Source organism: Henckelia pumila, chromosome 1 (assembly GCF_033568475.1).
Source record: "Henckelia pumila isolate YLH828 chromosome 1, ASM3356847v2, whole genome shotgun sequence".
Lineage (NCBI taxonomy): Eukaryota > Viridiplantae > Streptophyta > Magnoliopsida > Lamiales > Gesneriaceae > Henckelia > Henckelia pumila.
The window spans coordinates 98,472,498-98,544,586 of record NC_133120.1 but is presented as its reverse complement, the minus strand read 5'-3'; the positions used below and the strand labels follow the sequence as shown (position 1 = coordinate 98,544,586).

General features: G+C 36.1%; 3 protein-coding genes, 1 long non-coding RNA gene, 1 other non-coding gene and 1 pseudogene across 6 annotated transcripts; 5 read left to right on the top strand and 1 right to left on the bottom strand.

Moving 5' to 3' along the window:
- The first annotated feature begins 23,530 nt into the window (after window positions 1–23,530).
- On the top strand, window positions 23,531–23,636 carry LOC140876897 (small nucleolar RNA R71). Its single transcript, XR_012149126.1, has one exon. It is a non-coding gene; the product is annotated as a small nucleolar RNA R71 (small nucleolar RNA).
- A 5,075-nt stretch (window positions 23,637–28,711) lies between these two features.
- Window positions 28,712–32,996, top strand: LOC140881546 (peter Pan-like protein). 2 transcript variants are annotated; one of them, XM_073286959.1, is made up of 8 exons: window positions 28,712–28,734; window positions 29,781–29,910; window positions 30,042–30,221; window positions 30,829–31,059; window positions 31,147–31,239; window positions 31,318–31,505; window positions 32,203–32,396; window positions 32,635–32,996. In XM_073286959.1, exons 2-8 carry the CDS (start codon window positions 29,893–29,895, stop codon window positions 32,730–32,732), a joined length of 1,002 nt encoding a protein of 333 aa, XP_073143060.1. In that variant the 5' UTR covers window positions 28,712–28,734; window positions 29,781–29,892; the 3' UTR covers window positions 32,733–32,996. The 2 variants fall into 2 exon arrangements, with proteins under 2 accessions (XP_073143060.1, XP_073143052.1); XM_073286951.1 differs by lacking the exon at window positions 28,712–28,734 and adding an exon at window positions 29,022–29,298 and having other exon boundaries at window positions 29,853–29,910.
- A 2,292-nt stretch (window positions 32,997–35,288) lies between these two features.
- Window positions 35,289–39,296, bottom strand: LOC140875243 (uncharacterized). The gene is made up of 3 exons (XR_012148376.1): window positions 39,161–39,296; window positions 38,171–38,241; window positions 35,289–35,535 (listed from the first exon to the last, which is right to left on the bottom strand). It is a non-coding gene; the product is annotated as an uncharacterized lncRNA (long non-coding RNA).
- Window positions 39,297–40,265: 969 nt separating this feature from the next.
- LOC140870329 (uncharacterized) lies at window positions 40,266–43,704 on the top strand (annotated as a pseudogene).
- A 13,062-nt stretch (window positions 43,705–56,766) lies between these two features.
- LOC140870313 (uncharacterized) lies at window positions 56,767–58,394 on the top strand. The gene is made up of 3 exons (XM_073273001.1): window positions 56,767–56,776; window positions 56,885–57,106; window positions 57,586–58,394. The coding sequence occupies exons 1-3, from the start codon at window positions 56,767–56,769 to the stop codon at window positions 58,392–58,394; spliced, it is 1,041 nt and encodes a 346-aa protein (XP_073129102.1).
- A 628-nt stretch (window positions 58,395–59,022) lies between these two features.
- LOC140870297 (secreted RxLR effector protein 161-like) lies at window positions 59,023–59,839 on the top strand. The gene is made up of 3 exons (XM_073273000.1): window positions 59,023–59,097; window positions 59,199–59,725; window positions 59,830–59,839. Exons 1-3 carry the CDS (start codon window positions 59,023–59,025, stop codon window positions 59,837–59,839), a joined length of 612 nt encoding a protein of 203 aa, XP_073129101.1.
- Window positions 59,840–72,089: the final 12,250 nt, after the last annotated feature.

Sequence of the window (72,089 nt, the reverse complement as noted above, 5' to 3'; positions counted from 1 at the left end):
TCTGTCTCAAGAAATTTCCACTCTGTGCTTGCTCAGGGACACGCTGAGGACACGTTCTTGCAAAGTGCCCCGCCTGGTTACAAATATGACAGCTTCCAAAAATACCTCTACACTGATCACTGGAGTGACGACCTCCGCAATTTGCACAAGACATGCCTGACTGTCCCGAACTCTGTCCCGATCCATACTGTCTCGAACCACTAGAGCTCGAAGAACTGGTTCCGTGCTTCTTAAACTGCTTCCCTCTCGGATGATAGTATTCCTTCCTATTAGCTCCACTGCTACCACCTTCAAAACTCGATGGTTGATTCTGAAATTGAAAAGGTTGTGCCTGAAACTGTTCTTGCTACTGCTGCGGCACAAACTGACCTCCTCTCTGTCTCCATAAACCTGCTTCAGCACCTTTTGCGTGATTCATGGCATCCGCAAAATTGTTAGGCCTATTGGTGTTTACCAACGTGAAGACGTCGGGGTTCAAACCATTAATGAACTGTTCGGCTTTAGCTTCCTCATCGCTGGCAATCAGCGGTGCAAAACGTAACAGACTATCAAACTTGGCTACATACTCTTCAATATTCAAATTCCCCTGCTTCAGATTTGCAAACTCGGCTCCCTTGTCCTTTCGGTACGACACGGGAAAAAACCGCTTATAGAACTCAGACTTGAAAAGAGCCCAAGTAATTTCCATACCTCTACTCTCCATTGCTTTCTTCATCATAATCCACCAGTTCTTAGCAACACCACGAAGCTGATGAATGACTAACCTGGTTCGGCGGTCATTTGAGTAATCGATAGAATCAAACAGCTGATCGATATCATCCAACCAACTCTCACAATCAACTGGATTTTCAGTGCCCATCAACAACGGCGGATTAAAAGACTGAAACCTCTTCAGCAGGGTTTCCATAGGTGTCGCTGTAGCATCCATCTCAACAGTTTCAGTACTAGCTTGCTCAGTAGCAGGAATAACTGGTGGTGGGTTCCTGTTAATAACTCGTCGAGGACCCATCTGATTATCAAGGTTAGGACACAAGATAACTCAATCGCTGCAATCGGTGCCCTTGCAACCTCTCAGAATTCCGGATACAGGTGAATTACAGTTCATATCTCAAATAATTCATGCTTTAAAATTCAATCACGTAATCATGTAACTCAGATAATTCTCAACAAATAAAATATGCTCGCATGGTATTTAAATAAATCGATTTAAATAACTCAATCACATGCGAGAATTCAATTCATGCGGACTCGATCTACCCCGCTCACTTCTAAATTCAGTCCAAAGAATCTTATCGCTCTGATACCACTTAATGTGAGACCTCGATTCTAATCATCTAATCTCAGAATAAACAATAATTACGCATACAAGATCTAAGATTAAAAGCAAAGTTTTTTTTTTTTTTTTTACACAGGGTGACGCGCGGGCGCGCCACCCGAGGCGTGGGCGCGCATACAGCCCTGCCCAGGCCTCTGGGAAAGGGAGCAGAATGCGCGGGCGCTCCTCACCAGGCGCGGGCGCGCATGGCCTGCTGTTTTAGCTCAAAATAAGGCTCCAAAAGTGCAATCCAACACCCGGAAAGGCTCCGACATGATCCAACTAACACTTTTCCAACAACGAAGTATTCAATTACAAGAAAGAGTAGAACATGCATCAATTCTAAGTTCCAAAATCCAAAATACAAATCGAGTTCGAATACAATCTAAGTTCGATTTCAAATTCGACTTCTACAATAACAAGGCCTCACTCTATCAACTCGACCACCTAGCCATGCGATCTCTGACTCGGTCCTGCCCCACCTGTTGCCAAGCACACATACAAAGACAAGACAACAGCCGGATAATCCGGTGAGAATAATATTCCCAGTAAAAGAGACAAACATGTAATATCATAAAAACATCTCAAACGAAATGCATCATCTTCTACATATTCAAATAACAACCATGCAATTCCACAAGCATGTCTAAAACTCAATTCATATGCATAAATGCATTGCATGTCTTTAAATCTGAGATTATCAAGTCGGATAATCAAAACATTTCAGCTTTTGCTTTTGGGATCCCGAGGACGAGATCACGTAAACAACTCACCGACTCTCCCGATCGAGGTGGTGCTACGTATCTCCATCCTCTAGACTTTGGTGCAACTATAAGGAGTATGCTAGCACTAGGTGAAACAGCTACATCCAGGCCACTCACAATATAATTCCCAAAACGTCTATCATCAAAAGGGCCGTCCTGCCCGCTATTCAAATCAGGGTTCATATGCTCAATATGAATGCAATGCAACATAACTCAAATAATCAATTAACATGCAAGTATGTGATTTTTCCGGAACACTCGAATCAAGTCGGATTCGAGTCATTCGTTCCATTCCATTCCAAGTCATCTTATACCTCTTTTCAACAACGTCGATGCTCCAAACCTGGAAACAACATCGATACAAGAATTCCAAATCAAAATTCCATTCCAAATCAAGTTCAACGATAAAGATAATTCAATTCAACTTTCGAGGATGGATCAACTCGATACCAAACCTCGATCAACTCTTCAACGATTCGAAAGTTGCCAATTCGGAACTCCACGATCTTCAACTAATCTGCGGAGATAAAATCAATCCAATATCAATCCATTCAAAACGAGCAACTCCCAAAAACTCAAACGAATCTCCAATTTCCAAAATCTCAAACCGGCGGCATAACGACTATAAATTCAACTAACCGAAAATGCAAACAACATAATATCACTCTAAGCAACTCATATCAATCAACATTCAACCAAAACAATCCAATTCCAACAAATCACAAAACTCACTTTTTCGAAAATCCCTTCAAAAATTCATAACAAATCCGAACGTCGCTCTAATTCAAAACTGACAGATAATAAACGATCAGAACTCCGCCAGGAACAACATACTAGAATCTAAATCGATTCTAACCACCTCCGAAAAACAAAACATATCCGATCGGAGAAATACTTACGGTATAACGAAGCTCTCTCATCCGTGATCGCTAATCTGCCTTCAGAAATAATTTCTAACGGACGGATCGAGCTCGGGAGGAAATCCAAAAGCTTGAAACTCACATTGAGTTCTTCAATGGGGGAGAGAAATGTTTGGGAGGGATGAAGGGAGAATGGGAGACTTAGTCAAAGTCTAGATATTATAACAATTCCATTTTTTGCGTTTTAGTCCCTGAAAATTCCGAAATTTGCAAAGTAGTCCCTGATCAAATACAAGTCGTCTCTTGAACTCTGGAATCTCCGATTATCTCAAATAAACTCATTTAAGATAAAAAACGGGGCGTTACACAATGAGATATGACCTGAATTTGTCGAAGGAGAACACCACAGCCAGCATCTCTTTTTCAGTAGTAGTGTAATTCTGTTGTGCTCCATCAAGAGTGTGGCTGGCATAGTAAATTGCCCGAAACATCTTGTCCTTTCTTTGCCCCAAAACTGCTCCTACAGCATAATCGCTGGCATCACACATTACTTCAAACGGCTCCTTCCAGTCAGGCACAATCATAATAGGCGCAGAAATTAATGCCTCCTTGATCTTTGTGAATGCCTGCAAACACGCATCATCAAAAATAAAAGATGTATCTTTTTCTAATAAATTACACAAAGGCTTAGTAATTTTAGAAAAATCTCTAATAAAGCGACGATAAAACCCGGCGTGTCCCAAGAAACTTCTAATGGCTTTCACATTATTTGGCGGTGGAAGCTTTTCAATCGCAACCACTTTTGCTCGATCCACCTCAAGCCCATTAGATGACACTTTATGCCCAAGTACGATGCCTTCTTGCACCATGAAGTGGCATTTTTCCCAGTTAAGTACTAGATTTTTCTCTTGACAACGCTGCAAAACAAGGGTCAGATTGTGCAAACAATGATCAAACGAAGACCCAAACACAGATCATCCATAAAAATTTCCATGACTTCTTCCACCATGTCAGAAAAAATTGCCATCATGCACTGCTGAAAAGTAGCCGGTGCATTACACAAACCAAATGGCATTCTCCTAAAAGCATAAGTACCATATGGACATGTGAAAGTTGTTTTCTCTTGATCTTCTGGCGCTATGGCAATTTGATTGTATCCAGAATAACCATCTAGAAAACAGTAATGTTTATAACCTGCCAACCTGTCAAGCATCTGATCAATAAAAGGAAGAGGAAATGATCTTTTCTAGTAGCCTTATTCAACCTTCTATAATCAATGCAAACTCTCCAACCAGTAACAGTACGAGTCGAGATCAACTCGTTGTTCTCATTTTTTACCACAGTCATACCTCCTTTTTTCGGCACAACCTGTACTGGTGACACCCAAGAACTGTCAGATATAGCATAAATTATACCAGCATTCAATAATTTCAACACCTCAGCTTTCACCACTTCTTTCATCGCAGGATTTAACCTCCTTTGATGATCAACATACGGACTATACGACTCCTCCATTAAAATCTTATGCATGCAAATATTGGGACTTATTCCCTTGATATCAGAAATAGACCAACCCAAAGCAGATTTAAATTTTCTCAAAACTCTTAATAATTTTTCCTTTTCATCATGAGTAAGAGAAGATGAAATAATTACCGGGTTAGTCGAATTTTCTCCCAAAAATGCATAACATAAATGACCAGGCAGTTCTTTTAATTCAGGAGTAGAAGAAACTGGTACCTCTTTTTTGACTTTTTCAGAAAATGCTTTAATTTTGTCTTGGCCATCCTTTTCCTTTGGCAAACTTTCAAGAGCAAGAATTTGCTCTCTAAGTTCCCAATCATCCCCCTCAAATTGGGTTATAGAATTAATTAAGCACCTAGCCAATGCGTCCTCTAACTCCATTCCTGCACAAAAATTATTCTCATAAGAATTAGATAAATCAATGCGATTACAAGAATGTACCTCATCTTGGTATTTCATGGTTTTATAGATATTGAAGGTGACAACATCACCACCAACTCGTAGAGTTAGTTCACCCTCTTGCACATCAATTAACGCTCTGCCAGTCGCCAAGAATGGTCTCCCCAAAATTGGAGGGACATCTTGATCTTCTTCCATGTCAAGCACTACAAAGTCAGCAGAAAAAATAAACTTATCTACTTTTACCAGAACGTCTTCCACAACTCCTCGAGGATATGTCAGAGAACGGTCAGCCAACTGCAGAGTAATCGTGGTTGGTTTCACCTCGCCAAGCTCCAACGACCTGAAAATAGACAAAGGCATTAAATTAATACTTGCACCTAAATCACATAATGCCCTATTAGCAGTCGCACCACCAATAATACAAGGAATAGTAAAACTCCCTGGATCTTTCAATTTCTGTGGCAGTTTCTTTTGTAGGATGGCGCTGCACTCCTCTGTCAACTTCACTGTTTCAAACTCTTCAAGCTTTCTCTTCCGCGCCATCACATCTTTCATGAATTTTGCATAATGCGGCATCTGTTCCAAAGCATCAGCGAAAGGAATATTTATATGAATTTTCTTGAATATGTCAAGAAACTTAGAAAACTTCTCATCCAATGCTTCCTTCTTGAACCGCTGAGGATATGGCAGAACAGCTTTTGGCACAGGCGGTTTCTCAGGCACAACTGCAGACTTGCTAGACTTTTTGCTATCAGAATTTTTGGACTCCACCACAATCTCTTCAACTTCCTCATCATCCATTGCCTTTGGGTTATCAGTCCCAAGTTCTTTACCACTTCTAAGAGTAACAGCTTTGCATTGCTCCCTAGGATTAACCTCAGTATTGCTAGGAAACACACCTCTCTGCTGATTATTCAATGCATTCGCCAGTTGACCAATTTGTGTTTCAAGATTTTTTATAGATGCGCTCACATTGGTCAAGTGTGTCTCCATACAATCCAGCTTATTCTCATTCCTCTTAAATCTTGTGGAAGATTCTGAAATAAAATTACTCACTACATCTTCCAACGATGCCTTACCCTCACCATTCTGAGTATTGAACCCCGGTGGAGGATTCAACACATTCTTATTATTTGCATATGAAAAATTCTCATGATTACGCAAACTAGGATGATACTGATTGGGTACAGGATTACCTCGATAATTGTTGTAATTCTTGTTGTTCACATATTGGGCTTGCTCCATTCTCTCAAATCCATCAGCAGAATTTACTGCAGTAGCCAGTGAAGCTGTCTCAGTAGAACTTTGATTCCCTTTTGTCAGTGCAGCCAACTGTGTAAAAATAGTAGCCATCTGAGCAGTCAAAGCAGTGAATGCATCAACCTCATGAATTCCAGCAGGCTTCCTTATTGCAGATCTCTCACTCGGCCACTGATAACTGTTAACAGTCATTTGCTCAAGCATATCATAAGCTTGCTCAGGAAATTTAGAAAAAATTGAACCTCCAGCTGCAGCATCCACAGAAATACGAGTTGGCCCATTCAAACCATTGTAGAATAATTCGATCTGTTCCCAATCCGAAAAATTATGTGTAGTAACCCAGATTCTATTTTAAGATAATAATATGTTAAACATGATTAAGGGTTAGTAATTAACTGATTCCGGAGTTTAATTTGGGCTTTTGATTTTGGGCCGGATCGGAAGCTCCGAACTCAGATCGGATGCTCCGATCCTAGCCACTTCGGAACCTCATCGAAAGCACAGAGATCAGAAGCTCCGATCCTGGAACGGACGTTCCGATCTCCAGCTGCCAGCAATTTTCGATGACTCAGCCGCGAGTTTTGACAAGTGTTGAACGTAGAGCAGATCGGAAGCTTCGATCGCCCGATCGGAAGTTCCGATCCCGACGTCACACATGCATGCAGTAAGCTGGATCGGAAGCTCCGATCCTGAAATCGGAAGTTCCGATCCTGGCCGGGAATTTTGCCTATAAATAGGGCTCGTTCGATTTCATTTTGAAATACGAATTCCCGAGTTTCTTTCTTCAGTCTTATAGTATGAGTTATACACTTGAGGGCCCCATCGGTTATAATAGAGGTTCTGAAATAACCAAGGTGTGGTTATAGTCATCCGGGACTAGCGACTTCAAAGGGCTAACTACGGACAAAGGTATGGTTCGGGAATCTATTTAAGTTTTGGGAGTACTTATTAGCTTAGTTAAGGCTTATAGAATTTATGTAGTGATACGGTGAACTTTTGAATATAGGCTTGGAACCTAGGATCTTACTATACTTGAACTAGCCTAGAGGTACGTACACATTGACTGAGATTTCCAGCGAGTATACATGTTTATATGTTGCATTTATTTGGCATTATTATATGGCATGATATATGATTTACCGCTTTCTATATTCATATGTCATGTGCATATACACGTTGAGCCTATACCTTGTTATACCTGACTATAGAGCCGCTCAGCTCTATACTCGATAGTCTGTCACTGAGAGTACCGCGACGGCGGGGGCATTTATGTCTGTCTACTCTGGTGTACTAGACGAGTGTGGTTGCACCCAAAGATTGATCCGTGCGGTGGCAGCACTCATGTGGCGCTGGTTCTGAGCATGACTTTTCAGATAACCCTGTACCAGTCATCATGTTGCATGCATTATATACATATGTTTACTCATGTCTATGTACTGGGCATTAGCGCTCACGTCCTAGTTGTTATCTTGGAAACCCTATTCCATGGGGCAGGTCGCAGGATGGACGGAGCTGGTAGTTCAAGGCAGGACTAGAGAGTAGGAGCCTTGCGGATTTTATTATACAGCAGGATTCGATATAGCTGTATAATGTTTACTGTTTAAGGTTTCGATTTGGTTGTATCACTACAGATTTAAGCCTGGATTATGTTACTAAGCTGATATGTAATTTATGGATTATGTTTCCGCACGTTTTTACTCTGTTAAGTATTTTTCTGTATTAAGTTTAATGCATGCTATTAGTTGCTAGTTAGTAGGTGATTTCATGCAGGGTCACTACATTTTTGGTATCAGAGCATGCTTAGATTTTGAGATTAGTACTTGGGATTTAGTTTAGTCTTGAGTAATTCTTGCGCATTGGGATTTTAATGTGCAATTCTTTTCAGGATATGACTGATGAGAGTCAGGGTAGTGTTGGCCAGGGAGGTGGTCATCATCATCGTCACCGCCATCATGATGATCAACATCGTCATCATGAGGGTAGACGTCGCTACTCTATCAATAAGTTCATGCAAGTAGGACCGAAACCTTTGGTGGGAGGCGAGAATCCTGAACAGGCGAGGAGTTGGATGTCTAAACTTGAGAGTACTTTTCGTGCTTTCGATTGTACTGAGGATCAGAAATTAGAAGTTCTAGAATTTGTTCTAGAGGATCGAGCACGTTTTTGGTGGGATTCCAAAGCTGCTCAGGCACGTACTGAGAGAGGACAGATGACTTGGGGGGATTTCTGTCGGGAGTTCCAGAAACTGTATTTTCCTCCGGCTGTTTGCCAAGCACGATCTATGGAGTTGCTTACTCTAAGGCAAGGATCAATGACTATTGATCAATATCAGCAACGATTTCTTGATCTGCTACCTTTCAGTCCTCATATCAATGAGAGTGATGCATCGAAGTATGATATCTTTCTACAAGGTTTGAACCAAGATATCTACTCTCAGGTTGTCGTCTGTGATGACCCGATATCTTTTGAGACTTTGGTGAACCGTTGCCGTCTTGTGGAGACTAGCAACAGGCGGGCACAGTTGATGATGCCAGCACAACCTAGTGGATCTTTTGAGCCTCGAGCTCAATCTGTTGTGCAATCTGGACCTACGTCTTCTTCTACTCCTACTACTTCATTTGGATCTCGTGGTTCACGAGGTATGTTCCGTTTTGGGAAGAAGAGGGAGGAGTTTTGTAGTCATTTTGGAGGGAAGCATCCTGAAGCTTCATGTCGGAGAGCTACTGGTGCTTGTTATATTTGCGGTCAGCAGGGACATTTGCGGAGAGATTGTCCTCAGCGCATGGGTTCTGCTAGTGGATCGGGATCACAGGTTGGATCTCAGGCTTCTATTGTTCCACGTCAGCAGCCAGCACCACAGAGTTCTTCTGGTTATCGTCCCCAAACTCAAGGGCAGGTGTTTGCTCTATCTCAGGAGCAGGCTACAGAGGGAAGCGATCGCATGTTGGCAGGTACCTTTTTGTTATGTGGTATTCCTGCACTTGTATTAATTGATACTGGAGCATCGCATTCCTTTATTTCTAGTCGCTTTGTTAAGAGACATAGATTACCTTATGTATCATTAGATATGGATTTAGTTGTATCTACTCCGTTGGAGCAAGAGATAGTAACTAAGCGTCTAGTGATGGGTTGCCTTCTGGAGTTTGAGGGTAATGTGTTAGCAGCTAATTTGATGATATTAGCGATGGCAGATTTTGATTGTATCTTGGGAATAGATATGCTGACTTTGTATCATGCTACTGTGGATTGTTATCAGCGTCTGGTACAGTTTCATCCGGTTGTGGGTGATAGCTGGTATTTTTATGGTGAGGGTACGCGACCTCCGATGCCACTTGTTTCGGCTCTGAAGGCATGTCATGTCTTGGAGTCAGGTGGGGAGGGCTACCTCATCTATGCAGTTGATATGTACATGAGTAGTACGGGTATTGATCAGTTACCGATTGTCAGCGAGTTTTCTGATGTATTCCCTGATGAGATTCCTGGTTTTCCTCCGGTGCGAGAGGTTGAATTTGGTATTGATTTAGTACCAAAAACTACGCCTATATCCCGAGAACCTTATCGTCTGGCACCTTCAGAGATGAGGGAATTGAAACATCAGTTATAGGATCTGCTTGATAAGAGATATATTCGTCCGAGTGTTTCTCCATGGGGAGCACCTGTTTTGTTTGTCAAGAAGAAGGATGGATCGATGTGATTATGTATTGATTACAGGCAGTTGAATCGTGTCACCATCAAAAATAAGTATCCTTTGCCGCAGATTGATGATCTATTTGATCAACTACAGGGTACTTCTATTTACTCGAAGATAGATTTGAGATCTGGTTACCATCAGATGCGGGTACGAAACTCAGATATATTTACGACTGCTTTCAGGACCAGATATGGGCATTATGAATTTCTGGTGATGCCATTCGGTTTGACGAATGCACCGGCAGTCTTTATGAATCTGATGAATAAGATATTTCGAGAATATCTGGATAGATTTGTCATCGTCTTTATTGATGATATTCTTGTCTATTCTCATGACAAAGATGAGCATGCACAACATCTAAGGATTGTTTTACAGACGTTACGAGATAAGCAACTGTATGCAAAATTGAGCAAGTGTGAATTCTGGCTTGATCGGGTAGTGTTTCTCGGTCATATAATTTCTAGTGAAGGAATATCTGTTGATCCAAGTAAGATAGAGGCAGTGTTGAACTGGTCTCGACCGACGACGGTTGCTGAGATTCGTAGTTTCTTGGGTCTAGCGGGATATTACCGTCGGTTCATCGAGAATTTTGCACAGTTGGCCAGACCTTTGACACAGCTTACACGGAAAGATGTTGCCTTCATATGATCCTCGGATTGTGAGGAGTCATTTCACGAGCTGCGTAGACGTCTTACTACTGCACCTGTGCTAGCTCTACCTTCTGGATCAGGAGGTTATGTTGTCTATACTGATGCCTCTGGTCAGGGGTTAGGATGTGTTCTGACACAGCATGGACATGTTATTGCCTATGCTTCTCGACAGTTGAAGATGCATGAGAGTAATTATCCAGTACATGATCTCGAATTAGCCGCCATTGTATTTGCGCTCAAGATTTGGAGGCATTATCTTTATGGCGAGAAATTTGAGATATTTACGGATCATAAGAGTTTGAAGTATTTATTCACTCAGGCGGAGTTGAATATGCGACAGAGACGCTGGATGGATCTTCTGAAGGATTATGATTGTGAAATCAAATATCATCCAGGTTGTGCCAATCTTACTGCTGATGCCTTGAGTCGGCAGGTGAGACTTTCTGCACTTCAGACTAGTAAAGTATCTCATATGATTCAAGAGTGCTGTTCATTGAGTTTTACGCTCAAGCACAAGAAAGGGAGAAATGAGATTCGATTGTATACTATTCTATCTGAGCCAGCATTGTATTCTCGGATCAGAGATGCTCAGATATCTGATGTTAAGATTCAGCGTTTGGCATGTCTAGACAATGGAGTTAATACATCTGGATTCCATTTTTAGGCAGATGGTTTATTGTGCTTATCTAATCGAGTGGTTGTACCTAATGATGCGGAGCTCAGGAATAATATTCTTTCTCAAGCTCATAGGAGTCGATTATCAGTTCATCCTGGTAGCATGAAAATGTATAAGGACTTGCGAACTAGATTCTGGTGGAAAGGGATGAAGAGGAGTGTGTATCAATTTGTTTCGAGATGTTTGGTTTGTCAACAGGTCAAGGTTGAACACCGACGACCAGGTGGATTACTGCAAAATCTTGAGATTCCCGAATGGAAGTGGGAGCACGTGACTATGGACTTTGTTACCCACTTACCTATGACTTCACGTCAGTGTGATGCTATCTGGGTCGTTGTTGACCGTTTGACAAAATCAGCACACTTTATTCCTTATAACCGGGAGTATTCTTATGATCGTATGACACGTTTATACATCCAGGAGATAGTGCGATTACATGGGATTCCAGTGAGCATAGTCAGTGATAGAGATCCGCGATTTACCTCACGTTTTTGGGGTAGTTTTCAGGAGGCGTTGGGTACTACTCTGAGTTTGAGTACTGCATATCATCCGAAGACTGACGGGCAGTCAGAGCGGACGATTCGTACGCTGGAGGATATGCTACGTTCTTCTGTCATGGATTTTGGCTTATCTTGGCAGGATCAGTTACCTTTGATCGAATTTACCCACAATAACAGTTATCATCGTAGTATTGATATGGCACCTTTCGAGGCATTGTACGGTCGACGGTGTCGTACTCCGTTATTTTGGAATGAAGTCGGGGAACGACAAGTCGAGGGTCCTGAATTGGTGCAGCAGATTGTAGACAAGGTCGATTTGATCAAGCATAAGATCAAAGTTGCTCAAGATAGACAAGCCAGTTATGCTAATATTCGCCGCAGGCCACTTCAGTTTGAGCCTGGTGAATATGTGTTCCTTCGAGTATCACCTTTCAGGAAGGTGATGAGATTCGGCGTGAAAGGCAAGTTGTCTTCTCGTTTCATTGGGCCTTTCCAGATACTGGAAAAGATCGGAGATGTTGCATATCGTTTGGATTTACCGCCAAATCTTTCCAGTATACATAATTTTTTCATGTGTCATTACTTCGACAGTATATAGCTGATGAATCTCATGTGATTCAGTCTACTGATATTCAGCTAGAGCCAGATCTGTCTTTTGTTGAACGACCAATCCGTATCCTAGACAGGAAGGAGAAAGTTCTTCGGAACAAGACTATACCACTTGTGATGGTACAGTGGCAGCGCCGAGGCGTTGAAGAAGCAACTTGAGAAACTGAAAGTCGTATGCAAGCGGAATATCCTGAGTTGTTTGCTTTGTAATTTTGATTTACCATGTAAGATGTAATTACAGTTATTGTAATAAAACATGGTTTGATGTTTCATATTGTTATCTTGATTTGTCTTTAGAAGTTATTTCGCGGACGAAATATCTAAAGGTGGGGAGAATGTAGTAACCCAGATTCCATTTTAAGATAATAATATGTTAAACATGATTAAGGGTTAGTAATTAACTGATTCCGGAGTTTAATTTGGGCTTTTGATTTTGGGCCGGATCGGAAGCTCCGAACTCAGATCGGAAGCTCCGATCCTAGCCACTTCGGAACCTCATCGGAAGCACAGAGATCGGAAGCTCCGATCCTGGAACGGACGTTCCGATCTCCAGCTGCCAGCAATGTTCGATGACTCAGCCGCGAGTTTTGACAAGTGTTGAACGTAGAGCAGATCGGAAGCTCCGATCACCCGATCGGAAGTTCCGATCCCGATGTGTCACACATGCACGCAGTGAGCTGGATCGGAAGCTCCGATCCTGGCCGGGAATTTTGCCTATAAATAGGGCTCGTTCGATTTCATTTTGAAATACGAATTCCCGAGTTTCTTTCTTCAGTCTTATAGTGTGAGTTATACACTTGAGGGCCCTATCGGTTATAATAGAGGTTCTGGAATAACCAAGGTGTGGTTATAGTCATCCGGGACTAGCGACTTCAAAGGGCTAACTACGGACGAAGGTATGGTCCGGCAATCTATTTAAGTTTTGGGAGTACTTATTAACTTAGTTAAGGCTTATAGAATTTATGTAGTGATACAGTGAACTTTTGAATATAGGCTTGGAACCTAGGATCTTACTATACTTGAACTAGCCTAGAGGTACGTACACATTGACTGAGATTGCCAACGAGTATACATGTTTATATGTTGCATTTATTTGGCATTATTATATGGCATGATATATGATTTACCGCTTTCTATATTCATATGTCATGTGCATATACACGTTGAGCCTATACCTTGTTATACCTGACTATAGAGCCGCTCAGCTCTATACTCGATAGTCTGTCACTGAGAGTACCGCAACGACGGGGGAATTTATGTCTGTCTACTCTGGTGTACTAGATGAGTGTGGTTGCACCCAGAGGTTGATCCGTACGGTGGCAGCACTCATGTGGCGCCGGTTCTGAGCATGACTTTTCAGATGACCCTGTACCAGTCATCATGTTGCATGCATTATATACATATGTTTACTCATGTCTATGTACTGGGCATTAGCGCTCACGTACTAGTTGTTATCTTGGACACCCTATTCCATGGGGCAGGTCGCAGGATGGGCGGAGCTGGTAGTTCAAGGCAGGACTAGAGAGCAGGAGCCTTGAGGATTTTATTATACAGCAGGATTCAATTGTTGGAAAACTGGCGTTCAGATCAATCACGATTGATACCCGGTGCAGCGGAAGTTTAAAAATTTTTATTATGGAACAATTCCATATTGTGGGTATCAACCGTTCAACGATTAAATTATAAGTGTGTGTAAAATTTAAATAACAATTATTAAATTTTACCTTCAATCTCGAATCGAGATTATTGGACTCCAACAGATTTCTCTGCTCTTGTTGTCTCTCCCTGGAACCGATGAACTCCTTCAATCAGGTCCACGAATGGAGGTTTAATCCCTCTGATAGATTGCACTAGAAAATCTATCAGAAGTTTTCTGCGAAGAGAATAACGAATTTGATTCGCTTATTCCAGACTGCAATTCAAAATCACAGACCGGAATTTCTCTGACAGAGAGAGGGAGGGGTCGGCCGAAATATTCTTGAGAGGAGGCTAGGGTTTCGAAATTTTGCTCTCAAAATTATGACCAGTTGTGTCTAATTTCTGTACTGCAATAACTTATTTATAATGCAGGCCACTAACACCTTAGGGCCCATTAGTCATAAGTTGAGGCCCGACAAGCAAAGCCCGCATGTTCAGAAATTAATATAAAATTCATCGTGACTCCGATTGATAAACCGATTTTACCAATGTGCACAGAAACCATTTCTGCACATTTTAAAGTCAAGATAAATTTTCCTGAATCCGAATTCAGTGGTTTCCAAAAATGTACATCCCTATGTCATTTTAGGAAATCCTACTCCCTTACTCTTATTTAAGAAGTTCAACTTCTTTATTCATTAAATTTAACTCTTTAAATTTAACTATCTCAACGGGGATTAAAAACTCCATTACACTGTGTGACCCTCAATGGTTCAGGGATACAGCTAGCCGTGGGCTCACAACTCCTTGTGACTCGGAACAACGATTTCCGACTTGCCCAACGAATCATGGTAAAGCGCCTAGCAACATCGCCCCATGATTCCCTAGGTATCACTGATAGTGCCTACAAGAACCAGTAGATTTTGGTTAGCGTACAGTACGGTCCCTTCATCCATATATCCCGATCGAATCAACAACCATTGGTATATCGAGAGTCGCTCAAGATTCGATAACTATGCAATACATCTTGAAGATCAAATTAGTGACATCGCATGTGCTACTAAGAAACCATTTCTTAAATCACATCAAGTACTCTGGCCAGAGATTCGTCACACTAATATCTCCTCAGATCGCATAGGATATCCACACTCGCAAGTATGTGGTGAATCCTTGACAACAATGCATCGACTCCTATATGTGTTGAAACTGTACCCAATCCCGACACCTGATGACCCCCATAGAGTCGGTAAACGAGTCAAAGCACAGTACTAGCATATAGAGTCTCCATGATGTTTCAAGTAGTAAGGACTAATGGTGTACAACCAAAACCGTGGACTTTATCCACTCGATAAGTGATAACCACTTGGAAAGTCCGGATAGGATAGTTCGATTATTCATCCTATGAATATCCATTTGCATGCTTCGAACATCTCCATGTTCCCTACCAATGAAACGTGGTACTCCGCATCGCAAAGCTAGTCTCAAACTCGAGCGATCCTTATCCTTATTATCGGACGGCTCAATCGACTAGGAACAGTTTAGAATATACAGTGACTATAAGATGTATTTCATGATAGACATCCCCATGTTCTACCACATCTTACATACACTATAGTATATTCAAGGTCTTTATCAAAACAACAATAGTATATCACAATATAACAATATGAAGAAAGATAAAGTCATTGCCATTAATAAAAGTGTAAATTACATTAAACAAAAGATCGTTTGTACAAAGAGTCATCAAAGCCCATAGCCACAAGTTGGCTCACTGGGCACCCACTCTTTCAATCTCCCACTTGCCCTATAGCCAACTAGTCATACTACGTAAACCCATTGCTTCGCGATGTTTGTCAAACAATGGTCCTGGCAAGGGCTTAGTAAGCGGATCAGCGATATTGTCTGCAGAGGCCACTCGTTCGACAGTGATGTCTCCTCTTTCCACAATCTCCCGGATTATGTGGTATTTCCTCAGTACGTGTTTGGATCTTTGATGAGACCTTGGTTCCTTTGCTTGAGCAACGGCACCCGTGTTGTCACAGTACACCGGGACTGGACCAACAAATTCAGGAATGACGCCCAACTCTTGGACGAACTTCCTCATCCAAACGGCCTCTTTAGCAGCAGCTGATGCTGCAATGTATTCAGCCTCAGTGGTGGAATCCGCTGTGGTGTCCTGCTTGGAACTCTTCCAAGAGACAGCACCGCCATTGAGCATGAACACAAATCCAGAGGTTGACTTCGAGTCATCCACGTCACTTTGGAAGCTAGAGTCGGTATAGCCTTCCAATTTCAGATCTCGTCCTCCATATACCATGAACATATTCTTAGTCCTTCGTAAGTATTTAAGAATGTCCTTCACGGCTTTCCAATGCATTTGACCAGGATTAGCCTGATATCTGCTCGTGACACTCAGAGCAAATGCTACATCCGGTCTGGTAGATATCATCCCATACATGATACTACCTATAGCTGACGCATATGGTACATGTTTCATATTCTCTATCTCTGCATCAGTCTTGGGACACATAGACTTGGATAAAGAAACTCCATGACACATGGGTAGATGTCCTCTCTTGGACCCATCCATTGAAAACCGTTTCAATATGGTGTCGATGTAGGTTGATTGAGTGAGTCCTATCATTCTCTTAGATCTATCTCTATAGATCTGTATCCCAAGAATGTAGGATGCCTCACCCAAATCTTTCATCGAGAATCTACCTGATAACCATATCTTTGTTGACTGCAACATCCCTACATCATTCCCAATGAGTAGGATGTCATCAACATAAAGTACTAAGAATGTCACAGCATCCTTAACTACTTTCTTGTACACGCACGGTTCCTCCGGGTTCTTGATGAAACCAAAATCTTTTATTGTTTCATCAAATTTCTGGTTCCAACTTCTTGATGCTTGTTTTAGACCATTTATTGATCTCTGAAGCTTGCATACCTTATGCTCGCTTCCCATGGATGTGAACCCCTCCGGCTGCTTCATATAGATTTCTTCCTTAATGTCTCCATTAAGAAAAGCAGTCTTCACATCCATTTGCCATATCTCATAGTCATACCATGCAGCTATGGCAATAAGGATTCTTATGGACTTGAACATTGCAACTGGTGAAAAGGTTTCATCATAGTCAACTCCTTGTCTTTGAGTGTAACCTTTCGCCACCAATCGCGCCTTGTAGGTCAATACCTTACCATCAGGCCCAAGCTTTCTCTTGTAGATCCATTTACACCCTATTGGAACAATTCCATCAGGAGGATCTACTAAAGACCAAACTTGGTTTGTATGCATTGAATCCAATTCAGACTGCATAGCTTCAAGCCATAAATTTGAATCCGCATCAGAAATTGCTTCCTTGAAGTTTTTTGGATCACATCCAATGTCAGGTTCATCTTGATCCCCTTCAAGAAGAAGACCATATTGAACAGGAGGTCTAGAAGTCCTCTCGGATCTTCTAGGTTCAGGCGTGTCCAGTAATGGTTCCTGAGGCGTAGGATCGTTATTTTGTATTTCGGGTTCTTCTCGAACTTCTTCGAGTTCCATCATCTCGCCTTTCTTATCCAATAAGAACTCTATCTCCAAGAAGGTGGCATTCCTAGAAACAAACACCTTTGTTTCAGCAGGATAATAGAAATAATATCCGATTGAATTCTTCGGATACCCTACAAAATAACATAAGCTGGATCGACTATCCAACTTATCTCCCACTGTCTGCTTCACGTATGCAGGACATCCCCAAATCCTTAAGTACGAATACTTAGGAGCTTTGCCATTCCATAACTCGTATGGTGTTTTGTCCACTGCTTTAGTGTGGACGTTGTTCAACAACAATACCGCCGTTTCAAGCGCATAGCCCCAAAACGAAGGTGGAAGCTCAGTGAAGCTCATCATGGATCGAACCATGTCCAACAAAGTTCGATTACGACGCTCCGATACACCATTAAGCTGTGGTGTCATAGGAGGAGTCCACTGAGAGAGAATCCCATTCTCTTTTAGATAGTCCAAAAAATCGGTACTTAAGTATTCTCCACCTCGATCCGATCGAAGTGCTTTAATACTTTTACCTAGCTTATTTTCTACTTCAGCCTTGAATTCTTTGAACTTTTCAAATGCTTCATACTTATATTTCATTAAATATAAATACCCATACCTTGAATAATCATCAGTAAAGGTAATGAAGTAGGTGTGGCCATGTTGAGTCCCAACTCTAAATGGACCACAAACATCTGTATGGATCAAATCCAACAGATTTTGACTACGCTCAGGTTTCCCCTTAAAAGGAGATTTAGTCATTTTCCCTTTTAGGCAGGATTCACAAGTAGGTAGAGAGTTAATATCAGACATATCAAACATGCCCTCTCCCACTAGCTTGTTCATCCTCCTTGAGGAAATATGACCTAGTCTAGCGTGCCAAAGGTGTGCCGGGTTTTGACTATCGATTTTCCTTTTGTTTGTTGTCGCCGGTTTATCAACATAATTTATTGGAACGTCTTTTAGTTTTAAGTTGTATAGATCGTTTTCAAGTTGTCCATTTCCAATCAAACATTCATTCTTGTAAATATTGCAAATCCCATTCACAAAATTGCAAGAATAACCATCTCTATCTAGCATAGAAACAGAAATAATGTTTTTAATTAAATCCGGAACAAATAAAACATCTCTTAAAAATAACTTAAAACCGTTCTGCAAAATTAAACAAACATCTCCAATGGCTGTAGCTTCAACTCTGGAACCATTCCCGAGCCTCAGCTGGGTCTCACCCATTCTAAGCCTGCGACTTCTTGTCATCACCTGCAAATCATTGCAAATGTGAGATCCACATCCGGTATCCAATACCCAAGAAGTAGTATTAAGTGAAATGTTTATTTCAATATAGAACATACCCTTTGCAGTTCCCAACTGCTCTAGATATTCCTTGCAGTTGCGCTTCCAATGACCGGGCTTCTTGCAGTAATGGCAAACATCCTTGGATTTTCCATTGTTTGAAGCCTTTGTCTTGTGCTTCTTCTCGGGTTCGACTTTCTTGGGTGGGGCAGAACATTTCTTACCCTTCGTACTTGGCCCCTTCTTAGCAGAAGATGAGGAGCCCACCAAGAAAGCTGGTTTATCCTTCTTTAGTGTGGATTCATATGTCACAAGCATATTGACCATCTCTTCAAGGGTGGCCTCTATCTTGTTCATATTAAAATTTACCACAAATCCGTCAAACGAAGAAGGAAGAGACAGAAGCAGTAAATTCACGTTGAGTTCATGCTCCAACACCAAATCAAGAGTTGCTAACTTCTGTATGAGCCAAATCACTCGTACCCCATGATCACGGACCGAAGTCCCTTCACGCATGCGACACGTCATTAGCTCCTTAACAGTAGCGAACCTTTCAGCCCTCGATTGAGCCCCAAAAAGTTCCTTGAGTTGAGCGTGAATGTCAGCAGCATTCACGGTGTCCTCAAATCGCCTCTGGAGTTCATCAGACATCGAGGCTTGCATATAGCATTTGGTCTTGATGTCATGGTCCCACCATGCATCAAGTTTGGCCAATTCCTCCGGACTTACGTCAGCTGGTGCTTCCTTCGGAGGTGATTTCTCTAACACGTAGAGCATCTTCTCCGAAGTCAAGACAATCTTCAACTTCCGGAACCATTCCGTATAGTTTGCGCCAGTCAACTTGTTTTGTTCGAGGATCGAGAATAATGGATTACGCGAATTCATTGTATGAAATACTGAAAAGAAAAACAGACATATATCAATGATTGTTCAAGCAATTTACTAAGACATAAAATAGGCGAATTTAATTTTATGAATCTCACTCCCACTATTTTAACGATTTCACTACCCTCTAGTGAAAACGGGAAACTTTTTCCTTAGTGAGAACATGGAGTCCAATTGACAAACTTATGGTCCCGAATAATATCAGCCAACCATAATTCTCAAAAGGTAGAGCCCAATTGCTTCCAAAGCAACCCCCATGTATTTACCTCATGTCCAATAAGGGCCCAATAATATGACGCCGTTTAAAGTGACATGTCAAGATGACCCATCAATATTAAGTTGTGATGGACGGTCGCCATGTGGATCCCCCAATAATATGAGCCGATCCCATGGGAGTTCCACCCAACTTACAACATTTGTCGATCCAATGTACAGCTTTCCGACGAACGGGCCCCCCCAATAATATGAGCCGGACCGTATCCGCGGGTAGCATCTCATACATTGACCGTTGATGGAAGGTAGGAATATTTAAACAAATTTAAATTTCCTTTATTTATCTTGATATCAATTTTAAATCATATTTAAAATGAGGGATTTTTAATTATAAAAATTTGTCTCATCAATTTCAAATTATTGCATGCTTGCCGGATTCACGCAATTATGTCTAAAACATGCATACAATCATAATATCATATATTATATAGGATGATCGATTCCATTTCTAATTGACCCGTGGTTGCCAATCACGAGTCTTAGTCCAATCCTAGGTAATATGCAGTATGCAATGCAATCCTATTACATGTGCTTCCAATTTACATTTCTTCTGTATTTATTGTCTGCTGGGCCCACCATCTTCAAATCTTGATCTCCCACTAAATCTAATGTATTTACAATAAATAACAATGACAAGTAGGGGATACATTTTTAGGGGTGGGAACGGGCCATAAACCAAGCCCACTTTTATTACATATGACATTCATACTGGGCCATAAACCAGGCCCATTAATAAAACCAACAACAATAAAAACAAATGTAAATTCCTAACATACACCTACAAAATTGGTCATGGCAATCGATCATCCTTATCCAATAACATTTAATTCAAAATTAATTTATTGGATAACATGCAGTGGCAATTCAAATTTAAACAGGATAAAATCATATTTTATATATAAAATCTCATTTTACATATAAAATCATATTTTATCTCTTTATCAAATAAAATCATATTTTATCTACAAAATCCAATTTTATGGATAAAATCATATTTTACTCAATATATTCATAAGATCAAATCTTATCATCAATTGTACCAAAAATAATTGATTTCAAAATTCAATTTAAGGATAAAATATTAAAATTTTCCAAAAATTCAAATTTATCCAAAAATCAATTTTAAAGTTTACGGACTCGAACAATTCGATCCGAAATCTCGTGAACCAATCAAAAACAATTTTTGACCGGACCAAAAATAAAATTTTAACACATTAAAATTAATTTTAAATAAAAATTTAATTTTTCCCGCGGGCCGCCCGGGACACTCCCGGGCCGGCCCGCACCCGTGGGCGCGGGCCGGGGCAGCCCGGCTGCCCCTTTAGGGCAGCAACAGTTGCTGCCCTGGCGGCGCCTGGCGCCGCCCTGCGCAGCGCCCAGCGCTGCGCTGGGCAGCGCCGTGCGCCGCCGTGGGCAGCAACAATTGCTGCCCCATCGGGCAGCGATCCAATCGCTGCCCGGGTTTTGCCCCGAAATTTTTTTTTTATTTTTATTTAAAAATATTTATTTTGTTTCAAAAACCGAGACTCAAAAATTTTTGTACAATCGATTAATTTAATCGTTTGATCTGAGCAACCTAGCTCTGATACCACTGTTGGAAAACTGGCGTTCAGATCAATCACGATTGATACCCGGTGCAGCGGAAGTTTAAAAAATTTTATTATGGAACAATTCCATATTGTGGGTATCAACCGTTCAACGATTAAATTATAAGTGTGTGTAAAATTTAAATAACAATTATTAAATTTTACCTTCAATCTCGAATCGAGATTATTGGACTCCAACAGATTTCTCTGCTCTTGTTGTCTCTCCCTGGAACCGATGAACTCCTTCAATCAGGTCCACGAATGGAGGTTTAATCCCTCTGATAGATTGCACTAGAAAATCTATCAGAAGTTTTCTGCGAAGAGAATAACGAATTTGATTCGCTTATTCCAGACTGCAATTCAAAATCACAGACCGGAATTTCTCTGACAGAGAGAGGGAGGGGTCGGCCGAAATATTCTTGAGAGGAGGCTAGGGTTTCGAAATTTTGCTCTCAAAATTATGACCAGTTGTGTCTAATTTCTGTACTGCAATAACTTATTTATAATGCAGGCCACTAACACCTTAGGACCCATTAGTCATAAGTTGAGGCCCGACAAGCAAAGCCCGCATGTTCAGAAATTAATATAAAATTCATCGTGACTCCGATTGATAAACCGATTTTACCAATGTGCACAGAAACCATTTCTGCACATTTTAAAGTCAAGATAAATTTTCCTGAATCCGAATTCAGTGGTTTCCAAAAATGTACATCCCTATGTCATTTTAGGAAATCCTACTCCCTTACTCTTATTTAAGAAGTCCAACTTCTTTATTCATTAAATTTAACTCTTTAAATTTAACTATCTCAACGGGGATTAAAAACTCCATTACACTGTGTGACCCTCAATGGTTCAGGGATACAGCTAGCCGTGGGCTCACAACTCCTTGTGACTCGGAACAACGATTTCCGACTTGCCCAACGAATCATGGTAAAGCGCCTAGCAACATCGCCCCATGATTCCCTAGGTATCACTGATAGTGCCTACAAGAACCAGTAGATTTTGGTTAGCGTACAGTACGGTCCCTTCATCCATATATCCCGATCGAATTAACAACCATTGGTATATCGAGAGTCGCTCAAGATTCGATAACTATGCAATACATCTTGAAGATCAAATTAGTGACATCGCATGTGCTACTAAGAAACCATTTCTTAAATCACATCAAGTACTCTGGCCAGAGATTCGTCACACTAATATCTCCTCAGATCGCATAGGATATCCACACTCGCAAGTATGTGGTGAATCCTTGACAACAATGCATCGACTCCTATATGTGTTGTAACTGTACCCAATCCCGACACCTGATGACCCCCATAGAGTCGGTAAACGAGTCAAAGCACAGTACTAGCATATAGAGTCTCCATGATGTTTCAAGTAGTAAGGACTAATGGTGTACAACCAAAACCGTGGACTTTATCCACTCGATAAGTGATAACCACTTGGAAAGTTCATAGTTCGATTATTCATCCTATGAATATCCATTTGCATGCTTCGAACATCTCCATGTTCCCTACCAATGAAACGTGGTACTCCGCATCGCAAAGCTAGTCTCAAACTCGAGCGATCCTTATCCTTATTATCGGACGGCTCAATCGACTAGGAACAGTTTAGAATATACAGTGACTATAAGATGTATTTCATGATAGACATCCCCATGTTCTACCACATCTTACATACACTATAGTATATTCAAGGTCTTTATCAAAACAACAATAGTATATCACAATATAACAATATGAAGAAAGATAAAGTCATTGCCATTAATAAAAGTGTAAATTACATTAAACAAAAGATCGTTTGTACAAAGAGTCATCAAAGCCCATAGCCACAAGTTGGCTCACTGGGCACCCACTCTTTCATCAATATAGTTGTATAATGTTTACTGTTTAAGGTTTCGATTTGGTTGTATCACTACAGATTTAAGCCTGGATTATGTTACTAAGCTGATATGTAATTTATGGATTATGTTTCCGCACGTTTTTACTCTGTTAAGTATTTTTCTGTATTAAGTTTAATGCATGCTATTAGTTGCCAGTTAGTAGGTGATTCCATGCAGGGTCACTACATTATGGTTTGGACACTTCCTAAGCAACTCCTTGTACCGCTCCCAGGCTTCATACAATTGCTCAAAATCATGTTGTTTGAATGTAGTGATTTCTATTTTCAACTGAGCCGACTTAGCAGGCGGAAAGTACTTGGCCAGAAATTTAGATGCCATGTCTTCCCATGTGGTGATACTCCCAAGAGGTAAAGACTGCAACCAACAACGAGCATTGTCCCTAAGAGAGAATGGGAACAATCGTAGTTTGATGGTGTCCTCAGTAACACCATGAATCTTCACCATGTCAGCTATCTCCAGAAAAGTACGCAGGTGCAAATTTGGATCTTCTGTAGCTGCACCCCTGAACTGATTCTGCTGCACCATATTAATCAGAGCTGGCTTCAACTCAAAATTATTTGCTGTGATATTCTGCCTAGCTATCCCAGAATAATGAGCATTGATCACCGGTCGAAAGTGATCTCTGATCGGCACCAGAGCATTATTGACAGCTCTTTCTCTTTCTTCAGCCATTAGTTGCAACTCTTCTCTTCTAGCCTTTCGCAACGCTTTAGCAGTTTTCTCGATTTCTGGATCAAAGAGCAGTGAGTCGTAACTTTGGCTCTTTCGCATAAACTGCATAGACAAGAAAAATTTAAAATTAGAACCAACAAAATAAAATACAATGCTCTAAATCAAAATTAAGACTAATTAGCACAATTTAATATAAATCAAATAAAATTCATTCCCCGGAAACGGCGCCAAAAACTTGTTGCGTGTTTTTCACTCGCAAGCGCACGATGTCAAGTTATAATATAGGAATTAAGTCCAAGTCGTTCCCACGGAGAATGAATAAATGATATTATATCAAATATTTGCAACTAATAAAATCCTAATCCTATGTAGAGCTACGAAAATGGTTTGATTTTTATAAAACTAAAATTTTCAAGAAACAAAACCAAATAACCAAGAGTTCACGAGATGAAAATTCAATAAGCGATGAATCTAGAGGTTCGACTTTACTTGACTGTCCATCACAATTTATTTCTAATGATTATTTAATTACCAATTCTTCTAGTTTATTAGCCAAGAATCCCTATTATTTTCTACTACCTCTCTCGAGTGTCAAGCAGAAATTCGTATCCAATAACAAACTCAATATCTCTATCAAAGTTCAATTATTAAATCCGGGAAATAGCACAAGAATTTTTCTAATGGCTTCTATGGAGTTATATGCCTCTCGAACAATATAAACACCAAAGATGTATTTTTCTATGCCGAATTCAAAATCTCCTCTCTCGAGTGATAGATTCTAAATAAATTATCATTCAATCTATGGCCAGTGAATTGAAAGCATTAAGATCAGGAAAACACAAATAAACTGTGCGAAGAAAATTTAAATATATAAATCAAAATATTTCAATCATGGTTTCCAGTCAAGATCCGTCTACCTCTAGATTAAGAAATTAGTTCATAACGCAATTCAAAATCAAATAAAATATGTTTTTCCAACAATCCATGAACTAAAAAAAATAGAGTTCAAAGAGAAACTAGAACGAATTAGAATGAAGCTTCTCCGTCGTCGGATGCCGCCGTCTTCCGTCTTCGGACCAAATTCTCGAGCTCTTGTGCACTTCAAAACTCTCAATAGCCGTCTCTCTGCTCTGAAAACTCTCTAAACCCTCGTCCCCTCCAGAATAAGCCTTAAAATCCTTTCTTAAACTCGATCAAAAACTTTCCAAATTTTAAGATTGCACAGCGCTGGAGCGCCCGTCATTTTCTTCCAACAGCGCTGGAGCGCTGTATGTGTAGCGCTGGAGCGCTATTTCCTCGACTTTTCACCCTTCGAAAGACTCCGTATAGCGCTGGAGCGCTTGGCTTGTAGCGCTGGAGTGCTAGGCTGGGCACTTTTTATTTTGTGTTCTTCAACTCTTTTTCACCTCTTTTTCACTTCTTTTGACCAACTAAAATGAATAACACTCAAATTCCTGCAAACAACACAAACAACAAGAAAATATGCATAACATCGCTCAAAACAAAACAAAAGCCAAGTCAATTCATATAAAATATAAGTGCAAAATTTGCACTTATCAGATATACAATTGGAAATTATATTATACTAGGTACGGTTACCTCAATTCTTGAGGTGTTTGCCAGGTTTGTAACTTTGGTTTGATATTTTTTGTTTTGTTTTGGTTTTCTGTTTCATAACACTAGATTAAATGTCCAATTATTCATGAAATATGTCATCTTCTTGTGGTTAGATTATGTAATTTTATGCCACTCTTGCGGTTCTCAATTTATTCTTGGTGAAAATTTGATATGTTAGATCAAAGATTAAAAAAAAAATTACAGACATGAGCATGGAGATATACGAGACAACATGGATAAAAAATAAAAGGTATTACAATAATCTGAGTGAAGCATTCAGCCAAAGGATTAGGTTCTTTTCCAGAAACCTTAGCTCAAGCTAATGAACTCGCTAAATCACTAATCACTAAACTGTCAAAAAACGTGAATAATCCTTGTGAAAACATCTGTTTTTGGGTAGAAGTTCAATAAGTAGCAGTTTCTACTCTGTTTTCATTAGTTTTCATCTCTGGTTTTTGTTTTTGTTCCGTGATTTTTTTGGTCTTTTGAAATTCTCGTGACATGTGTATTTTTTTATTGAATTAAACTTCATTAGAGCAATTAAAAAAAGAAAATTAGAGTTTTCCTCAAGCTTTCTTGTTTAACACCCTTAAACTGGTTAGAATATTTGCTTGATGAAAATGATTTTGCTGTTTTTTGGGCAGAAACTTTAGCCATTTAAGTTTTAAGTTGGTTTTAGTGCTTTGTAATCTTTAAATGATGAGATCTTATTACCTACATACTGTATCATATTTTTATTTGGCATGTGGATCACATGGATAATATACTCTTGTTACAGCAAGGATGTTTCAAATGTTAATGTAAGATCTATTCAAATTTAAATTTTGGAATTAAAGGGATTGTTGAATAGTCAAATATGATCTGATTTCCTATCCTTCGTCCAGTGTGTTTTATGTAGCATCTTTCTTACATTCAATCTTCACTTGTTTTCTTCTCCACTTTTTGTTAATGTTTGGTTTTTTTCTTAGGTCTTTTGACATTCTCATAATGTGTGTTAGTTATTATATTAGACCTCATGAGAGCAATTAGAAAAAAGAAAATTCCCTCAAACTGGTCAAAATCTTTGCATCTTGATGAAGTTGATTAGGCTGTTTTTGGGCATAGGTTCAAGAAGTAACAGTTTCTAAAAATCTTTGCGTCTTGATGAAATTGATTACGCTATTTTTTTGGGCAGAAGGCCATATATGTTTTAAGTTGGTTTTAGTGCTTTGTGATCTTTAGATGATGAGATGTTGTTACCTTCATTCGGCATGTACATATAGATAATATACTCTTGATACAACAAGGATATTTCAAATGTTATGTAAGATTTATTCAAATTTAAATTTTGGAATTAAAGTGATTGTCAAATAATCAAATATCATCTGATTTTCTAGCCTCTCTCTAGTGTGTTCTATGTGGTCTCTTGTTACTTTCATTCTCTGTTAGTTTTCATATTTGATTTTTTTTGTTTTTGTTTCGCTTTTCTGTTTTGGGTATTTTGTCATTCTCTTGATTTGTATATTTTGTTATTTGTAGAATTAGACTTCATGAGAGAAATTAGAATAAGAAACTTGGGAGTACACCTCATAATTTCTTGTTCCATACCCCTAAACTGGTTGAATTCTTTGCGTCGTCATGAAATTAATAAGGTTGTTTTTGGGCAGAGGTCCAAAAATAACAGTTTCTAATGTTTCATTCTTTTGTTTGAGGTCTCTTGTGCTCAAAGAGAGAACGATTTGGGTTTTCCTACAATAATAATAGGAAAGAAAGACTCTCTGTCATTATAGTATAATAATACGGCATACTGCCATTTGATAATGACCTAAATAATGTTCATTTTTGTCTTATTATTGATTAATAGCAGATTTTTCCAAGTTGATTCAATCATCAAAGGAGCTTTGTGTCAAGAAAAGAAAATTAGCTAGGCGTGAAAGGTGCATTAATTGCATTCTAAGACCGTCTTAAATTTTGATACACCTCAAAGTATTCTTCAATGTTGTTAAAACCTCTTCACTTTTCATTTCAAAATTTCATGTATTAAATGTTTTTAATTACGTTAGCTCAAATCTTTAAAAGATTCTTAAAATTGAAAATTATTTTTACTATGTTCACTGTTTCAGCATATATTCATGTCTAATTTTGAGGCAAGTAGTTAAACACTTAAACTTGTTCACTTTTACTACAAATGTAAAACAAAGTAAAACCAGTGTTTTCATAACAGGATCAGTGATCGAACCGGTCTACCTTGAAAAAACGGTTCAATCGACCGAAAAATCGTTTATATAATATAATATAATTAATAATATCTTTTAAATTTTGAAAACCTAAAACTAAAATACATATATAAATAGAAAAAAATATTTTTATCATAGTTTGTAAAATAAATAACTATATAATACTTTCAAAATATTAATTATAGTTATATATATATATATATATATATTTTAAAAATAAATAAATAAATTAATAATAATAAAATAATATTTTTAACGAAGTACAAATTTCAAATAATCACGAACCTATTTTTGGCCGGATCTTGGGATCGGTTTTTGATTGGTTCAATCGGTTCTAAGCGGTTTAACCGTTGAAACGATTTTTTGGAGTGCTTCGGATCGAACCAGTGATCAATTTCCGATCGGTCTAGTCCGAGTTTGAAAACATGAGTAAAAACCACTATAATCAAAATAAATGTCTTTCACCCAAGAAATAACAGTACTCGGATCATTCAGTCTGGTTATAAATCAGTTTTTAAATGAGATTATTAAGTCTTTTACAAATTACATTATGTTCAGTTTTTTCAAGTGTTGGTATCTAGACTAGATAAGGATTAAAAAGTGCTTTTATTTTTATATTTTTTAAAAGTATAACCCAAAATAAAAAATAAAAAAACAAAAAAAAAAAACTAGCTTTTAGAAAAAATACTTATTTAAGCGGTTTTTGGACCTGAATATATATTTTTTTGTGTGTTGGGCTTTAAACAAATCCAATTTTATTTTAGGCCCTAAACAACAAGAAAACCTACGTTTAAGTCGATCCGTTCTGTTTTATCTTTTCAACTTTTGCCGTTACCCTAAAAATTTTGAACCACCGGTAGGGGTGAGCAAAATATCGGTCTAACCGAGAAAACCGACCGAACCGAAAAAAAATTGGAAAATCGGTTCGGTTTATTCTGTTGGTCGGTTTGATTTTTTAAAATTCTCGGTTATCTCAATTTTATCGGTTCGGTTTCGATTTTTTTGAAAATTATATCGGTTAAACCGATTTAATCGAGAATATTTTTACATATTAAAATAGTGTTATATTTACGTTGGGCTTTGTGGATGAATTCATTTAATTCCTAGCCCAATATCCAATTAGAAGTCTCATTCATATTGTGTCCAATTCTGTGGCTTCCGTCCTCACTCCTCAGAATTCACATCGCGATGCGCCGATGCCTACGGAGCCCTAATTCCCAACCCTATTCTCTTTCTTTCCCTCGTAGCAGTCTAGCAGATCGCTCGTTCCCTCCCATCCCTTTGTTTCACTCCCTCGCATCCATTCTTGACGTTGGCCGTTGGCGTGCTTTTCCTAAATCTTTGAAGAATCGAGAACAAAGAAAAGAGAACCCACAACGATCCATCCAAGATATCTCCTCTCCCGTGGGATTTGAAGAAAAAGTTGGTAAAATATCTCTCTTTTGCAGCTGAATTTACCCACGTTGTGAAGCTCTCAATTTTAACACCTCTTGACAGTTGACACAAATCACAAGTCAATCTTGAAGATTTGGTTACTGGACCACTCGTTCATTCATTTGAAACTAGATTTTAGAATATTTGGGCATGTTTTATTATTCTTTAGTTGGTTTAAAACTTGAACTTTATAGCTAAAGTTTAGTTCTGTATTCGAATCATGTATTATCTTATTGCACTTGACATATTTTGGTGACACTGTCACAGCTTAATGTTTTCAATAACAAATTCGGTTATTTCGGTTAAAGAACCGAAATAACCGATTTTTAATCGGTTCGGTTAATTCGGTTTTGTTAGTATAATTCGGTCGGTTCGGTTATTCATAAAATTGATCGGTCGGTTCGGTTATTAAAACTTTCGGTTCGGTCGGTTCGGTTTTAACCGATTGCACACCCCTAAATTCCACCGGACGAGAAATCGATATATGTGTTGTGAGAGGTGAATCTTTTTTTGTTTTAATTCTCGGTTTTGTTGCTAATATTGAAGCTTGAGCCAGAAAGGAAATTAGTTCTCTTCACAACCCCAGATGGCTCGTTTCCGCAATGTAAGCAACGCTTTTATCGAAAACTCATTTGCTTGTATAAGTTTCGTTCTGCTTAATGTTCAGGTTTTTAATTTGATGATTAATTACCCTATTTTGGTTATTTATATCTGTTTTTATTTCAAATAATTCAGAAGAAGAGGATTCCGTTTGTAATACCCATTCATAAGAAACAGCCCACTGTAGATCATGTAACAGGTGATAAAGTTCCCAAAAGTTTTGTTTTTTGCCGTGGGAAATTGCCTGGCCCTCTTCGACAACTGCAAATGGATTTGAGAAAATTGATGCTTCCTTTCACTGCTCTAAAGCTCAAGGTAGGTGTTGCTTTATGTTTAAAAAATCTGCATTTTCCCTGTGTAGTTAATATTGAGGATGATAATCCGATTTTCTTGTTAGATATCTTTCAATAAATTGCGATTTTGTGAAACCGAGCTTTCGGTTTTGGAAATTGAAGCAACAGGTAATAGTTGTGTGCACCAATCGGGAAATGGCTACTTTATCATTTCGGGAGGAAATGTGAATTCAACAATCTGTGCTTTATCTGTTTATATTTATATATGGTTTTGTATTGCAACCATGGGTTACATGCAGGTTTGATAGTTTGGTCTTCTATACCTTCAAATGTGCCTTTTTGGTCATTTTATAGTTTTGTTGTTTAAGTCCTATAAAATACTCGAGAATTTGGTTGTTCAAAATGTAAAGTACCATGTTCTTCTGAAGCTGATCATTGAGCAGCAGAAGTCTATAAGCCTTTTGTGAAACAAATTGTGGGTTCATTCAAATAGTATTGAGCACAATGATAAGTTGTGCAAAATTTGTTGCATGTAGATCTAGTTTACTTTCTGGTTATAATTATATTAATATGGGATATAAAGTTCTTCTGACTCAGCTAGTTGTTGGCTAATCATTATTCCTTTTTAGGAAAAAAAGCGGAATAATCTTAAAGATTTTTTGAATGTTGCGGGGCCCATGGGTGTTACACATTTTCTCATTTTGTCGAAAACTGAATCCGCTCCATACCTGCGGATTGCAAGGGCACCGCAAGGCCCAACTCTTACCTTCAAGATACATGAATACTCGCTAGCTTCTGATGTTGCTCAATATCAATTGCGTCCGAGATGCCCTAAAGATCTGTTTAAAAACCCACCCCTGGTATTATCATAATTTTTTCCCAAATTATCTTACGATAGTTTGTTTAGTGTTTGATGGTATACTGAGCTATTTGATTGAATTCTCTAGATAGTACTCTCTGGTTTTGGGACAGGGGAGCAACATCTAAAGCTTACCACTATAATGTTTCAGAACATTTTTCCTGCCATCGATATAAATACTGTAAGTTTTGCAAGCTGTCACCCAGATTTAATAGCTGCTTGAGTGTTGACTTGCATCTCACCATCTTACATGATTTAGGTCAAACTTTCGTCGTGCCAAAGGATTGTGTTACTTAATTATAATAAAGACACAAACCTTATCGATTTCCGGCAATACTCCATCAGATTGCAGCCTGTAGATGTTTCTCGAAGAATTAGGAAGTTTGTACAGAACCATCAGGTGCCGGATTTAAGAAGTTTTCAGGATGTGAGTGATTTTGTGACAAGGTATGACCTCTCTCTCTCTCTCCCTCTCTCTCACACACACACACATACACACACACACACATACACACACACACAACCCTGTTTCCTTGTGTAATGGACCTAGGTCACAAGGCATATGATAAATGTAAAGTAGTCAGGATACACTTTTTGCATTTTTGTTTATGTAAAATGAGTTATACTTTGTCCCTGTGGAGTTCAGTTCTTAATAGGTTTTTGAATCGTTTAAATTGGTTTATTGGCTTTAGATGTGGTTCAGTTTTAGGATGGTTTTGCCAGTCTGTTCAACATATTTATCAATCACGTTCGTAGCCTGGGATTTTTTAAAAAAAACTTGGTCTTGTGCTTGAATCTTACTAGCCCCTATTACATCCTATCTACAACTTGAACGTCCTCCATGCATTCTGTTCTTTCTCGAGGACTTGGGAATGTTAAGAAGAGGAACTGTGATCAGGAAAGAAGTTGATCCTGCTTTTGAAATTTATCTTTGGAGTTCGAAAAATTTGTTGCCTAGTTTAAGGTGATAGTTTTTAATTTAAAGGTTAGTTTCCATAATATATTGTATTCCAATTGAATCACACTGGAAAGTTGGATCAATTTGTGTTGCCTAACTTTACTAATTGTTGGTTTTCAAACTAAAGCAAGTGTATCCTGAATGTTTTTCTTTTCTTTTTGCTCATCTTTCTTTGCTTTCTTCAAGGACTGGTTATGGATCGGAAAGCGAAGTGGATGACGATGCAGCCACGGTAAGTCTACCGACAGACATTGGTAGGGTTAACAGGGCTTCTAATAAAAGTGCTATTAAACTTCAAGAAGTCGGACCCAGGATGACACTTCAACTCATGAAAGTTGAGGAAGGATTGTGTTCCGGTGGAGTCATATTTAGTGAATCCGGTACATTTTCCCATCTGAAACTTCTTGTATTTCATTCGATTATATTCATGCATTTATAATGGTTTGGTTCATATAAAGAGGAACTTATGACCGTGTCCTACCCCTTTTCGCATGGGGAAACTTCTCCGTGTGCTTCATTTCGAGTAATATGAACCAAGTGGGACAATTCTGTTTAGAATAAAAGTTTGAGACCTGGCCTTGCTAAGCCAAGCATTCTAATTCTTGTATCTCATCTCAGGTAACAGTGAACGGAACGACGGTCGCCAAACTCATGAGCATGTCCCGCAAAGTGAGGAAAAACAAGATGAAAAGGCCATGTTGATAGATGAAGATTAGATCACTTGATTTCGCTTGTTGCTCTTTTTTTTCGTTTTTATGCATAATTAATGTAGATGAGACCTAGAAAATCATGTTTTTGCAGTTGTACCATTTTCTCTGAACCATAATTCAGAAGTTTTACCCATGTTTTGTCAAAAACAAGCAAACAAGATCAAGTGTCTGCCTGAATTGAACTTGACTTGACTACAGTTACTGTAGCCATTTACGGCATTAGCTTAAAGATTTGATTTTGTTAGGATTTCACAACCCAATATGTTAGAATTCTTGATCGCCTTGTTCAATTTTCTTATCTGTCCCCGTTCAGTTTGATTTATATGATATAATAAACCATCATAATATCTGCCCGATGCACAATTTATTCATCTATGGCAGTGGTCGAGTATTATATTCATTTAGCAACAAACTATGGATTGAGGAATCTCACTTATGAGGAAGTCCTTCATTTGTAAAATTCTTCATTTGGCAAATTCCCTATCATCAAATGATCAATTTGCTACCGAAGCCTGGAGAAATGTATAAAATAACATTTCATAAAAAAAAAAAAACCCCAAAGAAATGAAACCTAGAACTATACATAATTTTTGTTTATTTTCATGCAAAAAGCAATTTCTAGAGTTTCAATCCTAAATGAGCCAATATTTATTCTACTCCACCTTTGCAAAACCAGTTGATGAAGACTTCATGAGAGGAAAAACAAACGAACGTGGGAATGTATCAAGTAACATCGGAGATACATCGGCGTTTTTGACATGAAAGAGAAAATGTCAAAGTTCATCAAGTTTTTCTAAAAATTTAAGAAAATGCATTTGTTTTTCTAAGTTTGCGATTTTCAAATGGCAAGACGAATTAAGAAACAAGTTTTGAAAACATTTGTTTAGTAAAATTCCATGCACAAAAGTTTTCAATTTGGATCATGCGTCAAGTTGGAAAAACAAGCAATGGGTGTCAAGAATGACGAGAAAAAAGAGAAAAAAGTTACGTTGTGACAGAATTTTCAGTTACAAGAGGTCAAATTCTATTGTTTACCATATAATAAATCTATCTATGAATACAATCTATCAAATGGAGGAAATGTATGTAGGAGCACTAAAAGTCTAAAACGTGGATGTCATTAGTTAGGGCTGGCCGTACCCAACTACGATACCGTATACCGTACCGTATCAAATTCATACCGGTACCATACTGAATTTTCGATATGGAGAATTTTTATACCGGATACCGTACCAGAAAAAAAAAAATTCGGTATACCGACAAATTTCGGTATACCAGAAAAAAACTCTGTATACCGTGAAAATTGTTTTTTTTAAAAAAAATCGGTATATTCGGTATACCGAAATAAAAAATTTTATATACTGATGCCAATACCAAAAACCGTACCGAAATTTTCGGTATACCGATTTTTCGGTATATTTGGTAAATTTTTTGGTACGATATGGCATTTCGGTATTTTTCACCAGCCCTAGCCATTACTTTGGAGTTTGGATATCCAAACACACGGTTCTACAAAATTGTATCGAATATTTACATTAAAACTTTTGGTATAAAAAAACATTAATATATGTTTTTAATTAAATTCGTTATCAAATATTTATATGGAAATTTTAGTTAACAAAAGCATACGGTACAATATAATTACAATAAAATTTACGAATTGCAATAGTGTATACTTCATTTGATTCAGGGGAAAATCCCGATCAGTCCTAAATGTTTTGACACATTCCCGGTTCAGTCCTAAATGTTTCAATGTTCCCGGTTTGGTCCCAAATATTTTCCAAAAATTCCCGTTTCAGTCCTAAATGTTTTTATGTTCCCGATTTGGTCCCAAATGTTTTAAAAAGTTTCCAGTTCAGTCCTAAATGTTTTACGTTTAAGATTCCTAAATATTTTCCAAAAGTTCTCGATTTGGTCCTTCCATCTACAAACAAAGCGTAATAAAAAAAACTTACAAACAAAAGACAAAGTTAAATAAAATAGAAGCTAATCTATCTATATCTATATATAAAAACAAGAAAGTATGCTAAAAAAAAAAAAAAAACATTTTCCCGCCTAAAGCAGGTTACTAAATACGGAAATATTGCATAAATTTTACATTTACATTGAAAAGATATTAAATGTGATTAGCGGAAAATTGTGCGGGAGATAATAAAGATATTAATTGTAGATTAGCCGAAAATTGTGCGGGATCCAGATGAAATAATAAATAATCGATAAATTTTGCCTTTTATTAAAGTAGAAAAATTGTTGATGAATAAAAAAATTACACAAAAATCAACATGATTTTCAGATCCATTTGACGTGGTAATTCAATAAATTCCAAGATAATACATTTTTAAAAAAAAATCTGAAAACTCATTTTAACATGATATTTTAAATTTTAAATTTTTAACAAACAAAAATCCATTTCAAGATCATGTTTAATTTAAATTTGTTAAATTCAATAATCAATCCATAGAATAATATAAAGCTAAATATTTGCTTAGGAAAAAAAAAACCCAATGAGCAAGCTTTTTAATGTCATTTCCCCGAATACTTCAAAGATAAGACATTTTTAAAAGAATCTGAAAACTCATTTTAGCAAGATATTTAAAGTTTTAAATTTTTAACAAACAAAAATCCATACAAGATCATATTTAATTTAAATTTTTAATCTATATAAAATCTATATAAATCTATATAAAGCTAAACATTTGCTTTGAAAATAATCAAAGCAAACCGATTTCCTTTCTCCATCTCACGTTACATTTCAGCTAAACCGGATTTTTATAAATGGCACCCATCTTCAGCGCAATCCGTGAGGTTTCTGCAAACATGAGTTCATGTGCAATGAAGCTGCGCTTAGTTCATCTATACGAACCCAAGTCAAAGAAAAATGAAATTTTCAGTATAGAATGTGTCTTCCATGATCGTGAGGTAAAATTTAGCAATTGTTTGTTTTTTTGCTATACATTAGAAATATAAATATAAACCGTATTTGTGTCGTATTCTACAGGGTTCACGCATTCCTGGAACGATCACAAATACGGTTATGGACAAGTTCAGACAAATTCTTAAAGAGGGACATTTGTATGCTCTTAAAGATATTATAATTGTTCAAAATAACATGTTTTTCAAAACAACACAAAATGAATACAAATTTTTGGTTGTTAAGAATTCTCGCGTCTGCGAGATTTTTGAAGAAACATTTCCGTCCTACATATATGAATTCAAATCATTTGGAGAGGTGAAAAATCAAAAAGTGGTGGATGAGAAGAAACTTTTTGGTTAGTCAAATTTATTTATTCTTTAATTACTTTTTAACATAATATTATCAAACAAAAATTTAAATCTAATCGTTTTTTGCTTTTGTTTTTCAGATGTGATAGGGAAGATAATGACGAGGGAATATCCGCGAAATAAAGAGATAGATTGACGTGTTACAAAACTCATCAACATCATCCTTGAAGACACAGAGTAAATATTAGTATTTTAAACTTCTTACGAGTTATTCATTCTAATTCATTTTTATTTCTCTTTAGAAAAAATCGAATAACATGTACACTTTGGGGAAGTTTGGTTGATGATTTACTTACTCACCTTGACAAACATGGTGAAGAGTCTGTTGTGATTATTCTTCAAATGTGTAAGTCAAGAATATTTCAAGGTGAAATAAGTGTATCTATTGCCTACCAAATCACAAAGATGTTTGTGAACAAAAATTTGGATGAAATCAAAGAGTTTCGAAGAAGGTATTTTTTATATATTTTATTGATTCATGTATTGGTAATGACATTTAATTGTTCATTTTTTTTATAAGCAATTGTAACAATTTGATAATCAAATTTATTGCATGTAAAGATTGAACACTGAGTGCAACAACCCCAGCACAATAAGCACAGCCTCTCCAATAATTATACAGAGGTTATTGGAAGAAATTACAACTTCAAAAGGAATTTTGAAGACTCTTGAGCAAATTTATGAGAACAATGAGGTATAATTATGAGATTAAATATCATGTTAATCTTTCTATATGTTATTTTAGACTTATGATTATTTTTCATCATTTTTTGATTTGAAGGTCGGTAGCTTTTGGGTTAATGTTAAAATAGCAAGTGTTGAAACACATGGTAAATGGTATTATTTGTCGTGTGCAAATTGTTCAAAAAAAATTACCCCCGCTGGTGAGAGGTTCTATTGTGAAAAATATAATACTTTTGATTCAAATGGAAAAATAAGGTTCGTTACAAAACCCTATTGTCATAAGTTTAATTTTTCAATACTAAGAAATATGATGTGTATAATAAACTGAAATTATTTCATAGGTTTAAGATACAACTTTGTGCGATGGACCACACGAACAATGCTTCGTTCTTGCTATGGGACAAAGAGTGCATTGAGCTTATTGGAAAAACAGCAATAGATATGAGATATCCGGTAGTAAATGAGGTTTGAGATCCATATGCAGTTTTTTAAATTCCTTTTTAATTATAGTTTTAAATTCATTTTTAATTATAGTTTAATAATATACATTGAGACAACTGACAAAATGTACATGATTCAAATGAAGAAAAAATGCCTACGGAGATACAAGATTTGGTAGATCGAAGAGTAATGTTCAAAATTCAAGTTAAGCCAGGACAACATTTTGGATTTAAAGGATCATATACTGTCATCAAGCTTACAACTGACAGTAATTTAAATTAATGGTCGAACAGATATTGGGTTAACAAAATAATCTAACCAAATAATCGAACAACCTCATAACAAAACGTTTCTAAATTCAAATAATTCAAAAATCAGCTCATGAGATGAAATGTACACAACGCATCAGATATTCAAAATTAAGATGTGGTAGTTAGAAACCTAAAAATTATATTTAAAAATCCAAATAAAGATATGACAAAATTTAAATTTATAGATAGAGATAAAATTGAATTTTTTGATAAGACAAATTTTAAATTTATAGATAGAGATAAAATTGAATTTTTTTAAAAAAAATTGTGAAGAGTATAATATCTATCTAATCTAAAATTTTGAAGACCAAGGTACTTATTTTCAAAATATATCCTATAAGAAATAACTTATCATTAGACTTTGTCATTCTTCAAAATCCAAAAAATCTATCAATTTATATCTGAATCACTCTGTTTCAAAACAGATACGATTCAACACAACCTTCAACATAAACCCAAAGTAAACTGCAGATACAACATAACCTTCCACCCCAAAGTAAACAATTGAACCATCTGAATATTCTTGGATGGTCGGAAGAGAAGAAGAGTTCAACGGAGCATAAAACAAAGATTCTGATCCGCAAGAAGTCTTTAAAAGGATGAAACGACTACAAAAATCTATCATTTTAAATGGAAAGCGTCCAAAGAATAATGCTCAAACAGACGGTTAGTTTTTCACATCATGCTCTCATTTTGATTTCATAATTTGAGTTACATGCCTCATACCTGTTTAGATTTTTTTAACCATTAGAAGATTTGCAATCCAATGTATCTTCATCTCAAACTCAATGACAGATCTGCTGAAAAAAAATAAAGTTAGCTTAAAATATATCTCAACTTTAGGATTGATTAAAGAAATAGGATTGATTAAAGAATATATACTGTAGCAGTAGACTTATCTTCAACTTAAACAACTCACTGATGTTATTTCAATGCATGTGAAAAAAAACATGGTAGCTTCAATAACAATTCTTGCTGAAATGATAAAATATTAATCGAATGTCATGGATTCTTTACACATAAAAAAACATGTAGATCTATGTAAGACAACTACAGAAACTATGTTTTTCTGAGGTAGAAACATTATTAAAAATTAAAAATTACAAAATATCAAAAGCTGTAAACCGATGGATGGCTTCGCATATACTTAAAATCCATAATCTAAAAAAAACGGAAAAAAAATTATATATAACACTACCATCTTATTATGTTTTACAGAATATATTGGCTTACAAATTCCATTTTTATAAAATCGGTAGCAGCTGAATGAATCTCATTAGATCTTGCGGCCCAATAACCAGATCTATAGAACATTTTCCAAAATAATTAATAATGATACGAACAATCAAATCTTACTCTTACTGCTTTCGAAAAAGGGGTCACAAATCTCAATTTTACAGCAGTTATCACGATGACCAGATCTGATTAGATCTTGTGTCCCAGTTATCGGATCTATACATCTTTTTTCCAAAAAAAAAAAATTAATAATGGTTGAAAAAAATGAAATCATATTTTTATCAGAGATATATCTATCAAAATGGAAAACAAGACGAATGTCCGTATTTCTTTGACAGATATATCCATAAACTCAAACAAGAAAACAAAAACAAAAACAAAAACATCATTCAAATATATTTTCATTGTTGAATATTACATCTATAAAAACAAAACAAAAAAACAAAAAACAACCAAAAACCAAAACATAAACATAAACACCTTTTGGTAACATAGATTAGGAAATCTTTTTAGCAGGCATGAGATGTTTTCTTTATTTTGCTTCGGTATAGAGTATTTGAGAAGACAATGTAGGAGGGGAGACACACGAGATGAGAAGACTGTCTGTAGGGTTGAGAATGTGACTTAAATAGATTTTAGATAATGGGCTTTGTTCATTTCTTGTGATTTTGAAGTCCAAACATTGTCCGACAATAACATACAATTCAAGGTCCAAATATATATTAGATTTACGAGTCCAATTATAACACTTAATATTTGATGAACCCATGAGAATGTGACTTAAATAGATTTTAGATAATGGGCTTTGTTCATTTCTTGTGATTTTGAAGTCCAAACATTGTCCGACAATAACATACAATTCAAGGTCCAAATATATATTAGATTTACGAGTCCAATTATAACACTTAATATTTGATGAACCCATACAATTAAATTGGTTTGTTTCGGGATTTAAATTCCATATTCTGTCCAACTATTTTTTTCTCAATTATTTTTCTCATTAGTGTATCAAACATATTTATTTTATTATTAAAGAGTCAATCCACTGCACAAATGCAAACAAGAAGCCCGACAAATAGGTGCTGAGCTAGCAAGGTCGCTTCTCCGCAAAAAATAAAAAAATGTACTTCTATGAAGCCTACAAGGAAATAACTAAAACTATCTAAATATCATATTTAATAAGCATCTTTAATATTGTATACATATTAAATATGAAGCCTACAATGATTTTTTTTCTTCGATGCAATCACGTTTCTTCATTTGTTATTTTATAAAAGTATAAATTAAAATTAAATTGTTTAAATATATTGTCAATCTAAGATCTTACTAAATGTTTTATATTTTCATTTGCTAAGCAGAAAATTCAGATGTTTCGTCCAGATTTTCACAACAAACCACATTTGTACGTGGTACAGTCAGGAGCACGTTTTTTCAAAGAAATATATCTCCTTTAAGTGATATAACCAATGGTGAGATTAATTAACAATACAATTGCCATCTCTTTTAAATTATATGCACACACGAATATCTATTATTTGATTTCAATGTTGGTTTTGTAGGTGGCTCATCTACAAAAACGTGTAGAATGATACATGATTCTAAAATTCCAACATCTTCAACCCCACATCGCATAGACATCATTGATTTAACAGATGACATAGAGTTATCATTATCTTCAATTACGAATGTCGTCGATCACAATAGGCCTGATATCAATTTGATGGAAAGTGAGATGGAAATTCCTTTGGACTGTGTCACAAATGGTATTCATTTATCATCATGATTATTTATTTTACGTATATTTAGTAATATTGCATTAATTCATTCGCACCAATAATATTTGAGTTTGTTGTGCCATTGACTATCTCAATGAACTCTCAGAAAATTTGGATTGCAATCCTCATAATGAATGTGTTTTCCGTAATCGTGCAAAAAAGCTATTCATGTCTTCAATTGGTACGTTCTCTGTATATTTTATTTTTATATTTTGTTTGATAAATATTGTTCTAAAAGTTTCTGGTACTTTAAATAATACAATAAATTATTATTTAAGTATTCTTACAGAATACATTTAATTTTACCAAATTTTGTATGTGTAAAATTTTAAATTTTAACTTATATATTTTTAAAAATAATCTTTTCTTTATTTATATATGTAGGTGTAGATTATTGGGATATTGGCGATCCAACATATGCATGTGGTTTTTGTGGTGCAATATTCTGGTATGAAGAAAGGTTATGTCGATACTATAATGCCAAGAATCCTAAACATTCTTTGTGTTGTATGCAAGAAAAAATCCAACTTCCACTTTTGAAAAAACCCCCTCAAGTGTTGCATGATTTGTTGTATGGGGTGAGCGCTAAAAGCAAACAGTTTCGCGAAAATATTCGATCATACAACAGCATATTTTGTTTCACGTCCATGGGTGGAAAAGTAGATTCAAGTGTAAATCGGGGTGGTTCACCTCCAGTGTTTAAACTACATGGTCAGAATTATCATTTAATTGGAAGTTTACTTCCATGTGAAGGGTCAAAGCCCAAGTTTGCTCAATTATATATTTATGACACAGAGAATGAAATTTCTAATAGAATATCAGTTGCCAGGTATTTTTCTATATCCACATTTTTTTTAAAATTAAATTTATCCATACTAAAACATATATAGTTGTTTGACTTATATAGATATGTATTTTTTTACAGGCAACGAAATGAAACGGATGAAATCCACTCTGAAATAATATGTGATTTGAAATCTATGTTAGATGACAACAACGTTTTGGTGAAGTCTTTTAGGATGGCCAAGGAAAAGATGATGCAGGAGAGACGATTAGACGTGAGATTAAGGTTGATAGGTAGAAGAGGTGGGGACGCAATAAGGTATAATCTTCCTTCAACATCCGAAGTTGCTGCATTAATTGTTGGAGATTTTGATGAATCTTTGGGCGATAGAGATATTTTAGTAGAAATGCAGACGGGAAAACTTCAACGTATCAATGAATTGAATGCTTCATATCTTGGCCTTCAATATCCTTTGCTTTTCCCATAGGGTGAGGATGGATACAGAGAAGATATATCTCTGTCTTCTTCTAAATCAAGTGCCAGAGGAAGAAAAAATTTCAGTATGAGGGAATTTTTTGCGTACCGACTCCATGATAGAAATTGTGATTCATCGACAATTTTGTGTTCCAAAAGACTTTTCCAACAGTTTGTTGTCGATGCATACACGATGATTGAATATGCAAGGTTGACGTATATTAAGATGCATCAAAAGCAATTACGATGTGAAATATACAAAGGCCTCCATGAAGCTCTTTTGCGTGGGGAAACAGATGCGTCTAGGCAAGGAAAACGAATTATACTACCATCTTCTTTTACTGGAGGGGCAAGATACATGATTCAAAACTATCAAGATGCAATGGCTATATGCAAATGGGCTGAATATCCAGATTTATTTATCACTTTTACATGCAACCCCAAATGGCCCGAGATCGTAAGATTTGTCGAGGCTAAGGGTTTGAAGACTGAGGATCGTCCTGATATTGTGAGCAGAATATTCAAAGCTAAATTGGATGGCTTGATCAAAGATCTTCGTAAGAACAGTATTTTCGGTGATGTTCAAGCAGGTAATAATTTTAAATATCTTGCATCAAACTATATATATATATATATATATATATATATATATATATATATATATTTGTTTGTATTAATTTTATGTATGACTTTTTTTAATAATAATTTAAAAAATGTTTATTAACCTTATTGCAGTTATATATACGGTGGAATTTCAGAAGCGAGGATTACCTCATGCGCACATTCTTCTCTTTCTCCATAAAAAAGACAAATTTCCAGGTGCAGAAGAAGTAAACGATATAATTTCAGCTGAAATTCCAGATGAGAAAGAAGATCCAATTTATTATGCAGCTGTGCGTGACTTCATGATTCATGGTCCATGTGGTGTGGTGAGAAAGAATTCTCCATGCATGTCAGATGGTCGTTGCACAAAACATTTTCCAAAAAAATTTGTTGACGTCACATCAGTAGATGAGGATGGATACCCAGTCTATAGACGTAGAGATAATGGGCGAACTGTTCAGAAGAATGGTGTTGATTTGGACAACAGATATGTCGTGCCACATAATCGTTATCTATTGATTTGTTATGGAGCTCATATGAATGTTGAATGGTGCAACCAATCTCGAGCCATTAAATATTTGTTCAAGTATATAAATAAGGGACACGATTGTGTGACTGCATCATTTTATCAGAGTGGTGATGATGAGAACTCAGGTAAGCATGTTGATGAAGTTAATATGTACTATGATTGCAGGTATATTTCCTCATGTGAGGCTGTTTGGAGAATTTTTGGATTTGACATTCAATATAGAGATCCACCAGTTGAGCGACTGAGCTTTCATCTTCCGAATGAACAAAATATAGTATTTTCTGACTTGGAACAAATCGAAAATGTTCTTGATCATCCTACTATTAATCAGAGAATGTTTCTAGCTTGGTTTGAAGCGAATAAAAAATATCCCAAGGCAAGAGAATTAACGTATGCTCAGTTTCCAATGAAATTTGTCTGGAAGCAAGATGCACGTGAATGGGTTCCAAGGAAACGAGGATTCTCAATTGGGCGCATCTTTTACGTTCCACCTGGATGTGGGGATTTGTATTACTTAAGATGTCTATTGAATGTCAGTCGCGGTGCAAAATGCTACGATGATATATCTTTTGTCAATGGTGTTCAATATCAGTCCTTTCGCGATGCTTGGTATGGATTAGGGCTGTTAAACGATGACAGTGAGTATATTGATGGTATTGTTGAGACAAGCCAATGGGCTTCAGCACAATCATTGAGAGTTCTTTTTGCTACCCTGTTATCATCAGATTGCATCAGCCGACCCGAAGCAGTTTGGGATTCATGCTGGACATACTTATCAGATGATATCTTTTGTCTTCAATTTCTGCATGGTGGGCTCTATAACAGTTGTGCTGGGTCTACTGATATTGAATATAATTAATCAGTATATATAATTTTGATATCATTTACCTTACTTTTTAGTAGCTCTATCTTATATAATTTTGATGAAGTTCTGACATTAAATATGTAAAAATCAACAATCAATTAAACTACTTAATGTTATCAATTTCAACTTCACTATTCATCCACACCTCATGGTTTGATTTCAATATTGAAGTCACTTATACACATTTTAATTAGGGGTAGTACGTATATAGTACGACATTGTATTGAAAATTATGATAGATAGGATGTGGGTGTCGAGTTTCGATCAGTTGAGAGCAGACATTATGACAGAGGTACACACATCTCCGTACTCCGTCCATCCCGAGAGTACGAAGATGTACCGAGACTTGAAGACGTTTTATTGGTCGTCGATGCTCTACTTTGACTTGCTGACAAGTCAAGCACTAGGATACAAAACGACCAACATATCGATATTGTATCGAAATTTTTAATATACTGAGTCTCAGCATAACAAAATTTTGGTACGTATAACTAACAAACTGATTATAGCAAAATTTTGCTATATATAGAAAGAACAATATCGGTATATACCGTTTTAAACCCAAAAATATATTGTTAAATGATTACAGCTTTATTATTTAAATATATATATATTTTAGTGCAATAATTGTTCTTGCTGGTTGAGGGATCAAACTATGGTGATTGGACTGTTGTGGTTTAAAAAATTTGAGTTGCACCATTACCACCAGCTATAGCTTTTAATAAACCGACAAGCGCTTGGTCCTACAATTGGTATCAGAGCCAAGGTCATGGGTTTTGATTGCAAGAAGTGCAATTATTGGGAGGGAGATTGTTGGACTGCAATAATAGTCCCTACTGGTTGAGAAATCGAACTATGTCACTTGAGCTGCTCTGTTGTTTAAAATATATAAGTTGCACCATATTATCAAAATATATAGCTTTTCTTAAAGCGATAAACGCTTGGTCCTACAATATATATTAATTTATATATATTGTTTATTTATTTCAGTATATACCGAAATTTGAAAATTTCGTATCGTTACCGTAATGAAAAGTTTGGTATCATTACCGTATCGTACTGAAATATTCTCTATATTGGTATGCCAAAAATTTAGGTAAATTCAGTATTTTTTAGTATGATAAACTCGATACACCAAATATTTCGGTATTTTTCCACACCTAGACTTGTGTAATAATAAGGAAAACATTTGCCCTAATATTAATTTGTTTGGTTGATAGTCCGAAAAGATTCGATATAAAGTAATCAAAATTTTAAAAGTAGGTATTTTATGTGACGATCACACGGATTTATGAGGCAAATTGATCCGACTCACATCTATAATGAAAAATAATTTTTTTGACATAAAAAATAGGGTAAAACTTTTTTCAGACAATCTCATGAATCTATATCCGTAATATGAATCGATCTGAACCATATTTGCCATGAAAAAGAAGGAATACTTTTGTCTTGAAAAATATCATTTTTTCTTGGATTATATCGAATAAGATATCCTCTTAAAAAAACCCATCTATAGTATTTTTTGTGTAAAAAGTAATATTTCGTTGGTCGTGTCAAATATGAGATAGTCGTCTCACAAAATTGACATGCGAGACTGTCTCGTAGAAATTTATATGAAATTGAAAAATATCACAAAGTAATCAAAAATGATAATATATTCACATTTTCGTAATTTCTAATATATTTGTGTGGAGAACCCAAAATTTCAATTGGTAGAACTAAAGTAAACTGATTTGGGTAGACTGATTTGAGTAAACTGAAATGAGGTAGAGCAGTTGCCCCTTCATTTGACATGTGTGAATTATATATTAATTAAATATTTAGATATATAAAAAAAAAAACCGGAAATAGTATTCCCATGACTTATCCGATCCTACACTTTTATTTAGTTTGTTTACTTTCGGAAAAGTACAAAATTCAAAGAAAAAGATATTTTTTTATCTTAAAATAAAAAAAATGTAATTTAAATTTTTAATCACCCAAATTTTATATTCTTTCCAATTATTAAAATTTATGTAAATCATCAAGTGCAAGTCAACAATGATTCAATCTAAATCTAAAAATTTAAAACAAACAAAACAAACATCATTATACAAAAAAATTAAAAATAAAAATTAGATGACCAAAAATTAAAAAAGATTACTCCTTCAGAAAAAAAAAAATTTAAAATACGTCACACAATACATTGATAACAAAAAAAACCATCAAACTAACAATCATTTTTACAAACTAAATCATCTGATCACAAATATAAGAAAATTCTGATAAATCCACAGTACATATAAGAAACCACAAACCCAAAATGATCAAATTACTCCAACATTCAAAGTTCACCAAAACTTGCCTTACTCGATCCAACATGATCAAAATTAGATTTTTCAATCGAATTCAAATGATATTCCATTCTTCTCATCACAAATTCCAAGTGCTCCAAACAGAAGAATTTCACGTTCTTTATCTGGTGCCTCCGAGATATGGGATAATTTTTGGATGTTAATGAACTTATCTTTTCGACTTCGATACATTAGTGTTGCTGCCTCTCTCGCCCTCGGCTCTGTGTGAGTCATTCCTTGCTGTGTGTTGAGGAGCCGAAGGAGAGTCCAGAGAGAAGGGGAGGCGAGCCTCATTTGTTGAGGCAATCATGAGAGAGCAACCGAGAGAGTGTGAGAGAGCGAGGCAGTAGGCGTGTTGTGGGTTGAGGGCAGTAGGTGTGAGTTGAGTTTGGGAAGAGCCTTTGTGGTCTTCGCCGTGGATTGCTGGTGGTTTGGAGAGTCGTAGCATCTGAGCCCCGGAATCCTTTATGTTAACTCACGTTTTATTGTTGGTTTGGTTTCCCTGTTCTGTTTGGTATTTTTGCAGCGTAGGAACAAGGAAGGATGAATAACGGCGGCGGATCGGTCGATGATTTCCCAACATTGGTATCAGAGCTTGGTTGCCGTTGGTTGTCGCCATCGGAGCAGTCGCCGGAGCCGCTGGATGCTGCCGCCGCCGCCTGGACAGCGCGCTGGCTTCGAGTGATGCCGCCGCCGACCTGCTGGACGTTGGGCTATCCACTGGTCGTTTGGGCTGCCCGTTGTGCCGTGACATTTGTTTTCCGTTGCAGTCGCCTTCGGTTAGCCGGGAACTAAAACTCTTACTTAGGGTTTCGATCTGGTATATTGGCTAGACCTCTTTTACTGCTTTAGTAGCGTAACCGCTGGCCACGGATTTATGTGTTGAGATTATGCATTGGTAGAAGCCTAGGCTTTGTGCATGTGTTGCTGGCCTAGGATTTATGTGTATTTGTTGCGAAATTTACGCTCGCAAGCATACGGTTATCAAGTTTTAGTAAAGAATGAGTAAAGTGTCGATCCCAGCTACTGCTAAGCCTGCTGTCTTCACTGGTTGTTGGCTTCTCCAAGCTACTGGGTGCACTACCTGCACCTACCCCTGCCCCGTGGAATGGGGTATCCAGACATACAAAAAAATACTGGATGTGAGCGACTATGCTCAATACAGAAGCAATGATATATACAACAAATATGAGCATGCAAATGACTATAAAATCCTGGGTAAAACAGTCTGCTCAGGACGCCATGAATACACAGCACCGTGCTAAAAGAGCGACTCCGCGGGGTACTCGTATATTCAACTATCAACTAAAGCGTTAATCCACCGTCGTGAGCTCCTAGTGATAGCAAAACCGGGGGCTGAGCCTCCCCAGACACGAATCCATAACGAGTAACTCATCACCGATGAAAACTGGCATGACTCACATTGTACTGGATGCAGTCTCATATAAAATCATGCATGTGCTAAAGCGGTAAAACATGGAATATATAGCACACACAAATGCAATATATTAACATATATATCATGCCTCCTATCTCGGTCAGTACTTACGTACCTTACTAAAGGCAATCCTAGCAGTCTCACTCTAAGTTTTAAGCTTATCATCCTCTCTACAATGCAAATACTCCTGCATCATTATTAAAACTTTAAAATCCTTAACTAAGCTAATGCATACTCCCAAATAATTTTAGGAAGCCAAAGCTAAACTTTCGTCCGTCGTCAGCCCGCTTATGGTGAGAGTTCCAAAACTTAGGCACAGCTCCGCTACTAGCTCCGTAGCGCCTAGACATTTCTGGCTCGCCAATAGGACGCCTAGAAAGCCTAAAACTAACTAAAAAAAGAAAGGAGAAGGGAACTTGGTGCACTTTGAAATGAGCATCGGCATCCACTTATATAGATGACGATCGAAAGCTCCGATTGTCTGATCGGACGCTTTGATCCTTGATCGGTGGTTCCGATCTTTTGCATGCACTACATGTGTCCTTCCAGCACATTGGAAGCTCCGATCCGTCCTTCGAAAGTTCCGATGTCCCATCACCATCGTCATTCCTTACTAGGGGTGTTCATTTTTCGGATAAAACCGAAAATCCAAACCGAAAAAATCAAAGACCGAACTGAATCGAAAATCGTATTTTGAAATTCGGATATAAATATTAGAACCGAAGTTTATTTTGTTCGGTTTTGGATTATATATGTCAAAATCGAACCGATCGAAAAAAACGAAATTGAGTTAGATTAATAATTTTATTTATATTTTATATTTACATTATATATGTTATAAGATGATATTTAATGAATGAATAATTATTTTGAATAATTTTTAGTTGATTGTTGTTTATTTATTTATTTATTGTTGTTGTTTATGTAATTTATAGTTAATTAATTGATTGTTGTTTATATAATTTTTAGTTGATTGTTATTTATGTAAGTCATTTAAACTTTATTTTTAAATTTTTTTAATAAGAAATCATGTAAAAAACATATTATATTTTACAATGTATTTATATTATTAATTTTAATAATTCTAACAAAATCAGAATAACCGTAGAAAAATTTGTTTTGTTTTTTTAAAATATTATAAGACTGTGGTTGAATGTTTGTCCTTATATTGTTTGTTATTTTTTTTGTTTCTTCATTCTATGACTATAACTTTAAGTTGTGTGTTGGGTATTTAAATTACATGTTGAATGAAATTTATGTTTCTTTTATTATGTTATGTATTATTAATGATCAAACCGACAAAATCGAACCGTATAAACCGGTCCATTATAGTACAAAAACCGAACTGAACCGAACCGAAGTAGAACGGTTTGACTTTGAATTACATTTTTTATAAATCGAAAATCGGAAAATCGAACCGAAATTAGACAAATTAAAATCGAAACGATCGATGAACACCCCTATTCCTTACATCATCACGCTGACGTCACTCGAAACTGCTGACTGGAGAAGATCGGAAGCTCCGATCTTAGATCGGACGTTTCGATCGTCTCGCTTCCGAACCCAAACGTTGCTTCCGATTCTGCACTGATCGGATGCTCCAATCCTTGTTCGGAAGTTCCGATCTCACTCGAGACTCAAGACTCTCCAGATGATTTTCGAGTGTTTTGGATCCATTTTTAAACTCCTTAGATTTTTTTGGAAATATTTTAATCATGTTTATTTAATCTAAACATGATCACTCCATTAATTACCAATTAATCCTTAATTCCGGATACAGAACACTCCATCTCATATATAATCAATTGTTAGGAAAACCTATCTTTGTATATTTTTTTTAAAATTATGAAATCTTGATTATCTAAAAAAAATATAAATATAGAATATTTATATATGAACAACTAATTTTTTTTTAAAAAACTAAACTTTAATATTCTAAGAAATTTCCATATTATTTTATAATATACAAATAATACAGTTTTATTATATAAAAAAATTATATCGATATACATGAAATTTTAATTACTTTTTTATTTAAAATATATAAAATTATGAGAGCAAGGTTTAAATTTTGATCTATCAAAATTTTACTAGTCTAATATGACAATAAAATATATATTTAAATCATACTATTTTAAATCTTAGAATTCATGTTGAAAATATAAAATATGGATTGTTTTTAACCTAAAAATAATTTATTCATGTTCAAACAACTTTGTAGAATAATTGTTGCAAAATATTCCAATAATCAAAATAAGAAAAATGAATATTTAAAACATTGATGTTGGAGATTGGTGCATGAGAGGGAGGGGAGGGGTAGTGTATACACTTTAAAAATATTTTGAGTTATAATAGATAATTTTTGAAATATTCAAAAATGAATATAACACCGAGAAATTATATCAAGTTTTAGTTAGAAAATAAAGCAAAAATACTCGAATAATACATCTAAAAATGATTAAGTATTTTGAAAATCATTTGAAAATATTTTATGTTGTGATGATAAAAATATTTTGGTTGAAGCTTACTTTGTATGCAAGATTTTGATATTTTATAGAATATATAAAATAATTCAACAAATCATCCAAAATAATAACGATAAGTAAATGCAAAAAATGTAAAGAGATACCAATTTGTTTATGCATGTTTGGAGACTCAACTTGAAACGACCCTGACTTACTAGTATTTTTTTTTCAATAAGATATTTCTTTAAAATACATTTTATTTAAAGATATTGATTATACATAAATATATATTACAATTTAAAATAATCTTCCATGAAATATTACTCTTAATAATGTAATTGCAGGCACATAACCTAAAAACTCAACAACAGTTAAAAATTCATGCATGCAAGCTTCATTACATAAATCATATTCAAAATCCTGCAAATCATGTAAAACAATGAAAATCTTCTAAACATATGCGAAAAATAAAAATGTCTAAAAATTCTATAAATAAATAGACTCATAATTTTTACGGAAAAGAATAATAATTTTGATTGTAAATATGAGAATGTTGATCCATAATTTCATATCCCAAATATCATCTCACACAACTCCATGTCTTGATTTTAACGATAGTTTTTTATTTCGAATAAATGATGAATGAAAAAGTTTAAATATTTTCGATCTCTCTTACGATATTAATCGATACAAAAAATATCTCAAAACTTTTGGTCGAGAAGATGTCGGATCGAAATTTTTTTGGGACAAAAATGAAATGAAATTCCAATGTTAATTAATATTTTAGTATGAAAATCAATATTTTAATATTTGCTGGTTATTCGTCCCAAATAGATGATAGAAAATGCTAAAGATGCAAGAGAATATAGGCTCTCCGAAAAAGGTCTGTAAAACGAGCTTTGTCTATGCTAACAAATGGTCACTGTCTTTATGCTGCATCCAAAGGTCCATGTTTTTTTTTGCGGTTATAAGATTATCTCAAATGCAAAAAATAAAATAAAATAAAATATCAAATGCGAAAAAACATGGGTCATTGGATCTCCATTCGAGCAATACCCAAATGGGATAACATAGACAAAACCTATAAAATGAATTCCCTGTGTATCAAAGAAATTGACATAGATAGGGGCGGGCAGATCAAAAGCAGTCACCCCAAACAAAATTTTTACGTTAATTACATACTACAAATTGTACAACAGTCAACAGTAATACTCCATGCATTTAAGCATATCACAGTCAAGAAATAAGGCTGTCAAGTTTTATCGAATATTGTGAAATTTGATCAACGCCAATTCTTGAATCAATATGAAGGATTAAAACATAAAACTGAATTAACCCAATATCTGGATCAAATAATGAGGCAAAGTTTATAGAAGTTTTACATCACAACTCCGTGACTACAACACAAGGCCGAATCGATGATTTTGAATTAGAATGAGTGAGTAGAGATGATATTAGATAATATTAAAATCTGTTTGAATAACATCATTTTTGAGAGTACGTGTGTGTATATATATATATATATATATATATATATATATATATATATATATATATATATTCACTTATCTAAAGAAGATATCATTCCATATATCAACTATCTTTCTGTTGATATTCTAACATAGAACTTTGGTTGAATACTCAATAAAATATTTTAATCATGTAACTTGTAAATGTTTGTTATTAATATATAAACTTTAAATAATTTTTTTCAGTCTTGTTTTGTCATAAACCACCGATTCATCGAATATTGCTGAGCTGATATTGATCGATGCTATCCTATGTGACTGATGTGACAAAAATTGAGTCTATATTAAACACATTACAATTATACCTAAACAAATTAAAATAAAAGAGAAAACGTCTTATTCTTTACACTACAAGAAAATCATCAATCCACAACAGGCAATAGACAACATTTTAAATGCAAAACTGTTGTCTTCTACCTTTCGACAACAGTTTTATTAAAAAAATATTGTTGTTGAGCGTTTTTCATTATCAAAGACAATTTTTTAAAAAATGATGTTTTTTACCTTTTTTTTTAGCTACAACAATAGTTTTTTTTACAACCGACAACAGTTTTTATATACTGTTGTTAATGAGAGTGTTTTTTGGAATCAAAGACAACATTTTTAAAAAACTGTTGTATATAATTGATGTCTTTTAATTAAATTTTTTTTATAAAAAATTCAATAATAATTTTTTTTGAGCCAAAATAATAATTCTTTTAAATAAACTACGATAAGGGATCCCAACACGACATATTTTGCACCTAAGCCCCAATTTCTTGGCTCTCTTCCACGTTATTCTTCATCCGTTTCTATCGCACGTACGTCACCGGAGAGGTCCGACGACCTTATTCCAGCCTACGCAAGAAGATTTCTTTGTCCTAAATTGCAAGAAAAAAACTAGTTATTAGACCCCTCTTTTGCGAATGAAGCTCCTGATCTTCTTCCTCATGATTTCGTCCACTTGTTTGTTGTTTTGGTCGATTGAATGTTTTATTTGAACCCTAGACTATTTCGAACCTAGCCTAGCCGTTTACCCCTTTAACTTATTCAAGGTTATGGAAAAAAAATTAGTAGTTTCGAAAAAAAAAATCCAATTATACGTACATGGTGAAAATCGAACTTTGTCGTGTTACAACTTAAATGATTAAAATTGCATTTTCTCCTTTGATCCATATGACACTTTTCAATCCCTTTTTGAATGATGATATAATTATATATGACTAAAAATCAGAAAATATTAAAAAAAAAAAAACAAATAGCAGTCATATAAGAAAATAATATAAATAAATTAACAGAATAACTGATTTACCAATTTTCAACCACAATTTACTTAAATGAAATTATGAAACACACAAAATAACAAACAAGTGTCAAAATCTCTTGCTTAGCAAAAGGTGTCGTACTATTTTAAAATAAAACCATTAAAATTGTTATTGGATGAAATATTATGCATTCTTACATGAGAAATCGAGTTGATATACTTTTCAAGTGTCAACAAGTGGTCCTCCAGTTTGTCTATATGTAAGATAAAGTCAAAAGAAAGTGATCAACTTTGATCCAAACATTAGATGTGGTATGTACTTCTTAAGATTTGTTTCCAACTCAAAATTTCACATCATAAAAAATAAAATCAAATAGTAGCTTCTAGTAAAAACGTAATCCCAATATAAATATTGATCGGGTTTTTTTTAATAAACTATTATAAAAAATAATTTTTATAATCAAACTATAACAAAATGTGGCACTTTAAAAATCTATAATAAACCGAGATCCGAGGAATTTCTTCATATTTACTATTTTTTTTTAAAATTTAAATTATCAAAATTATGGCCAAAACCTTTAAAAAAATAATTGTGGCTTTTTTTATTTAAAAAAATTGAGATAATAAATTATTTATTTATTTTAATTTTGTCTTTCAGATTATCAGATCAATATATAATAATAAATGACGATATATTTTTAATAAATAAGATGATATTTATATTTTATAAATTTTTCAATGCCCTATATTATTGAATTTTTGTATCAAAAAACCATAAAAGAAACTTCATGTTCTTTCTTAATTTCACCATAAAAATTAACGCTTTCAGAGTATAGTTTTTAGCTGTTTATTTTAAATTTTATGCAATAATCACATGTTGGAGAATTTCAGTGATAACAAGTCAAAACAAAACCAAGTAAATTAATCAGACTCATCAAAGATTAAAGATTATAATCTATGAAAGATAGCCAGATCAAAGTACCGCAATAAATTCATCAACCAGATCGAAGCCTCATCCGATTTCTAATCGTTGAAGAAAACGACAAAGTCATTTAATGAGATTTTGAACGTTGCTCGGCCTACGTTCTAAAGTCAAGATCTGTGAGCTAGGATTGAGATAGGTTGGCAGCTCAAAATCAAAAATTGTTGGCGGCTCACTAAATACTTTTGAAGACTATAAATACTCAAGTATTTTGGAGATTCAGGACATGAGACCAAGAGTGAAAATTACAAAGCAATCAAATCAAAGTTGAAAAAGCCTTCACTCAATACACGAACTCAGATACTTATCTCATCAAATCAAAGTCTCGATATTCTGAGTTTAGAACACTACAGATCGATCAAGCTCAAAGAAACACTTCAAATCGATCAAGATCAAAGCTACAGCTTTCCAGATAAAATCATCGAAGCATACTCTATTGCTTCACTTTGTAAACTCTAAGTAGAAAAGTTGCTCTGCTTCGAGTAAAGAGTATTGCTAGGAGTTCCTATCAAAAGATTGATTGGATTGGATTTGTACAAAGGGATTGTATAAAGTCAAAGTCTTCTAATGAATCCTTCTGGAAACAGAAGAAGGGGTGACGTAGGAGAATTCATCTTCGAACATCCAGAAACAAGCCTATCTCTTTACTGCATTTATTTCATCTTATCTGCATTAGTATTATTAAGCATTCAACCTGTGAGAAAGATTTCTTCCGCCTGACTTGTTCAGATCTTTCAAGCATATCAAAAGTTTTAAGCAATAAAACTTCTGTCTGATTCTTACAAATTAGATCGAAGTACCCGCAAAATTTTCAATTGTGTATTCACCCCCCTCTACACATATTTCGATCCTAACAAGTGGTATCAGAGAGGTTCTTGCTTATCACCTGAATCGTCTCTAAAACTATGGCATCTTTAGCTATGACATCGTTTAGTAAAATCCCTATGTTCTCAAAAGAAGATTATGATGACTGGAAAATTCGTATGCAGACACATCTATCAGCACTGGATGATGATATGTGGTTCGTTGTAACAGATGGACCAATGAAGATTATGAAAGTCAACACTGCTGTTGCTATTACTGAAGGTGCTTCTCAGATGATAGAAAAGCCTCGATCCGAATGGACTTCTGAAGATAAAAGGAAAGCTAATCTTGACAATGTTGCCAGAGACATTCTATACAAAACTCTGGACAAAAACATGTTTAGCAAGATCAAAAGCTGCACTACTGCCAAAGAAATATGGGAAAAGCTCACTCAATTATGTGAAGAAAATGATCAAACAAAGGAAAGCAAACTCATGGTGGCCATTCAAAAGTTTTACAATATCAAGATGAAACCAGGAGAAACGATGAATGAATTTGACGAAAGATTCAGTAGTATCATGATCGAGCTGAATGCACTTGGAAAGAGTTATAGTAATCGTGAAGTAGCACTCAAAGTCATGAGAGCTCTACCACGAGAATGGGATGTAAAGACAGTCGCTATGAGGGAATCCAAAGATCTCAATAAGATCGAACTACATGATCTATTTGCAGATCTTAAAGCCTATGAATTCGAGATGGGTGTTCGAACTGAGGAAGACACATCAACATTACAAGTTACCAAAGCTCTTACTGCAATAGATGAATCTCCTGCAACAAAGACTGCAGAACAAATCAGTAGCGATGCAATGTCACTATTTGTAAAGAAGTTTGGAAGATTCATGAGGAAGAATCACAACAGCTTTCAAAGAGCTAACAGATCAAGCTTCAAACCAAAAGAACCAGTTGAAGAAAATCGAGCTATTTACAACTGCGGAAAAGAAGGACACTTCATAGCCGACTGTACCAAACCCAAGAAGGATGAGAAAAGAACATCATACAAGAAGAATTCAAGAGAAGAAAGGAAGAGATTCAGCAAGAATAAAGAACAAAAAGCCCTATTAGCAGATGAAAGCAATAGAAAATGGGCAGAATCAGACTCCACCTCATCTGACTCAGAGACATCGTCAAGTGAAAGTGAAGAAGAAGCTGTCAAATGCCTTATGGCAAATAACTCTGATATTCCAGACGATGGAGAGGTACTTGACTTTACTTTTGATGAATTTAGTAGGGAAGATCTTATTAATGCATTAAATGAGATGGTTATTGAATATCGTACACTATCTCAAAAGTTCGATGAAGTCAGAACAAATGAAAAGGGCACAACAGATAAGTCAGATCAAAGTAACTCAAATGAGTATACTGGATCAGACACTCTAAAGGCTCAGATAAATTTGTTAATGGCTGAGAACAATGATATGAGAAGTAAGCTGCAAGAAACTTTATCTGAAAATCAGAGATTAACAGATCTAGTAAAATCTTGATTGATATCCTTAGATAAACTTACAGAAATGCAAAAGCAAGCTGGTGATAAATCCGGCTTAGGCTACATCACAAATGAAGGAAGTTCATCTATCTCAACCACTCAATCGTGTCTGGAAAACAAAAGCTCCAAGTATTTGAAGTTTGTGAGATCCAGCACGATATATGAACCAGAGATTCCTATGACATATTCAATAACTCATCTGAGCAAACCCTTACACAGAGGGCTGGGATATGTTGAGCCAGAAAAATCTAAGTCAGGATGGACTAAACCTAGATCAAATTGGTCTAGAAATGGTTCTGAAAGACAAAGAACTTCACCAAATCAACATAAATAGCATTCTAATAGCTCTTATAGAAAGTATTGGAAGTAAAATAGGAATAATCGATCTGATCACAACACTTGGCACACACATCACAATGTACAAAGGTCATCAAATAAATATGTTATTCCCAAAGGACAACATCATAGAAATTCTGTAAGGATAATCCAAGTATGGATTCCAAAGGGATTAATCCAGCGTGGACCCAAGTAGGAATGGGGACCAAAGTTATTTTATTTCATTTTTGTAGGAAAACAAGGGCGAATTGATCAAAAAAACAGTCTGGTACCTGGATAGTGGATGCTCAAGGCATATGACAGGAGACAGAAGAATGCTATCTGAATATATACCAGGATCATGACCTAAGATTACTTTCGGAGATAACTCTAAAGGTACAACGATGGGTAAGGGTAAGCTTATCCATGGGAATATTTGCATTAAAGATGTATTACTTGTAGAAAATTTAAAATATAATCTGATTAGTATTAGTCAATTGTGTGATTATGACTACTGTGTAGAATTCCAAAAGCACTCTTGCATTGTAAAAGATCTATCTGGACTAATCAATATGACAGGAGAAAGAAGTGGAAATACTTATAAGGTAAATTGGTCAGATCAACCACTCACTACAGTTTGTCTGGTATCAACTAAGATGAACCAACATTGGTTATGGCACAAGAGACTAAATCACTTGAACTTCAAAGCGTTAGCCAATCTGAGTAAACATGAATTGGTTACAGGTCTGCTTAAAATCGAGTTTTCAAAAGATAAAGTTTGTTCTGCATGTCAACTAGGTAAGCAGATTAGATCAACTTTTAAAAACAAAGGATGTAAATCATCCTCCAAAAGCTTAGAACTATTGCACATGGATCTTTTTGGTCCTATTCCAGTAATGAGCTTAGGGGGAATGAAATACACCCTGGTTATTGTTGATTATTTCTCGAGATTCACTTGGGTGATTTTTTAAAATCCAAAGATCAAACTGGCACCCAATTGATTAAACTTCTCTTAAGACTTCAAAATGAGAAATCTCAATCGATTAATAAAATTAGAAGTGACAGAGGAACCGAGTTTACAAATCAAACTCTGTCTACTTATCTTGAAAATCATGGAATCAAGCATGAGTATTTGGCATCTAGAACGCCACAACAAAATGGTGTTGCAGAAAGGAGAAATAGAACTCTAAAGGAAGCTGCTAGAACAATGATTGCTGATTCAGGTATTTCACAAAAGTTTTGTGCAGAAGCTGTAAATACAGCTTGTTATACTCAGAACAGATCAATGATTAATAAGAAAGTTGGAAAAACACCTTATGAGATCTGGTATGGTAAAGTTTCAGTGATATCATACTTCAAGGTATTTTGTTGCAAATGCTTCATTCACAACAATGGTAAGACTCATCTGACTGCACTTGATGTCAGATCAGATGCTGGCTTATTTCTTGGTTACTCATCTGTTAGTAAAGCTTATAGAGCATTTAATACTAAATCTCTAACAGTTGAAGAATCAGTTCACATTGTTTTTGATGAGACACCTGTCACTAATGAATCCTCAAGCTTAAATGATCTTAGTAACAGAATAGAAGAAAGCTTGTCACAGATGATGAAGAAGATCCAGATCATACAAAACATTCAATATGAACCAGATCAAGCTGAAGAACAGAGACCAGAAGAACCACCAGTGGATAATGAGATTACAACAAACACAGATCATGTTGCACATCACGATGTTCTAAATCAACAAGAAAATTCAGATCAACTTGGTCCAAATTACAGATGGTCCAAGAATCATCCACAAAAATTGGTAATAGGTAATCCATCTGCACCTTTGAGAACCAGATGTCAGATGATTAATGAATTTATACATGCTGCTTTTATCTCTCATATAGAACCTAAGAAAGTAGAAGAAGCTCTTCTTGATAGTAACTGGATAGAAGCCATGCAAGATGAATTGAATCAATTCGAAAGAAACTCTGTCTGGCATTTAGTTCCTAGACCCTCAGATAAATCTATAATAGGAACTAGATGAGTATTTAAAAATAAACTCAATGAAAGTGGTACTGAAGTAAGAAATAAAGCTCGCTTAGTAGCACAAGGTTACAGACAAGAAGAAGGTATTGATTTTGATGAAACCTTTGCCCCTGTTGCTAGACTTGAAGCTATTAGAATATTTCTTGCTTATGCTGCTTTCAAGGACTTTAAGGTATTCCAGATGGATGTTAAAAGTGCATTTCTCAATGGTCTTCTCCAAGAAGAAGTGTTTTTAGAACAACCCCCAGGATTTGAAAGTCAATCTTATCCAGATCATGTATTCAAACTGGATAAAGTTCTTTATGGGTTGAAACAAGCTCCATGAGCTTGGTATGATACCCTCTCACTTTTTCTCAATAATCATGGTTTTACTATTGGTTCTGTAGATAAAACTCTTTTTAAGTTTGTCAAAGATGATCATACTTTATTAGTTCAAATATATGTTGATGATATCATATTTGGGTCATCTAACCCCAAATTATGCAAAAAGTTCTCTAAGATGATGCAGGACAAATTCGAGATGAGTATGATGGGAGAACTTATTTTCTTTCTGGGATTGCAAGTCAGACAAATGGAAAAGGGAATATTCATTAACCAGGTCAAATACACTTTTGAATAAATTTGGAATGGAGAATTGCTCTGCTGCTAGTACCCCAATGGGTGCTTCAATCAAACTGGACAAAGATGAAGCTGAGCCTTCAGTAGAAAAACTCTATTCAGAGGACTTATAGGATCTTTGCTTTATCTAACAACAAGCAGACCAGATATAATGTTCTCAGTCGGTCTATGTGCAAGATTTTAGTCTGATCCAAAGCAATCTCACTACATTGCAGCAAAAAGAATCCTAAAATATCTTAAGGGAACTCAGAATGTTGGTTTATGGTATCCAAAAGATTCTAGTTTTAATCTAATTGGTTACTCAGATGCAGATTATGCAGGTTGCAGAATTGATCGTAAAAGCACAAGTGGGACTTGTCAATTTCTTGGTGACAAGATTATTTCTTGGTTCAGTAAGAAACAAACATCTATTGCTACATCTACAGCAGAATCAGAATACTTAGCCGCTGGAAGTTGTTGTGCACAATTGCTCTGGATTCAACAGCAACTCAGAGATTATGGTGTTGATTCATCTGAATCACCAATCTTCTATGATAATACAAGTGCAATTGCTATCACATACAATCCAGTTCTACATTCCAGAACAAAGCATATTGATATCCGTCACCATTTCATCCGAGATCATGTTCAAAAGAAAGATGTTCGTCTGGAACATGTTTCAACTGATTTGCAAGTTGCCGATATTTTCACCAAACCTTTACCCGACGCTAAGTTTTCTTATTTTCGAAATGTTCTTGGTTTAATTGATATTGATTAAATTAAGCACATGTTTAGGGGGAATAACTTCTTAATTTTTATATATCTGCTCGTTCCAGTACTGTTTAACAGATAAAAACATAAAGCTTATTACATTTCACTCATTTGTCTCATAAGCTACATGAGCAAGATCTATTCTACTACGCATATCTCGGCTCCAGTTGATCATCCAAGCACTTAGGGAGCCTTGACCATTGCAGACGTCATCCTCAAAGCAATTGTTCTGCATTTCATCTCGCTCTGTGAGGAGAATGAAAAGCCGAACTCCAGAAGACTTCAAGACGTCTCTAGCATGCTGAGTACCAAGCAAAAACTTACATCGCTGCATTCTAGCACAATTTCGACGATGCATTGCAAGAGTCACCGGAGGAAGATTTGGACGAGGACAGCGAATGGAATCCAGGAATTTCCACATTCTCATTCCGCGCTCAAACAATCTCCTTCTGTATAAATCCTTCCGGATCTCATACTCTTGTTTAACAGATGGAACAACGGTGATATTATTCTCACTTGCCATTTACTCTTAATGCTTTAAATTATGTGTTGCTAGTGCCTTGTAACCTTGCTTCTTATAGGAACAGATAAATGAATGAAAGGACTTCAACCACTTCATCCTCTTTAAACATCCAATCAACTTCTGCTTATTTATTACGGGAATTCAATTTGATCTGCCTAGATCGTGATAATCCTTCTTGAGATTCTCAAAACCTTTTCTAATTCTCTTTGACTTTATTGCAGAAAGTTGATAAGTCACAAGACTATTTTACAGACAGCTTGTCCAATCACATTTATTGTATTTTATCTTCTGTGTATTTTGCTTCGTAACCTTCAATATATCATCATTACTTTCTGTCTATTTTTTAATTAGTTCAATTTTTTTTTGGGTAACCTTCCATCTGATTTTGAATATTTCATCCGACTAAAGATGAAACGTTGAATTGAACTTTCATCTGGATAATTTCCTTACTGTTTAAGAGTTCTTAGATATTATGTTTGTTTAAATCATACTCAAAACTCAAAACATAGGAGAAAAACATAATATTTCATTGCATTCCTAAAAAAGGCTTCATTACATTTTTCTTACTAACTTAATATTCTAGATTTTATCTCATTGGCCCCCAGATCCTCTTACTCACATCAGCATCCAGACGCCACCTGTGCAACCACTTCAGCATAATCGGATCAAAGAGCCTACCCTTGTACTCACCTGCATCGACCAGATGAGTGAGGACCTTCACTTCTTTCCTATACATCAGAAAAGAAACACCCTGATTCGAGAGGATCTCCTCAACGCTTATGGCACCCAGCAACTCCATATACTTGTCCTTATGATCCTCAAGCTCGCAAACATCCTCATACTTGCATGGAGGGAACGCCGCTTGATGATACATCCGAATTTCTTCCACTTTAAACCAGAGTCGCATAACCCACTTCAGGATGAATTCCTGAAGTTCTTCCTTGAACTCTTCAACAGACAGATTAGAACTCATTTTCTCTATCAGAGTTTATGATTTAAATAGGATACTCGGAAGATACATCCGAGTGGTCTATTTATAAGGGATTTATTCACTCTTTTATTTATTAATGACGATATGCATTCCCGAGACATTATTAATATTATTTCTTTTACCACGTGCTGGACATCTCTCTCAGCCGTATTTTTTTTTGAATTTGAAAAGTTGCTTATGTCATCTATCACGTGCTTAGGCCCTTAAAACTTATCGGAAAAATTGCCTCTTCTACACTCCGCATTATTCTGAGCCCTAAATTACTTCTTCTTTGCAAAGAACATATAACTCGCATTTATTTCTCGATTTTGCAGGAACAAGATGACACCCATTACCCAAAACTTTCTTCTCATCGACTTTCACACCATATTCGATCTACAAGATCAAGGATTGGTGGATATGTTCAGAAAGATTGAAGCATCTGGGCTGCGGAAATTTCTCGAAGGTGGGAAATTGCTTTACAAGCAAGCCCTACCAAAGTTCTTCCAGACGGCCAAAGTTGAAGAAGACTCCATCTCTGCAAGTCTTGGTGGAGAATTCGTCCGGATTACATCTACCCTCTTCACTTCTTCGTTCGATTTGCCAAGACATGGAATCACTGATTTTTCATCAATTTCTACTGAAACAAAGAAGCAGATGAAGAGCATGTACTCTTTGACAAACAAACCAGTCCGCATTCCTTGCAAGAAGAAGGAATTGAAGATGAAATTCAGGATTTTGCACGATATTATGGCCAATCTCTTCTGGCCAAAGCAGGTTCTTTCGATGCAATTACATCTGAAAAATTTGATGTTATGGTTGCTATCTCTGCTGGTGTTACCGTAAATTGGTCAGTTGTTTTGTTCAAAGTTCTATCTGCTATGATAACTGCACCTACAGAACAATCTCAAGGATTTGCAGTTCAGATAAGAGATATCTTGAATGATCTGAATATCCATCTGGGACCCTCATCTGCACTTCATCCTCACAAGACTTTAAATGAAAGAGCCATTGATATGTACAAAGCTAAGCAATTGATTATTTTTAAGCGTGGCTCATCTCATTCCGATGATATTGAGGATTTAATGCTCCAAGATGAGTCCAAGTCCCTGGCCATCACATCAACACAGGAAGATACACCTTATAGGAGAAATGTTCCCAGAATAAAGACTACAGCAAAGAGAAAAGCTTTAATTTATTCATCTGAATCGATCAGGTTACTATGGCTGCTGTTATCCCACCTCATCCGCAAAAGAAAAGAAGAATAGTCAGGCTTCCTCCTCGGATTCCACTGCCTATTCCACCTGCACCAATTCCAGCTATTCCCCTCTCTTTTGTGGAAAATGTTGTTCCACCAGTGACTCAGCTCAATATTTCCATGCTCCAGTCCGGATTTTTCAAACAGCCTGATGATGTACCAAATCTACTGTCAAACATTCAAAGTTTTATTGATCTGACTGCTGAGCACATTATAAAAAATGTGGATATAAAAATGAAGTTGTTTGACAAATGGTTCTTTCATCGGACTGAGGATCTTTTCGTCAACATCAAGGAATTGAACACACTGGACAGGATTGCAGCACTTGAAAATAAAATCCTTGAATGGGCTGAAACTAAAATTGTGTCAAGAGCCTTGAACAGAAGAGAGTTTGTTCAACTTAGGCTACGGGAAAGCACTCTTCGACACCTCATTCGAACACAGAGAACCAAGTTCAATCCAACCAGTCTAGATTGATAAGACCGCCGCATATAACCAACTGGAAAACGATGCTAATCTGATGACAGCAAATGCTCAACTTACGCGACAAGAATTTCCATTAGAAGCATCAGTCAGAGTTCAACCTCCCTCTTCAGCTACTCCATTTGATACAGATGAACAATCTCTGATGGATGAAATTATTTTCTCTGTCAAACCAATCAATCCAAGCATTTCATCAGCTAAGGATACTTCTGTTCCAGAAGAGTCATTGATCAATGATGATGTTCCCACAGATCAGTTGGCTCAGGAATTTCAATCCAAGGAACCACTAATTTCTCCTGTTCTTGAAGATACATCAATTGATCATACAGATCAGCCTGACTCTTCTGTCCCTCCTGAACTTTCAGCCACTGAGAAGGAAATAGAAGTGCCACTAGCTGCATCTACAGTTCTCCACATTCTACCAGATGAAACTATTACTTCTGTTGCAGAACAAGTTGCGGATTAATTGCAAGTTGGTACATCTATTCCGGATGATTCCTTTATTGAAGATATTATCATGGACTCTCCAGAACGAACAAAGACCTCTGCTTTTGATCCGAACACAGCATTGGCATCATTTGTTTCAAATGAAGAACAAAGTCCTCTCTTATCTGATGCCTTCCTGGTGACAGACTCTTCTGAACAACTGGTAATGGATCTGCCTCCTATCTTTGAGATAGTTAGAACTGATCTTATTCATAGTATATTCAGGCCTATTACCATTATGTTCAAAGACAAGTTGAATCTTCCATGTTCATCTCTTTCGGAGATCTCAATCACAGATCCAGATATGACTTACAAGCTTATAAGGGATATTGATCCTACACCTTCTGCTGTTACTGCTCCTCTGCTTCAACTTTGTGCTTCTACTTCTTCTGACGCCACTGAGCCTTCTTCTCCTTTGATCCAAGATATACCAGAACAACACTTAACTAATTCATTCGCTCAACTCTCTACCATAATCGGTGAACTACAAGCTAATCAGTTGCAAACTTCTACTGAGTTTCGTGATTTCAAATCACATGTGCTGACAATGGTAAAACAACGTAAGTGAATCTGTTATGTACGTTCGAAAGTAACACACTGCAGAATATATAAATATCCTTCGGAATCTTGACAGTCTAGAAGCCTCCACTGAAGCTCACAACAAGCAGATTCATGACACTTTTGGTACCCAACTCATAGTTATCCTAGATCTTTTATCTGAGGGTGGTGATGCCAAAAAGGGGGAAAAAGCTACTGAGTCAAGAGCCAAAGGCAAGGGAAAGAAGTAAAAATTTTCAGATTAGAAGAAAAGCAAAGACAAGCAGATCAAGTCAAGGAATCCTCTGTGAAATTAATTTTTGACATTTATTTTGTCTAAAATTATTTTTTTGATCTATGTCAGAAACTTTTGGAAAAGTCTTTTCGTTGATAGTCTTCATATTTTTTGATCTGGATATTAACTTGTTTTTGACATCACCAAAAAAGGGAAAATTGTTGGAGAATTTCGGTGATAACAAGTCAAAACAAAACCAAGTAAATTAATCAGACTCATCAAAGATTAAAGATTATAATCTATGAAAGATTGCCAGATCAAAGTACCGCAATAAAGTCATCAACCAGATCGAAGCCTCATCCGATTTCTAACCGTTGAAGAAAACGACAAAATCATTTAATGAGATTTTGAACGTTGCTCGGCCTACGTTCTAAAGTCAAGATCTATGATCTAGGATTGAGATAGGTTGGCAGCTCAAAATCAGAAATTGTTGGCGGCTCACTGAATACTTTTGAAGACTATAAATACTCAAGTATTTCGGAGATTCAGGACACGAGACCAAGAGTGAAAATTACAAAGCAATCAAATCAAAGTTGAAAAAGCCTTCACTCAATACACCAACTCAGATACTTCTTTCATCAGATCAAAGTCTCGATATTCTGAGTTTAGAACACTACAGATCGATCAAGCTCAAAGAAACACTTCAAATTGATCAAAATCAAAGCTACAGCTTTCCAGATAAAATCATCGAAGCATACTCTGTTGCTTCACTTTGTAAACTCTAAGTAGAAAAGTTGCTCTGCTTCGAGTAAAGAGTATTGCTAGGAGTTCCTATCAAAAGATTGATTGGATTGGATTTGTACAAAGGGATTGTATAAAGTCAAAGTCTTCTAGTGAATCCTTCTGAAAACAGAAGAAGGGGTGACGTAGGAGAATTCATCTCCGAACATCCAGAAACAAGCCTATCTCTTTACTGCATTTATTTCATCTTATCTGCATTAGTATTATTAAGCATTCAATCTGTGAGAAAGATTTCTTCTGCCTGACTTGTTCAGATCTTTCAAGCAGATCAAAAGTTTTAAGCAATAAAACTTCTGTCTGATTCTTACAAATCAGATCGAAGTACCCGCAAAATTTTCAATTGTGTATTCACCCCCCTCTACACATATTTCGATCCTAACATCACAATTATTTGTTTGTTTGGTACGTAGAAAATCATTTCACTATTGGATATATATCTTTAAAAAATGAATATTTATCTGAGAGTAAAAATTAAATAGCTATAAAAAATAATTTCACAAAAAAATAAAATTGCTTTAATTAAGGACATATGTGAGAGTTAATTTGCCTTTAGATGTTCTCGGCCACGTGATTAAGAAAATTTGATAAAAGCACTGGGAAATTCAATTCTTAATTGGAAAATATCAAAATACATAAAGTACACACCCTTATTTCTTGAAATCATTTTTTAGATGAAAACCAGTTACTTATTATTTTGAATTTTGAATGAACCAATATTTTAAAGTTTGACACGTCTCCGAAATATAATGTAGGAGGGTTTTTTTTTAAGTAAATATAATAAATTTTAAAAAAACTTAAACAAATATAACAAATTCTAAAACTTTTAAAAAATATAATAACGTGGGATTTGAAACCCCACTTTCTTGAAGAGTTGGGGTTTGAGACCACGACTCCTCATTTGTTATTTTCGAGAGGTCGAGGTTTGAAACCCCTAATCCTCATAGCCTATATATATATATATATATATATATATATATATATATTCTTTTCATTAGTATTTTTTAGTTTTATATTTACAGATTTAATTGTTTTTGCATGTTAAAAAAACAGTTAATATGATTAAAAAAATTTAGTTGTTTAAAATTTTTATAATACAGTTGAACTTTTATAAATTAATTAATAATATAACGACGATGATATTTTACTAATTTAAAAATGCATTAAAAATTAATAAGTTATTATTTATAGAGTATTGTTGATTCAAAATGAATAAAGATTAATTATATAAGAAAATTGTGTTTATTAATTTTCATAGATTTATATAAGAGTCTTCTAAATCGAAATTGAAAAAATTATTATTTTCATAATTAATAATTATAAAAAGTATTTTTAAGGTTTTATATGCATATATTGTTCACCTATTATAAAATTTAGAATGAAATAAAATGATAAAATAAACTTTCATAAATTTAATTTTTGATAAATTAATAATTTTTATAAAATATAATTTTTTTCAATCTCTATTTGGATTGATATGTTAAATTAATAGTTTTAATAAATTAATAAGATTAATTTTTTTTAAAAAAATCTTATAAAAATCTATAAAAATAAACATATATAACCAAAACCGCGTTCATTCAATCAAAAAATAATTTTTAAAATAATAATTTATTAATTTATCGGTTAATTGAGATCTTTCTAAAATTGAATATCATTGATCAAAATATTATTAATTTATAGAAGTTCTACATTATTGTAAAATTCCAAACATCTAAAATATTACTAACTTTCGTTTTTTTTAAAAAAATACTATTAACCATACTCGTTACTTTTCAAACATGTAATTAATAAATTGAAAAAAAAACAAATGTCTATCTACGAATTCCAGGATTTACAAAATATATTTTTTAAAATAATAATTTATTAATTCATCTATTAATCAAAACTTCTCTAAATTATTATTATTATTATTATTATTATTATTATTATTATTATTATTATTATTATTATTATTATTATTATTATTATTAAAAAAATTTCCCGTAGACACCATATTTTCATTTACTGAGATTGATCATGTGTGTTATAAATATTACACTATTATTTTTATTAGTTTTTTTCTAAAATTTTTATATTTTAAATTTTTATATTTTTTTAAACTAAACACTATAGATAAGATAAATTGATAGACAAAAGCTTTCCACGACAAGATGATTTCAAAAGGGTCTTTGAAGCCGGTCAAAAAGTTTTGTTATATCACTCACGACTTCGATTATTCCCAGGTAAGTTGCGTTCTAGATGGATTGGCCCGTTTGTTATCACTAATGTTTTTCCTCATGGTGCAGTAGAGATAAAGATCTTGGAAACGTCGAAAATATTCAAGGTGAATGGCCAACGCCTGAAGCATTACTTTGAAGGGGTCCAAGCGAATGAGGAAGAGGATGCGCATGATCTCACACTCGATGATCCGCCACAGATTGATTAACTCACAGCATCCAGTCGGGCTAACGACTATAAACCAAGCGCTTTGGGAGGCAACCCAAAATTTTTATTCTTTTTCTCGTCTTTACACCTCTGTTTCATTCATTCATTTTGTCATTTTATCTTAGTTTTTACTTTATTAATTTTGTGTAACTTAAGAGCTGATATGGTTTTACTTTTCCACAGGTTTTGTCGCAAAAAATTGGACAATTCGAAGCCATAGAGCGCGCGCCCCATTATATTGCGCGGCCGCGCCACCTCTGTATCAGAAGATTTATATTTTTGCGTAGGCCAAGAGCGCGCGCTCCACTCTAACGCGCACCCGCGCAGCTTTAAAGTCAGGACATTTTATTTTTGCATAGCCCAAGAGCGCGCGCCCCACAACATTGAGCGCCCGTGCAATCCCTGGGCACCCAGTCTTGCAAATGCGAAGCACATGAGCGCGCGCCTCACTTTCATGCGCGCCCGCGCGATCTGCCATCTCGAGAGAGAAATTGTGCGAAGCTTATGCGCGCGCGCCCCACAACATTGAGCGCGCGCGCGACGGGATATATAATACACTTTTTCGAGTTTGTTGTCTCACATTCTTTCCCAACTCTTGCAAACTTCTCTAAATCCCTAAATCCCTAATCTCACGAGATCGATTTCATTCACCAAATCCCTTCTTTGGAGCGATTTGTCTACTACAATCTCCCAAATCCTTTCCCCAATTTCTCTCAACCCATCGAAGAAGCGTGGATTTTGGTCGGATTGCTCACATTGTTCGTAGGAGTTGTTTGGAGCTTTTCAAGTCGGACATCGAGTTCGTTATTATATTGGGTAAGTGTTGGTTTTCCTCTTTGGGTTTGAAGCTTTCCTTCACGCCGATATTCGTATTGTGAAGTTGTGAAGTGAATTTTGTTGAAGTTTGGGGGGGGCATATTATTTCTGCATTGGTTGTTTGGTGATTGTGGTGGAGTCGTGCCGTGGGTGTATTGTTGAAGCTAGAGGAAAGAAGGGTGTGGTATTGTGGTTTTTGTGAATTTTCAGGAGTGCACACCACGTGTTTGTTATATGGCGCCCACGAAGAAAACTAAGTTTGGGGCCTCTTCTTCTTCTACTCCCGCCCCTTCCGCAGATAGTAAGCGTTTCTGGAACGCCCAGGCGGCTGCAATTTATCAAGAATGGCTTGGGAAGAATATCCTCGCCGAACGAGGATTCGACGCATCTATTGGTTTTGACCCTAGTACTCATATGACGAGTGTTGGTCGGGAAATTGTTGCCCAACAATGGTAGGATTTTGCAAAGAAACCTCAGGACGCAGTTGTTCCTTTGGTTAGAGAGTTCTACGCCAATCTCAAGGTGAAACATGTTCAGTTGAAGGTACTCGTGCGTGGGAAAATGGTTCCATTCGACTCCCACACCATTAATACTCTCTTTAAGATTCCTCCGGTGTATCACGACGAATATCAAGAATTCAAAAACAGTGACATTGATTACGACGCTGTTATTCGTCGCATCTGTCGACCGGGGGCTGAGTGGCGCTATGGGCGAGATGGTATGCCATCCAAGTTAAAGAAGACTGAGCTGCAATATGAGGTCAATCTGTGGTATAATTTTATTTGTGCTCATCTGAAGCCGACCGACCATGAGAACGAGGTTACACGGGATCGCGCTTTATTGCTCTATTGCATTGTGGAGGGGAAGTCCATTGATTTGGGACTCATTTGTCAAGAGACTATTCTGCACGTAGTAGGCGGCAAGACGAGTGGTGGTCTTGCATTGCCTGTCATTATTTCTGATCTTTGTGAGGAGGTCGGGGTGGAATGGAAACCCACGGAGGAGATTTTGAAGCCCATCACCGCCATTGCATTTGACTGTCACACCCGCTTGATACCTCCAGCGGTGCAGCGAGCGAGAGACGAGAGAGCTGCAGGACATCGAGCACAGGCACCCCAGCATCAGTCGGATCCTTCTATGACTGATCGATTGGCTAGACTCGAGGAGGAGGTGCGCCTATCACAACAGGAGCAGCAGCAGCAGAGAGAGGAGATTCGCACTATGCAGCAGACGTCTGGAATCTTTATGAATTACATGATGGACCTCTCTGCAGCTGTTCTCCCACACTACTTTCCTGATGATTCCAGCTTCCTGCCCCCGCGACCACAGTGGCCCCCGATGTTTGGCCCGACTGACCCTCCTACTGATCCACATCCTGACGGTGATGGTGGTGACCACTGACGGTCATCACCCGAGGTACATGTCCTAGTTCTGTTCTTTTATACTGTCATATCATTGAGGACAATGTATGTACCTAAGTTTGGGGGGAGTTCCGTAGGATGCTAGGTGTTTCTTTGTTTTACTTTGTTTAATTGAGCATTAGTTGTGTTTGTGTGTCCATGTTTAGTTTGTTAATTTATTGATTAGTGGTTTTTGTGTGAGTTGTATGAGTTGCAGCACTTTTGAGAACAATGGTAAGATAACCAATGTTTAGTTTTTTTAATTGGGAAATTGAGTCCTTGAATGTCTGCCTCCTGACAAACAAATTTTTTTTGAAACTTCGACCAAGTGGACTTGAAAACTCTTATATACTCTGTGAATTTCGTTTTACCCTGAATTTGAAACGGACAGAAATAGAAAGGATTGAGGCGTTGTTTGGATCAATTGGGCCTTTACTTATTTATTCATGCATTATCCATAGTTGCCCTTTGAGCTGTCACATATACATGAGCACAAGAGGTGCATTTGCTGAGTATTTGTTGTGCAAAATCACCGTTTACTGTTGGTGATTTCTTCTTTTTCTGCACTGTTCGAATTCATATAAGTTAATTGTGGAGAGAGATTAATCTAGAACTAGCTTGAACATCCCTCGAGGCGCAATACGGGTACACTGTGACATAGGAATGAGATAGGCAATTTTTCTAATTCGATTGAGCCTTTCAAGCCACCCTGAATACATTATGTCCCTAGTACCCCTTTTGAGCTAATTGAAAACGAATGGCATGCGTGAAAACGTGTGATAAAACACGATTTGGTATTATTCCAAGGTCCTACAATTACTACCTGCAGCTTAAACACTATTTTCTACCTTTAGGGAGTAATTGCATGTTTGATTTTTATACTCTTGATTTGAATACTTAAAATGGATAGTGTGTTGAGAATTGCAATGAAAAATCGACAGAAGTGTAGTAATTTTTTTTAAAAAAAAAAAAAAAAGGGATGAAAATGCAAAGGAAAAAAATGGAGTTGAAAAGAATGAAAAAGTTGTCGTGTGAATGAAGAGGAGTGGATTTAAGAGATAAAATCATATTTTACTCCCTTTTTGAATTCTTTCCTTCGTTTGTAGCCATAAGCCCAGCTGTACATTATAATCCGAATAAGACCTATGGACCAAGTCACAGTCGCCTAATATACTAGTGGAGAGGGGTTGTGAGAGTTTAGCCTATGGATTGTCGATTGACATTTTTGATGAATATGCATTTTGATCAAAACACGCACACACTTTCTTCTTTCTTGAGCTAATTTGATTGTGAGCGTTTTTGATTGAATGTCTTATGTGTTGATCCCGAGTTTCCTTAAAATTCCTCATGATCTATAGATGTTTGCGTTGAGTTTGGGGGAGAATGTTGTGAACGTGAGTTGCGGAGTCTAAAAGCCTATAAGGTTGAGCTATGTTTCTTGCTTAAACAATTTTTCAATGTTAGGAGGATGTGATGTGATTGGATTTAAAAATTTTTGATTTCATTGCTGAGGTTATTGATACACGATAATTCTTGATGATGCTGGGGTGTTGTGTAAGTTTCTTTTTAGACGGTTGGTTTTGTTCGGGACGAACAAGAGTTTAAGTTTGGGGGAATTTGATAAGTGCATTTTATGCGCTTCTATTGTTAGTATTGTGCTTGACTCTTGTGTTTTATTGGTAGATTTTATGCGCTTTTCTGTTGTTTTTGTTATATGAAGGAAACAAGGCGTGGGAATCGAGTTGATGGATATAAGTGCAAAAGAGGGAAGAAAAGATCAAGAATTGAAGGCTTAAGGAATTGAAGAAAAGGAGAAATTCGAGAGCGAGGAGCACCCGCCCTGCTGAGTGGCGCGCCCGCGCGATGATCTAGAGGAATATGGAATTTTTGCGTGAGCATTGAGCGCCCGCTCTATACTAAGGCGCGCCCGCGCCATTGTTGAGAAGAAAAGAGGAGAAAATGCGTAGACATTGAGCGCCCGCGCAGGAACAATGGGCGCGCGCGCCATTCTGAGGAATGAAAGAGCGTAGAGGTTGAGCGCGCGCGCCACTATATGGAGCGCCCGCACCGTCGGTTGCACAGACTTATTTTTGGAAGTATTTTATGTTTTGGAAACTCTTGTTTTAATTCCTAGGCTTATCTTTGGACGATTTGTTACCAAGAAGGGGAGTTTTGATTGTCGAAGAGAGGGGAGGAAACGTAAAAAAAGAGACTAGGTTATTTCTAAGAATTCTAGAATTCCATCTCTTCTTATTATTTTTACTTTGTTCTTCATGAATTGTGTTGGCTAGTTTTTAATACTTGGTTAAGGAAGACGAAGCCCTTGATTAATTTATTCGAGAGATTCATGTTTTACAGATTTTGATTATTGTTGAGTATCAAGTATTATTCT

Coding starts and splice junctions, on each gene's coding strand:
- LOC140870313 (XM_073273001.1), top strand. Junction 57,107..57,585: donor TAAACATGAATTGGTTACAG/GTCTGCTTAAAA, acceptor TTGCTGATTCAG/GTATTTCACAAAAGTTTTGT.
- LOC140881546 (XM_073286959.1), top strand. Junction 30,222..30,828: donor TCACTGCTCTAAAGCTCAAG/GTAGGTGTTGCT, acceptor ATTCCTTTTTAG/GAAAAAAAGCGGAATAATCT. Junction 31,506..32,202: donor GTGAGTGATTTTGTGACAAG/GTATGACCTCTC, acceptor GCTTTCTTCAAG/GACTGGTTATGGATCGGAAA.
- LOC140870297 (XM_073273000.1), top strand. CDS start 59,023: ATGGAGAATTGCTCTGCTGCTAGTACCCCAATGGGTGCTTCAATCAAA. Junction 59,098..59,198: donor AAGATGAAGCTGAGCCTTCA/GTAGAAAAACTC, acceptor GCAAGATTTTAG/TCTGATCCAAAGCAATCTCA.